At 33.9% G+C, this 72089-nt stretch overlaps 2 protein-coding genes across 2 annotated transcripts; one reads left to right on the top strand and one right to left on the bottom strand.

Annotated features, from left to right (window-relative positions):
- Positions 1-15507: 15507 nt before the first annotated feature.
- Chd1 (chromodomain-helicase-DNA-binding protein 1) lies at positions 15508-42516 on the bottom strand. The gene is made up of 25 exons (XM_085947208.1): positions 42090-42516; positions 38944-39032; positions 36659-37024; positions 35928-36113; positions 35535-35716; positions 35039-35368; positions 34637-34878; positions 34298-34411; positions 30763-30927; positions 30135-30277; positions 29904-30041; positions 29447-29798; positions 29139-29363; positions 28836-28985; positions 28497-28748; positions 28219-28383; positions 27973-28108; positions 24270-24421; positions 22693-23054; positions 22257-22608; positions 21142-21342; positions 20649-20972; positions 19251-19576; positions 18797-19090; positions 15508-18425 (listed from the first exon to the last, which is right to left on the bottom strand). The coding sequence occupies exons 1-25, from the start codon at positions 42096-42098 to the stop codon at positions 18164-18166; spliced, it is 5517 nt and encodes a 1838-aa protein (XP_085803334.1). The 5' UTR covers positions 42099-42516; the 3' UTR covers positions 15508-18163.
- Positions 42517-68554: 26038 nt separating this feature from the next.
- Positions 68555-71345, top strand: LOC147072183 (uncharacterized). The gene is made up of 3 exons (XM_085947136.1): positions 68555-69089; positions 69995-70089; positions 70963-71345. The coding sequence occupies exons 1-3, from the start codon at positions 69083-69085 to the stop codon at positions 71308-71310; spliced, it is 450 nt and encodes a 149-aa protein (XP_085803262.1). The 5' UTR covers positions 68555-69082; the 3' UTR covers positions 71311-71345.
- Positions 71346-72089: the final 744 nt, after the last annotated feature.

Raw genomic sequence — 72089 nt, 5'->3', positions numbered from 1 at the left:
CTTTTGAACCTTGATTATTAAAAAAAATCGAATTATCTCAGTTTCACGAAAACATTTCTTGCATGACGCTGTTCACTTCATAATCAATAAAAATTCATCGATAATTTTGGAAAACACGATACAAAAAGGTTATATTATTTATTTTATTGTTGAGGTGACACTTACAGAGACTCACAAAAAAATCTAGTAACGATTCCAGTTTTTTCTTTTCTCTTCAATACAAACAGTCATTCGGCCAGCTACAGGGAAATTAAAAACAAAAATTTTTACTCACTTAGGATACTAATTAGGTCGGTTCTTTCGCAAAGAACAAGAAGCATTAAAATGTGTTTTTAACGAAGGTTTGAAGTAGTCGGCACACAAAAGCGGTACTTATCCCAATATGGCCAGCCGACCTTCAAAATCCTTGCGTAACAATACTGCTAAGGTAGCTATCTATTAAATATAATTCTCAGAGGCGTCCAAATTATCACGATGGGAACGATACACTAGAGCCCATAACCGGGAAATTCGTGGGTTGGTAGGTATATATTTTTATATAATGCCTACCTACATACCTATATATTTTCAGACGACACTAATTTTTAACTATCTTAAACAGACAATTAATACACTGTTACTATTTACACTGTTAATAAATCTTAAGGGGGGACATGCTCGTCGTATTGACGCGCGTGTTTGAACATGTACCGTTTAAGAAGCCTTATTATCCTTTATATTTATTTTAAACATTTGATGACTGCATAAAATATTTTTATTACATAAAATAGTATTCTTTTAAACCTCTCGCTCTACTGTTTTAGAATATAGTCATATTTCAGTACATAGCTGTGCAGTGGTGTTAAGATTTTTTACATTTATTAATTTTTAAACGCATTTATAAAACCATCAGTATAATTTATATCGACATTATTATAGTGAAATATTTACGATAAAAAAATTATATTGATAGTCTCTGTGATCCCAAATTTAACAAGAATTAGACATTTTATTATTCAAAAAATGGGCAAGATTAACACATTTGAAGATAATTTTAAAGATACTCATTATAAGCCATGTCTTTGATCATTCAAGTGTGATAAACATCCTACGAATAATGATTGCTTTATAATAATTATTGACCTAAGAATAAGGTAGTGTTTTTTTGATATACGCCATTTTTTTTGGCATTCCCCAGTGGTTAAGCTACAACATACGGCCGTCGCCATAAATTGACAAACTATAATTGAAGTAGGGAGTAAAATGATGTTAACGCGCGTGTTTGAACATGTACCGTTTAAAAAAATCGGTTAGGTATCCTCCTCATTTGGGGATGTCTCTGTGTATCTGGAGAGGCCCGAGTCGGTATCAAATCCAACAAATAGAAAGCGCTGATTACGAAAATAAATAATAATAATAGAGCCGACAATGCCGTAGATTATGACCGTTGAAAAATATTGCAACGTCGCCGTTTTTCGGCAACGCTCTCGTTGAAAAAAAACACAAGATGGCGGGAATATGCTGCAAACAGCTAAACAGTAAACACACACATTTCGTCCTCCGTAAAATAAATTATTAAAAATGTAACTATTATATAATAGTAACGTAAATATACCTTGCCGTTTCCAAAACAATCCCGGTGTGTTATTTGTTCACCTCCAAGTCCTAAAATCCAGACGAAAAACCAGACAACAAAATAAAAGTGACAGCTTGCTATTCACAAAATTGAGGGAAATGACAGTAGGTACCTATATCGAATGAAATGCGGCTAGTTTATATGCAGGTGGATGATTCGAAGAACTATGTATAATGCAATCAGAATATGTCGGTTTTCTATAAATGTTAAACTCATGCTTGTTCTTTTCTATGTTGTTAATATTTAGATCTAGAAAATTAATTTTCTTAACCCCAACTTCTAATGTAAATTTAATATTATCATCTAAAGCATGGTTTCCCAAACTATGGGTCGCGAGCGAATATTGAGTGGGCCCTCGCCACTGTATACATGAATTTAAAAAAATAGGAAGTGATAAATTTGATATTTCATTCATGAAACACTTGAAACTTTTATTATTGAAAACTAAGTGCAGCCTAAGATGAACGTACTGTCTGAAATTTCCAGTCATTTATCACTGTTAATAAATAACTTTGACGACTATTGGGGAAGAGATGAAAAAGTTTGATTCGTTGCGTTGGATTTGTAACCCATTTCAAGACGACTTACCAACTAGTATGTCAACAAAAGCAAGTGAAGAACTCATTGATTTATCAGAAGATACGTCACTGAAAAATAGTTTCAATCGTAAACAGTTAACGAAATTCTGGCTCTCAGTTGCTGATAAATTATCCTTGCCTGTTCGATGAAGCTGTGAAAATCCTCCTCCTCTTTACTACCTAATATCTATGTGAGGTCGGATTTTCGGCTATGGTTAACATTAAAACTAAATACCGAAATAAATTGGATATATCAAACTCACTGCGATTAAAAGTAACTAAAGTTGAAGTTGATGCTAAAACTGTAATGAAGAAAGATAAGAAACAAATACATCCTTCCCATTGAAATAACTTTGTAAAAAAAAACCTTGCAGGTGTAGGTTTTTAAGTAATAATTTTTTATATTTAAGTTGTGTTTCTTATTTCAACAGTCTTTTATTCATATTGGTAACACTTATAAAAAATATTATTTTTATTTCAATTAGAACAAATAAGACAGCATTAACTAGTTCCACGACTCGCTACTAGGGAATCTGAGCATTACCAATTATATTTATGCCCTCTTTTCTCTAAGACATCTAAGAGGTGGGTCCCAAGATTGGAAATTTTTGTTAGATGGGTCGGAGCCCAGTCAACTTTGGGAACCACTGATCTAGAGAATTTAAAAAGTTATGGAATTTGGTCAGTTGTCTATCTGTACTATTAAACAAACAAAGTATATCATCCATCATTGTGGATGCCGAAAGGCGAAACCCGGGTCGCAAGGAGCGACTTAAATGGAATGGTACAGAGCTTGAATCCATTAGAATTTAAATTCAAATTCCATCAAGTACCTTCAGTCGACAGTATTAATATAAATAAAATGTAATATTACGTTATTTTTTTAACAATTCCTAATCTAACCTGTAGTTAAATATAATGAATAATGAATTCTTTATCAATATAAATAATATAATATGCATAATATGATATATAATCTTATATTCTTTTTGTATACGACGTTCATAATATTATTATGAACATCGTCATATGCAAAAAAAATATATAAGAAAAAAGAATGACATCGTAATCAATGGGATCTTCAATTAATTTTTCAAAGTTAGGAATATACTGTATTATCAAACAGTCATTTAGATTCAGATCAGTGAGTCGCAATCTGTATTTCGACTTTAATATGCGCGTTCTTGAAAACAATGATAAAATACGAGTAGGTATACACAAATAATTCCGTGGGCGCACACAAAACTGCTTGAGGGCGCACCTGCGCTAACAGGCACAGGGTTGGGAATCCCTGGCATGGCCCCCACATCCTGAAACGGGCCCCCCAACTTATCGCTAAGGTTAAGGACACTGTTATGTTCTACAGTAGTGCTTTCCAAATGGTATTTCGCGGATCTCCAGGGTTCGGTATAAAATAAAGGATATTCAGGATAATATATTTAGTGAATTTGGTATTTTTAAATAAATCCGCTTGAATTGTCGGCACTCGGCTATTATGAAGCACTCAATGATCGCGACCCTTCGGCATATTGGATAAATTAATATTCATTTTTATTAGTCAGGAAGCACACTAAAAGTAATTATAAAACAAAATTCTACTCTTTTTACTTAGACTTTTTGACTTTTTTTACTATTAAAGCAAATTTGTGGTGTGTGTTTGTCTCACTTAACTGGTCGACCTGCCACGCCGGGCCCCTCCTAAGCTCGAGACCCAAGGCTAGAACCATGTCAGCCCCCCGACTGTGGGGCCATAATCCCTGGTATACAGTATACACAAATAATCATGGTGGCAACACCGGAAGTGGTTGTGGATCCCACTGCAAAACTAACTTGGAATAAATCACAATAGGACTGTGCGAGCGCGTATCATCCTAACTATATGAGGATGCAGTTTGAATTTGAATACAATATTTAAAGCTGGCCATTGGCTTCAAGAATGCAGTTTATTGGTTGCGTTGTCTTTTATACATACCTACCTACATAGGTAGATGGAGAACAGTTTTTAACCGGTTTTCGTTGATTTTTTTATCACGGTATTACCTATTCTAAAGAAATGTTTTTTCAGAAATGGGTTATTCTCATAGAACAGACCAAAAAGATGACATCATATGTGCCGAGATTCCTGATCCCGAAACCGATCCAGACCTGCATGATGTTGTAATTACTTACATGATTCATGGACAGTGTGGCGCCATCAACTCCCAATCACCGTGCATGGTCGACGGCAAGTGTTCCAAGCGTTATCCATGAAGTTTAACGGCGGAGACTATCACTGCCAATGATGGTTATCCACTGTATCGGCGTCGATCACCCAATGATAACGGTAGAACTATCACAACGAAAATGAAGTGAAACGATATCGTGGTCGACAACACTTGGATTGTTCCGTATTAGCCACTTTTTTCCAAAACATTCAAGGCGCATTGCAACGTGGAGTTTTGCAATTCAGTGAAGTCCATCAAATACATTTGCAAATATGTCACCAAAGGCAGCGATATTGTAGTTTTTGGCGTTCAAACTCCCAATACCAACGATGAAATCACGCACTATCAAGTTGGTCGATATGTGAGCTGCAATGAAGCAATTTGGCGTATTCTCTCATTCCCCATTCATGAACGTCATCCCACTGCTGTACATTTGGCGGTGCATCTGGAGAATGGTCAACAAGTTTATTTCAACGCATCGAATGTTGGTCAACGTTGACCAGTTTCTTTTCGATTTGCCAAAGCGATCCGTTTGCACGAACGTTGTTCTACTCTAAGATGCCACGTTATTACACTTGGAACGCTTCATCGAAGAAATTTCAACGTCGGAAGCAAGGCGATGCGGTTCCTGATCATCCGGATGTGCATTCTACTGATGCTCTTGGTCGCATTTACACAGTTCATCCGAAGAATGGCGAATGATTCTATTTGCGGTTGTTGCTGGTAAATGTTCGTGGGCCGACATCATTTGAATCACTTCGAACTGTCAATGGTGTAGTGTGCCCAACATTTCGTGCTGCATGTCAAAAGCTCAATTTGCTTGAAAATGATACTCATTGGGACATGACAATCGCTAAAGCATTTGTTTCTGCATCTCCAAGTCAGATACGCACATTATTTGCTATCATTATTTCGACATGCTTCCCATCAAATCCACCTGAGCTGTGGAACAAGTACAAGGATGACATGTCAGAAGACATTATACATCGAATTCGTGTCAGTTCAGAGAATCCCGATCTCGAAGTGAATGAGGAAATACATAACCAGGCTTTGCTTTTGATCGAAGACATGTGTTATCTCATGTGCGGCAGTTTGTTAGTCAAGTTAGGAATGCCAACGCCTGATCGTGGAATGAATGACGCTTTTAATCGAGAATCGGAACGTGAACGTGAATATGATCAAGATGCATTGAACCTATCGGTTCGATCGAATTTACCAATGTTGAACCACAAACAGAAGGAAGTGTACGATACGTTAATGAAGGCAATTTATGATGAAAATGGTGGTTTATTTTTCCTCGATGCGCCTGGTGGAACTGGGAAGACATTTCTCATGACATTGATTTTGGCCACTGTTCGTGCGAGATCCGAAATTTCTGTAGCAGTTGCTTCTTCTGGGATAGCGGCCACGTTGTTAGAAGGATGCCGAACGGCTCATTCAGCGTTGAAATTGCCGTTAAACCTTCAAATGACTGAAACACCGTCAAGCAGTATTGCGAAACACTCAGCAATGGCCAAAGTTTTGGTAGCAAGTAAAATCATCACCTGGGATGAATGCACAATGGCGCACAAATGCGCATTGGCAGCACTCAATCGAACTATGAACGATCTGCGCAATTACTCAAGATGTTTTGGTGGCGCAATGATTCTACTATCTGGCAATTTCTGCCAAACACTACCAGTCATTCCAAGATCGACCGCTGCCGATGAAATGAACGCTTGCCTCAAATCATAGACTCTGTGGCGCTATGTGAAGAAACTTCGGCTGACGACGAACATGCGAGTTGCATTGCTAAACGATCCATCTGCCGACGATTTCTCTAAGCAATTGCTGACTATCGGTAACTGCCGTGTTCCTGTCGACGAATCGAACGGATTGATTTCGTTTCCGCCGAATTTTTGAAATTTCGTCTCAGCGAAGGACGACCTCATCAACAAAGTGTTCCCGAACGTCATTGCTGACCACAAAAATCACAATTGGTTGTGTGAACGAGCAATTTTTGCGGCAAAGAACGAAGATGTGTATCACTTAAACTCCACAATTCAAAATCAAATCGTTGGTCCAATGCATTCCTTCAAATCTATCGACTGTATAATAAACGAAGGAGAAGCAACCAACTATCCAACTGAACTTTTAAACTTATTGGATCTGCCTGGCTTGCCACCGCACAATTTACAACTGAAGATTAACTTGGTAGTTATCATGCTTCGAAATCTGAACCAACCAAAACTATGTAATCTATTTCATTTTGATTTGATTTTTGCACATTTATTGAACTTAATTCATTTTGAGTATTTTTATTCAGCTAATAAGTTAACACAAGATTATTGATTCTGAGGCGGTACGAAGTTCGCCGGGTCAGCTAGTTTTCAATAAAAATAAAATATGTCAATCATCTGCAGTCTGCACCCATGTTTGTAGATGGGCAGTCGTATAAATACATAAGAAGCTGTGAGTTACAGGTTCTGGTCCCGCAGCTGGTTAAAAATGCATCTTGTTTATTTAATGTGTATTCTTTTATTATTATAATTGTTTATCTAGGTACATATTTTATTAATTTTCAATATAATTCTCTATGAGTTTTATAATTTGCAACTGTTTGCGATAATGAAATACAAACATCTTTATTTGAAAAAGAATGTGTATTTAATCCATTGTAAGGACCCAATGGATCGAGTGAATGGCTATCAAACATTCCTCATAAAGTCTTCATAGAACCTCTACTCTGTCTATGTCCATATGCGCCGATTAGAATCGAACATGGTAATTTATCGTTACCATACCTATCCAAATTGTCATAATTGGCATTTAATAAGGATGGCCAGATTTAGGTTTATTACTTAATATGAATATGGAACATTTTTATTGGGAAACATTTTTTCAACATTATGATAACTGGTATTATAATCTCCTGATAACCTAAAAAATCCTTTTTTTTCAATTCTTTCAAGTTTGTTTAAACTTGACAAAGTGGAGCACCTAGTAAATTGCTGATTTAAAAATATGCAACTATGAAGTCAAAAATTAATGCTTCAAATTTCAACATTCTATATACATATTATTATTGTCCGATTTGATTAATTTTCAGTTTCAACTGAACACTAAATCAAAGTTAACCTTTCCCTTACCATGGTAAAAAAATTACGCCCGTTCCCATGCCGTCCACTCAGTGACCCGATAGAAATTTGGCATTTTAAGGCATTTTAAAAGCTAATTGATTGCTTCAAAAGGTAAAGTATGTTTTTAAATACTATTTAGTCATCGTTTAACATGTTATTCTGTGTATATCACATGCAATTATCTTATAATCGTGTATAATAATCGGACATCGATAAATGTACGTCATAACCAAACCACGGTGTGTCTCGATCTGTTTTTGTTTTAAATGGAACAACGAACACACGCTGTCATTTCACGGAGAGTGGGGATGGCTAATTCATCCGAAGCGGACGAGGGTGTTGTAAGGTAGAATAACACGTGTGCAGGCGTTCGTTATTACATTCGCCACATAAAATAATAGATACCTAGCATATTATGAAATAATATTGGCTTCGATATATTTTAATGAACACATTAAGTTTTATTGCTTACATTTTGTCCAATATATAGTGGACAAAAACATATATCTAAATATATATCAAACTCAAAATTTTATGAAAACCTTTTTAGGGCTTCTGAAACTAGGCGCTTCACTTGAAGAGTTAAAAAATACCAACAACATGACGTGTAATAATAATATGTATTTTATATTCAACGAAAAGAAATAAGTATGAATGAAAAAGTGTGCACAAAATTGTCGGATTGCCCAAAGCGTACCGAAACTACTTATTATGGTTTTATTTTGGCTGATTGGTTAAAAACGGTTTTATTTTTACCTGATTTTTTTAAAACTATCCAACACCATGCTATGTAAATTATTGTAGTACTCGTTCAAGAAAAACAAATAGGTACGTATGACTCACAATGCACTATTTATGTCGGATCTTGACAGCCTACCTCCACACTTCACCACTAAGAAATAATAGTATAATATTATGTATATACCTACATCAGATTGAGTATGATAATATTTATTTATATAATAATATTATTTGGTAAGTACTTATGAAATTAGAATGATTCAGTAATCTTAAAATGAACTTCTTGTACCTACCTACAATCCACCGATCTTATGGACAAATTATATTATATAGTTAATAATATATAATATTATAACACAATATCATGTAAACACATGAGATCCCCGGGGTTCCAGCGGCTAGCTCAGGTGTCCATCGAACCCCGGATTCACAAAAAAAAATACGATATATTTGAGGGTGGAATTAAATAAAACCACGTCTGTCTCGTGTAACTTGGTATTAGCTTCCATATATTTTACACTTTCTTTACATGTTTAGGTTTTTACAATTCGTTACGCAGGTCCGTATATGTCGGAAAGGGGACGCTTACTAATTTATTTATTTTTTTAAACTTCGCGTACCCACGCCATTAGTAAAAGGGACTAGTGATTGGCCAAATCTTGATCGCATGATCTTTGATTCGGCGAATCACGAGCCTGACCCTGGCGCCGGCGCGCGAGGATTTCACGCACAATGCGCGGCAAAATTTATTATATTTGAATACTTATATTTAGTCTTAAAATTATCGCTTTCATCCATCATCATTTATACCTTTTAAATTAAATTAAATTTATCTTAATTACACCTCCGCCCAATATGCGATTTTCACACACCGGACGAAGGCCTTTACTTATGATTAAAAAATACTTACGTGGTTGAGCAAGGAATCAGATTAGATGTTTTATGAAGCCGTTTCTAGAGGTCAGGGTTACGTTTCGACTTGAGCTACTAAATGATTATTTTACACCGGGAGAAGCCCGCCTGTAACAGGGGTGTATCACACAACAGGTTCACTATGATTATTTATTTACATATTAGGTATGTAAGTAGGTACCTACTTTATAATTTTATTATTGGTACTTGTAAAATTAAAAGATAAAAATGCTGCAAACACTATAAAATATTTTTTGCAACTGTGTGTCTACTTCATAAACAAAAGAAACTCCACGTGTACTACCTAGTTGCACTTGAATTGCATTTGCTGACTCATTATTATTTTCGGATGAAAGCTATTATAAGTGATTTACGACGACAATACAATTTATTACGGTTCAACCATGGACCAACAAAATAATGTCTCATTTATAATCTTTTATAATTAAAACAAACTAATATAGGTAGGTATTAGTAATATCGTCAAAAAAAGGATATTTTAGAATATCGTATTAACTACACCGCACTGCAATTTACAAAGCTACAGTTAATGATAATAAATAAATACAAATATATTATTATTGATGCCAGTCATTAGAACATACCTACATTTTCTGTAGCTGTCTGATTTCAATGCAGGGTATTTATTTAAACGGGTTTAATATTTGGGTTTGAATACAACATTTGAATGGGTAGGTACATCAATATTATGAAATTTATCGCATTGTATTATTTTCCTAAAATTCTAAAACAGAATGAAATAATATTACCCTTGCCAATATTTAACATATTGCATTGCCTAATATGATAATAGTATAAACATGTAGAACATGTGAATACGCCACGCCACATGCTGTGCTGTTTTTATTTAGCCCGCTCGAGAATTTTTTTCAATTGCTTATGTCCCACAAACTGATATAATCTTTACAAACCTTGTAGCAAGGGTCTGTATTCTAAATCCGGGAAAAAAGGTTTTATGACTTGACTAGACAATGGTCAATAGCATTGGATCCTTTTCGTCAATTGTTTATGAATAAACGCCACATGTAGCGAAGTTAACACGGGAAAATGAACACTAATAACATTGCGTTAAGGGTTGCTTTGGCGTATATCGTCAGATGTATTTGGAAAATGTATACTTCAAGGTTCGATATATTATGGGAGGCTATAACTGATTGCATTATTCACAGAATGATGTTGAACAAAGACATACATTTCTATCTCTGACTAACAAATGACATTTTAAAATAGTGTCTCATGTTTACATTACTATTATGCGCGTTTCTCTAACGTATATCTTTCTAGATAGCCCTATCACTGTCTTATCAAAATATTGATTAGACTTTCGAAAAATGATTAATTTTACATATAAAACATTCAATTCAACCACCTATATATTTTTCTTTTTATGCCTAAATATTTTATCTACAAATAGATAAAAGTAGACGTTTATATACATAATAATAAGTGGGGTATTGATACACCCCTGTTACAGGCGGGCTTCTCCCGGTGTAAAATAATCATTTAGTAGCTATAAGTCGAAACGTAACCCTGACCTCTAGAAACGGCTTCATAAAACATCTAATCTGATTCCTTGCTCCACCACGTAAGTATTTTTTATTCATAGGTAAAGGCCTTCGTCCGGTGTGTGAAAATCGCATATTGGGCGGAGGTGTAATTAAGATAAATTTAATGTAATTTAAAAAAGTAAAAATGATGATGGATGAAAGAGATAATTTTAAGACTAAATATAAGGATTCAAAAATAATAAATTTTGCCGCGCATTGTGCGTGAAATCCTCGCGCGCCGGCGCCAGGGTCAGGCTCGTGATTCGCCGAATCAAAGATCATGCGATCAGATTTGGCCAATCACTAGTCCCTTTTACTAGTTGGCGTGGGTCTGAGGAATTTAAAAAGAGAAAAAAAGTTAGTAAGCGTCCCTTTTCCAATAGGATAGGACCTGCGACTATAATTGTAAAAACCCAGATATAAATTTGTGAAACTAAAAATCATAAGAAAATATAAGACCACGTCACGAACACGAAAGACCGAGTTTTATTTATACTCCAACCGTTTAATTTTTTTTTTTTGTGAATCCGGGGTTCGATGGACACCTGAGCTAGCCGCTGGAACCCCGGGTATCTCAGTATCTATGATTTAAGGTCATTTCTAAACTGCGAGACCATCGTGGCAACGGGAGTGTTAAACATAGAATAAAATATCAAGATGGCTACCAAAATTTCAATGAAATATAATAATCGTCTGATTTGACCAAAAATGTTCAACAAACCTTCTATCGAGGTTAAATGTATGAAAATTGATCAAAAAAAGTAACACTGGTCTTCACATGCATTTGAAGGCTTATTTTTTAAACTTGCATTATTATATCTTCATGTAAAAATATAAAACAGTAAATATTATGCTAAAATTTATAAGTATTAAAAATTAAATTTTATTTTTTGTTTTATAAAATGCTAATAAATTGGCATCTGAAAATCTAATTTCAGGCCTGCCACTAATTTTCATCGAAAAACTGAAACATCATTTTCACATTTCATATTGACTATCAATGTGTGTGTGTATAACAATTTATACTCACAAGAGTTGGCGATGGACCGAGGGAAGTGGCGCGAACTTGTGCTTGCCCTATGCCTCAACACTGCGACGTGACAGGGTGAAGTGGTAATAGTATTATGACAATTTAGTTGCTATGACCCGCTTATCAACCAATAAGTGTTTTGCTTGAATCTTTTTGTCATAGAAAATAAGAAAGGCTCTATCCATCTTAAATTCAAATTCTTTGGATTTGATTAATTTTCATTTTAGACACATATCTTTTCTTAGTTTCTTTTGGTGCCATACAATCATTTGCGATTTTTATTCAGAAAAAAGGTCTTGCGGACAAAAATAGACTGATACTGACATAAGTATATTTTTATGGATAATCCGATACTTCCTTTCCATACAATACCGATACTTTCTCTTTTGAAGACTTTCCTAAGTATAGGGGATATTTCAAAATCAGAATATGTCCAGGCCAGCTCACAACTGTCTCTTCTTGGATTGCGTACCCAAATACCTATTTTCTCAAATGTTTTCAACCCAAGCCGGAACCTGAACCCACCTAGTCATGTAAGTGTTGATTTTTGCAATTTTATTGGGACTCGCACTATGTGTACACAAAGTCTTCCCTTTAGGGGAATTATGTTTCCAGATAAGAGGTTATTTTGACCTAATATCCACCGCAAACCCCTTATTTAAGTGGTTTCATTTTTTTCTTTATTAGTTAGTCAAGGATAATACCTAGCGTGGACAAAGATACATCAACTGAATAACCATTGTATAAAACATTTTATACAATTTAATATTTTTTTTTTGTATTTCACCATAGATGGAAAACATGTAAATGCACCTACATGAAAAATTTTACTGTTTCATTGAAATGTATAGTAGAACATCAATATAATGGGACCAATAGGGGGTGAGGGGGTGACCATTGAACCCAAAGTCCATTATATAATAAAGTACTAGTTTCATGGGATTAATGTTTTGATTAACGCAAATTTATTAGTCCATTTTTTTAATACCTATTCTTTTTTATACCATATTGACACATATACAAGACACACGACACTCCAGACTCAAACTTTTGTATGACTTCTATTTTTTTATTTTACGCAAATATAGTAGTGTGAACCAAACAAATCCGGTGTGGGCATTCCAGGTGCGCTTATATGATGCCATGAAAAATTCCCCAGTGGGCGAGTGTAGTGAAATCAGTGTTGCCAACCATACTATAATTATAGTATTTGTACTATAATTCTAGTCCACGTACTATTTACGATATTAAGAAGATAGTCCCCAATGGGTGAGTGTGGTGATTATCAGTGTTGCCAATCGTACTATAATTATAGTATTTGTACTATAATTCTGGTCCACATAGTATTTACGATAAAGACGGTATAGTACACCCAAAATACTACTATATTTTGTTTTTATGATTTTGTTTTTGTGGTTCTATTTTCTAATGTGTGTGTGATTGTGAAATTGTAGATACTTCAGGTGAATTCTGAATTCGAAATATTTTTAACATCCAATAATGGCTTCAGAAAACTTTGCTGTTCTGTTACCAAGGTTAAAAATTATTAAAGGAATATAAGATGAAGTAGCTATAAATTCAAATTTTGGTAATGTATGGGAAACTTAAAGGCGTGCATTTTTGAAGCAAGTATTAATAGACAATTTTGAAAAGTTTTTAAATAACAACTGTCAGAATTTTAAATGAATGGTAAGTATTTATTTCAAAGTATCGGTATAAGCCTGCCAGTTTTAATGTTGAATGTAAAATATTGGTAAAGCAAGAAATAATATTCAAAAATCAGTAGTAAAAATAAATAATCATTATTTAAATGACATGGGCCAATAGATAAAACCAATATCCATTATTATTTTAACAGTATGAAAAGTAAAAAACATTCTATGGGGCGCACGGCATTTTAGGGTTACCATTATCGCATATAAAGTATATTAGTCTATGCATTCATGAATATCGGTAAGAACAAACTATTTATGATTACATTATTATTAAAAGAAGGTCAACTAAGAAGTCGCACAGGTGCAGAAAAAAGAGCTACATGGACATTTCACACAAGAAATGCGAATAACCTCAAAGATTAAATTAATAATTGATCCAAAATATATGTAATCTAGGTAGGTACTACACATATTATAGAAATCATATTAATATTTTTTTTAAACTAAGTACATTTTTATTACCTATTATTGTCTAATTTCATAAAAAAATCTCAGTTTGGGTACAAGAATAATTAATAGTATGATATTAAATTTATCTCAATTAAAATTGCATGCTAAATTAAATAGTTAGGGTTTGTGGATTTTTTATAATTTCACATGTTTTGGACTCATCACTACAAAAAAGGTTTTTATCAAGGTCTTTTAAAATTACTAATTTAAGTAAGTGTATTAATTATTTATATATTATGTATATTATTATTTTTACTATTAGTGTAAATGCCGAATCAGATAATAATTTAATATTGTCAATTTATTATAGTATGTATTGTAAACAAGACCATGAAACTTATTGCCAGCACAACATTGGCGAGCCAAAAGTCCGAGGACAATAAGTCGTCCGATTTGTCTATGCTCTGATCAACGAACGAATAAAAAAGTCGAGCTGTCAAAAGTCAATAATTGAAGGACAAGATTTTTATGTTATTGTTTGACTGTATATAACTGGTTTCCCATTGTTTATTCGAGGGATGTGTATCCTAGATTATCATTTTCAATCATTCACATTGATCGACATCGGTCGTTTTTAGTAATAGGTTGTAGGTATGTAATTGAAGGACAAGATTTTTATGTTATCGTTTGACTGTAAATAATTTGTTTCCCATTGTTTATTCAAAGGATGTATATTCTAGAATCTAGATTATCATTTTCAGTCATTCACATTGATCGACATCGCTCGTTTTTAGTAATAGGTTGTATGTTATTGATACCATTGATTATTATTGTGAATTGATGAACATAAGAAAAATATTTATTGTAAACAACTGAAGTCTGTCTTATTATTTAATTCTGATATTGAAAATAATATGTAATAAACACTATACAAGTCTGAAGTATGTCTTGTTATTATTGCAAAGTTGAAAATATATACAATAGACACTATAATTGTATTTAATTCCGCAATGAAGTAGAGATTAAGGGTTTGAATCTCACAAGGTAAGGTTACAAATATATCTTTGAAGTGCGTTTAGATCAAGAGTGTATGCCTAACAGCTACCTACAACTGATGGTTCGGAATATGCAGTTAAGTTACAGCTGATAGTTAAAATGAAATAGTATCTTAAAGGCACTAGAAACTTACTCAGGAGACTCACATTGCATCATTGAGCCATTTTATAGATACACAAATGCTACTACACTAAATGGGCGTAAGGGATGAAATAATAGAGAAATACTATTCTGATAGTACAATCTGTTCTGGAGTACAATACTATCCTACTAAATTTAACATAATAAGGAAGCTAAGTTATTTCTGTAAAAGAAAAAATCTGTCCAAAATAGATTTTATTCTGACAAATTAATATTTATACTTACCATTAATTATTTAAATAATTCACTCAACTCGACCATTGATCATAGTAAAAATTTCAGTGCCTGCTGTTTTGGTACCTTTGAATTCCGGACAAACTTTGTGTTTTATAATATAGAAGATTGGTAAAATTGAAAATCAAAAAAAGGAAATTTTAATAACATATAAAAATGAAAAATCTCTAAATTAAATCTAAATGAAAGAGACCCAATACTCATAATTTTTCTTGTATTTATACAGATTATATGCATAAAATATAAAGTATAATACAGCTCTAAAATCAATGTCTATTCAAATTTAAAACTATAAAAGAAATAAATGTATATACAAACATAATAATAAACATACTGGACATTTGAAATTCAATTTATACAATACTATGGATAAAAATTTACAATATTTTTGATGAATTTGACAATGCGAATACATACAATAATGTAAGAGTTGAGATTTTTATTGAAAGTGACATCGTGTTGCTGCATCTTATTCTAATTTATAAAAAAAATAAATGCTGTCATACAACTGAACATCTTTATTAGACTGCGTAGTAAAAAAATAAAATTGATTTAACACTACACAAAAATAACACATAATTTACATTATGATCTAAAAAAAATATGATTAGGCTGGACTTCAGTGAAAAAAAATATCATCAATAAAACTTTTGTTCATGATTTTTTCTAAAAGAAATAAATAAATATGACTCGGAATTTAAATAATCAATAAATTATAGGGACAACTTATAAAACACCAGTAAGCCAATTAAAAAATTCATTTCACCTACTAATAAATTAACACTGGTGATTAGTTCAGTGTAGCACCTCCTTCACAAGCAAACTATGTTAATTTGGTGTCAAGTTATTATTACCGTATGCTCACATAAGCCTTTCACTTTTGACGATGGACAAAATTAAATTATAGTACTATGTATACATATTATATTGCGTAAGTAGTACACTTCTAAAAACTCGAGATGCTTCCTGCAGAGTTCTCAAAATATTATAGGACATTTAGCAATATATAACATTCAATTACAATGGCTGAGATCTCATACTTGTTTTGGGAGATATTAAAAGAATTTTGATGACTCCATAAACAAGTTATTGAAATAATAATCATCAAGATTGAACATATGTGTATATAATACATACAGTAAAACCTCGTTAATAAGAACACTGATAATTCGAAAATCGCCATAATTAGAAATTTTCGCGAAAAAAAATTTCATTATTTTCATATAAAACCACACCTTTATTTCGAATTTCATAATTCAAAATGATTTCAGTGCTGGCATGTAAAAATATTCAATAAATCATAATAAAGTACACTATTTCATGAGCCAATCGTTGAAAATTGTGACAGACTTTTCTTAAAAACATCATTAATTACTTATTTAATCAAAGTAATAAAAATAATCCTGACATTTTATGACCCGTTAACACACACAGCGGTATGTCATTAGAGGCACAAGTGCACTCCACTCAAAGGAAAAACTCACATGTTTCAGGGCTGCAGGTATTTAATTTATTGGATTTTCACCATGGCCCCCACAAGGGGGGGGGCTGACAGGGCTCTAGCTGGCCCGGCGTGACGATCCGACCAGATAAGTGAGATAAACACATCACAAATTTGCTCTAATAGTAAAAAAAGTCTAAAAAAAAGCCTGCGGTGCTATTTCACTTGGAAGATATTAATAATAAAACTATTTGGTTATACGATGCAATTTTTTATTATGTGCCGATACTCGACAATTCCATAATTCATATGGATTTGCTCGTACATATTAAAGATATTAAAAAAAACGCTAGAAATACACTATTTGGATAACGCTACTGCAGCGCGTCACACTGACTTTACCCTTAGAGATAGGTAGGGGGGCCCACCAATCATTCTAGCCTGGGGGCCCGCTTCAGGATGTGGGGGCCATGATTTTCACATAGTTTTACTAGAGAACTAATGCCAAACAATTGCAAATTGGAAAAATAAAAAATATTTCGTATTTTTTTATAATTATTCTAGCTCAACACATGGTGGTAAATACCTACCTACATTACTTGGTACCTTCAATTAACGGAATAATGACACATGGTATTTGCACAGATTTCAATTTGAAAGAATTAATGGAAATCAAAAAAAAAAAAAAAAATTTCAAAATTTTAATATTTTTCCCCCATACATTTCATATTTCGAATTTTTTTCGATTTTCGGTCCCGTGGAATTCTGGAATTCGTATAAACGAGGTTTTACTGTATGTATTAAATATTAGCTTTAACTTTTGTAAATTGAAACGCAATTTCTACGTAGTACATATCAGTAAAACTGGCATGGAAAGAAGACCCTTAAACATTATAATACAAATATCATTGACATCATTCGATGCTTTATAAACCTGTAATTTATTTTAATAAACTTTGGTATAATTATTGTATGTATAGATATTTTAAAAATTGGAGCTTCACTTTGGAGCCAAAAAGTTAGTTTATAAAAAAGAACAGCACAAAGGGACAGGAAACTACTCGAGTCTGCAAATAATAAAATTTATAACATACGGAAAGCCCCGTCAATTGGAATATACGGGCATATATCCAGAGGTAGGGGATCACAGTATAAATTATTTAAATAGCAACATCACGTTTACTAAATTCGTCATAAAACTAAATCAGTCGCACAGACGAGACTTCACGCGACCCCGTTACCACCCGAGTGCATGCAACGGAAAAATGTTCTCATTCAAAATATTCCTATCCTGGATCTTCTAGCAGCTCTAGCTGGTGCATGCGCGCATCAGCCGCCGAAGACAGGTCGTCCGACCGATACAATATCACAGAATCCACCGGCCGACTGTCGGCCACCCTTCGAGTCCCCGAATGACTCTTAGGGCGGCGGAGGTCTCCGCTCATAATCCCGCCGGTAGTCTCTCTCTCTCTCCCTGTCTCTGTCCCTCTCCCTCTCGAGATATTCTCTTTCGGGATAATCGGCGGGGCGGTAATCGGGAGGGTACTCTCTCCAGTCAGGCGGGTAATTTCGGTGCTGGTGGGGGGGATAAAGATTGGCGCCAGCTGCTTCGCCTGCTCCTCCATAGTAGCCGCCTCCTCCTCCAGCATAGTGACCATGGGGAACGTAACCCGGGTGGTACCTGAACATTTCGATAAACATTCATTAACAAACATTCAAGTTCACGTGATCCACACAAACAAAACAGGACTCCTCTGCCTAAGGGTTGTCTGTAGAACCAGTAAAATTTGATTTTTTCTGAAATAATATATTCCAAGTGAAGATACGTAAAAATTAGATTACAATGTTATATTAAATATACATACAGAAACATATTGGAAAAAATATATTAATTGATGAAATGTCATTTTATGTGGTAGATGGGATTCTACTATACTCAAGCTATGTTGACAGCTATTTTGGGATATAAGCCCATCTTCAGAACGTTCTTAAAAGTTACCTTATTCTATTCTTAATAACCCAACTGAGATATAATAGTTGAAAATATCCAACCTCCTTTTGTCGTGTATTCGTGGTCCTCTATCCGGGCGGTAAGGCCTCGTCCCTTCAAAGACACGGGGATCGGCAGAAGGAAGCCGCTTGTCGGGATACCTGCCCGCCCAATGATGCTGACTACTAGCGCCTCCAACCCCACCACCCGTCCCACCGCTGTCACGCCTCTCCCGCTCCCTGTCTCTCTCTCGATCTCGATCCCGATCTCTCTCGCGATCTCTGTCACGACTGCCGTGCTCTGGTGCGCCTTTCTTGCTTGTGTTTCTGTCCTTGTCTTCAGATGTATCTTTAGATCTATAGAAACAATTCAACAATACAAGGAAATGGAATTAGTTGTCATATTTGACTATATAATAAGTACTATTGAATGTATTCCGGAAAATATATTTTATTACACTGTGAATCTACAATGAAATTTCAAAACCAAAAGGAGTGCATAGAATGATGATAGAACCTTTTATTATTTTCACCGAGTTCATGCTCGCCATCCCCATCATCCAGTTTACGTTTCACTCCAGGGTTGGAAAGGGTTGAATTATTTGGTGCAGGTGCGACATCTCTGTCGCTTTTCCTTTGACCCTCTCTTCTATCTCGGTCTCTCTCTCGATCTCTATTTTTATCCTTGTCCCTGACTCTGTCCCTGTCGCGATCTCTCCTGTCCCTCCTTTGGTTGCTAGCCGCATCACCCTTGCTGCCTCTCTCTGCCGCATGATTGTTATGTTGATTCGACTGCTTTTGACTTCCTGAATGATTCGTAGTTTTGTTGTTTGATGATTTTTCCTGTAATCCAACACCAGGTCAAGGTTAGGTTTGAAATTCAAACCTTTTTAACAAGACGCGCTGAGCTCCAGCGAATTCGACTAACATTAGCACTTTTGCATTTTTATACCTGATCAGCTGTCCTTCGAAAGTGCTAACATGAACAAGCATCCGATTCGAAATGTAACTTTCTCAGGTTTGTTTTTTTCAGTGACGAGAGAGCATGTTGTAATCTCAAGCCGCTTGCTTTCAACAAGTTAAAAATCATTTCCATAACCGTGTATAATTATCATATAAACGTGCTTTGTCGAATGTGTAAATAAGTACCTACCGAAATAAATATGTTTGGCCAGATTCAGAAATGAAGTACCTATTATCAATTACATACCCCTCCAAACAAAATTATGTCTAGTTTTCTGTCATACATCGTAAAGTACCATAAGCCCTAGTCTGATAATATACTATATATAATGTTCCATAATATTACTATAATAGAAATACACTTCCTTGCAAACACATGTGTTACCGTTTTTGTTTGATGCTGTTTTATATGTTATTTTAATATTTTGATCAATCACATTGAATACTCATTCACTGCTGACCAGTTAATTACTATTTAATTACCACATTTCATTATCATGCTAATAGTATCTAATGGACACGCGCCTGGCGCCTCCCTGGCCTGTTTCCATATGGCTCCCTCTTTGAAATTCAAAAATGTGTATTAAATTTCTTTAACTTGTTAAATCATTTAATCTTTGAAATTGATATTATCATTATACTCCTTGGCTTATTTCGATGCCATGTACAAAATTTAATCAAAAACCTTATTCAATCTTAAACCATAAATAAATAAATGGTGAAAATGTCAAATAGCTCTTAGCTGCACAATGAAATGGCTAATAATAACTACCATATAAATAGGTATGTAAAATATAAAATTATATCAAAAAAATAATACCCCTATTATTATTCAACTATTGTCAATTTATAATTCAATAGAACATTATTTTCCATTGTCATTCTCACTGATATCTAATCAACTCAGTTTTTTCTGTAAACGTACAAAATATAAAACAATAAATCTACTTACAATATCTTTGTTAGACGTCTTCGAATCTATGCTGTCATTTTTGTTATCGTGCGTTGAGTCGCCTTTCTTTAACCCATACTTATAAAGCCTATAAAGTTTTTTGGCATCGAAATTTGTGAATTTGGATACGAAATACCAGAGATTGCTTCTCCATTCAATTTTCTTGTCAGATTCAGAGTAGGTGTCCAAGCAAGTGTCGATTTGATTTCCTATTTGTCGTAAGCAAGCTCGCGTTCTGTTCATCTGCTCTGTCTCTGAAAGGGTTTGATCAGGATTGTCCAATGCTCTCAGAGCTTTCTTAACAGGCCTCATCTTCTCTTTGCACTGAAATAAAAAGCCCACAAAGTGTTTGTTTGATTTTCAAATAATTTTTCTTTATTTTATGTATATGTATTCCGCAGCTTCTTTACATTGCTGATTTGAATCATAAGAATAGCATAAATTACATTAATATGTAGCATTGTTACAAGCATAATAATATGTAAACACATACCTCTTCAAATACTGACGGGTCGAGATCACCCAAAACCTCCAAAGCCCTAGGCTCATTGTTGGCTGTGAAGTGCATCGGTCCTACGGGTTTCTTTTTATTATTTTTAGCTTTCGGCTCTTTCTTCTCCTTCTTCACTTTCTTCTTTTCTTTTTTATCGCTAACCACTTCTTCGGTTTTAGTATTAGGTAATTCCTCAGTTACCTAAAAAAGACATTTGCATATACATCATACTAGATTTTTATTTCTTTTAATTCAATTGTAAAAATGAAATGTCATTGCTATCGATGTCAAAATTACATTTTAATAAACAAAGCCACGGGCTTGTCCACCGCATGTTTCTGTCAGTCTCTTCCGTACAATCAGAAAGAAATATTACAAGTATTGTAAGAAGAATTATAATAAAATTATCAATACAGTAAAACTATGTTACGAACATGGTTAACTCGAGATATGCCATAAATCAATCACGGCCAGCAATAATAGCATTAGCTAAAAGTTAAAGAATTTCAAATAATTGAAAGTATATTTGAAATGAATGATCAATGCTGAAAATGGTTAACAAAAATTGGAGATATCATGCAATTAAAATTGCATAATGGGCCCTCAAATATACTTTGATTAGTTAGGTGTGTTCAGATAAAAAAGAGCTGTTTCCACAGGAAAAACTTGTTTTCTTTTTTCTTTAACTTGTTTTTCAATTTTTAACTCCGACTTATCAGAATCACAAGGAATTGAATTGCGTTAGAAAAATTGTTTAAAAAAAATGATTCACAGATCAAATCAGATGTTCAATAAACGGAATTTAGATTTACAGGAACTTTTCAAGAATGACAAATATGTATAATAATTCAATTTATTTATATTGTGCAGTTTTCATACTTTTACCATTGTATGTCAATTTAAAAATGGCAACAATTTTGATTGCGGCAACCAATGCCTTCCTAATTAAGATTTTGGCATCTGTTATTCGATTTATGCATAGCTTAAATTAATTATTAATTAAATCAATTCTTTAATTAAATTTAAGTAGCGTTGATATTCTATGCATCTGCCTCAAGTTGGTAATAAAAAAAAAAAATGCAGGTGTGCACGATCACTTTATAAAAAAAAATTACCTTTTCAGTTTTGATTTTGACACTTTTCTTATTTTCATCTACAGAAGCGGCGTCATCATTCTCAATTGTCTCTTTTGAAATGGGTTTAGATTTTCTAGCATTTTTCTTTCTCACTTTGCCAGCTTTCTGATCTTGCAACTTTTTCAAAACTTTAAGTAAATACTCCGCTCTGGATTGTAAATGCTTAGCTTGAGGTTTGCGGTCGTCATTGAATAACATTTTGTCTCCTATGCCTATTGATTGGTCCATTTTAATAGCTTCCCAAGCACTCATTCCGTACTGATATATTCCACATAGAAGCCTGGAATCTTCATGAACACCCCATTCCACATCAAAATTAGCAGGTCTCGTTCTAAAAATAATATTATGATCAATATGACAGTTCAGTTCGAAATGTCTGCAGGAAATACAAATTGAAGTTTAAAAATACACATACCTGAAATCGATCTGCCACTTAAGTCGCTGGTCAGGGTCGGAAGGTAGCATCTCATCGAGTGGTGCCATCTCTGTCTCGCACTGGCTGAGTGTCTTTGCATTAACAGTCACCCCACCCATCATGAAAGTGATACGAGCCTTTCTCTTGCCGGCACTGGGAGGCACAGCGCCATCTTGGCCGGGTTGGGCCGCACCCGCGCTAGCCGGACAGGCCAACTGCTCTCTGCAGCGGTCTCGGAGCATCTCTCCCAACTTTCGCAAATCTGCCAATGGCTTCTCTTGCAGTTCCGCATCACACGCTACGTCTTCCAGCCTTTTTAGAGGGGCCGAAAACTTTTTGTAGCTCTTCACAAACCGACGGATCTATCCAAAAGACCAATAAGAAACCAATAGTACTTTTTAAGTTTTTGAACTATGTATTAGCAATATAACGCTAAGAATAAATCACAGCTAACATAATTAATAAAGTGTATTTCCGAAAATTAATAGTATATTAACCCTTAACACTCGAGTGCCGCCATATCGGCGGCATTAGAAGTTTGCCGTATTACTCGAGTGCCGCCGTAGCGGCGGCACCGCCTCTAAAGTCATTTTTTGTAATATTTTCATAAATTTTTATAATGCGATTTCAATCAAGTTAGAATGAATAATAATAGGTTATTACATTTATCTGAGAAAGAAGTCGGCAAAAGAATACTGCGTGCCTAATTTCAACATAGTATTTTTATCGGAATCTTCTCTTTTTTTATTCGTAGGTCGTCGCTTGCAAGCAATGTTTTTTTGTCACATAAATTTTATTTATTGAACGTTCCCAGACTAGAGTGAAGTGTTTGTCACGCATGATTTTGAAGTGTGTTTATATTTTTTATTGGTTCTCGCTTGCGCAGGGGCGTCTCGTATAGTTTACAGTTTTATATTTGAATACTGTTTTTGATGACAATACTTACTAGTATATTATGCCGATTCGGAACCTATATAATGTGAAATACTCTAATGAGTCAAATGAAAATTATTACGTATCGATTTATTATTTTTTGAGAAATCTTTTGATAATGTGTACCGCACTGGGAATGAGTTGTTATGAGCCCGAAACTAATTTAGGAAATTTACGAGACAGCCGCTTATATTACAAGTGTATTTGAAGGCAATTCATTTGTATCATATTTACAGTCATAATGGACGATTTACATTTTATAGCCAGTTCTCTACATACCGCTATTTCATTACGATTCTGTGATAAGCCAGGATTACATATTGGAGATTGCTTTGTGAAATACCACACAATGAAGAATTATAAATAAACTAAAAATAAGTACAGTATATTCATTATAAATTTATTTTACAGAATAAAAAAAAAAAAAATTTTTTTACATTTTTTTCACCAATTAAATGTTTTATATTGAAATTATGCTTTGTGCGGGAAAAAGTCTCGAGTGGGTGGTATGTACCTATAAAAAAATTTCGAGTGGAAAAGGTTAAGATATTCATTACTAGGATAAGCACATTTTATAAAATAATGAAACAAGAATACAGAGGTAAATAAGAATAGCTGGTGAAAAGGAGAGATAGCAAACTGACCTCGATATCCGTGAGTCCTTTGATACGCTCACGGGGTGTGGCAGGCGGACGACCTCTCTTCCGTCGTCTCTCATCATCGCTATTCTCCGACCCCTCTGCCTCTGATCCCTCTGCTTCACTCTCCTCTCCTTTGGGTCGCTTTCCGCCTTTAGCTTCAACAATACTCCACTCAATTAGTTGGGTGGCCGCAAATGAACAACTTTACTGTAATCTCCAAAGCAACTGTACAGGTTTTTAGATCGCGACTACAAATAACCACCTTATTGAGGACGAAGATAATAGTGTTTGAGGTAAAACTGTAAATAGAACATTAGCAAGAGACCATTTTACAATTTTTTTCAATATTCATTTTATTTGAAGAGTACCATCATGTACTCGCATGGTATACACTCCCCAGGTCATGGCCCCCACAAGGGGGGGGGCTGATAAGGCTCTAGCCTGGGGGCCCGGGCTTAGGGGGGCCCGGTGTGGCGACTAGCTAAATGAGATGGACAGAAAACAAAGAGAAAGTTGGACACTGATTAATAGCAGCAGTGCATGAGTTAATGCTTAAAATCTGGGAGTCCGAAAGCATTCCAGCGGATTGGCAGATCAGCGTTAACTGTCCAATATATAAAAAAGTAGACAGACTGCGATGTAAAAATTTCAGAGGGATATCACTCCTGAGCACAAGTTACAAGGTATTCACAATGATCCTGAAGACAAAACTGGAAGGTTACGCGGAAAACATAGTAAGTGAATACCAAGCTGGCTTCAGGGCAGGAAAGTCTACAACGGATCAGCTCTTCACAGTTCGCCAAACACTGGAAAAATGCTGGGAATTTGATGTGGACATTTATCAGCTCTTTGTTGATTTTAAGCAGGCATATGACAGCATCGATCGGGAAAAACTATTCACTATCTTTCTGGACTTTGAAATCCCACCAAAACTAGTCAGGCTTGTTAGAATCACACTGCAGAATACACACTCCCAGGCGAAGGTGAATGGCCAACTGACGGAGGGCTTTGAAGTATCTCGGGGTCTAAAGCAAGGAGACGGATTGGCTCCCATGCTGTTCAACTTAGCCTTCGAATCCGCTATCAGAAAGTCTCAAGTGAACAGGAGCGGCACTATATTAACCCTTTTACTCCCATTCGGCCGATATTTCGGCCCACCATACCTATGCGAAAACTCCATCTGGGCCGATCCATCGGCCGAAAGTTTGGATCCAAATTTACGATTTATTCCATTTTTTTTCCCGCATATTTCGTCTCATGTAGACATAGCATTATATTCGGTCTGTGTTAGGTGTGACTAATATTTATTTTAGTATGGCACTTGTTTATAATTATGTCATACCCTAATAACTCACAAGTGAACTCGAAACCAAAGAGGGTCATAAAAATAATAAAACAATATTTTTATAACACATTTTAAGTTCTGAGATTTCTTTTAGATTTTTTATGATTCATATAATATCACATAATTATGAATTTTGTAATTTTTATGAACTCTGACTGAGCGAACAATGAATGCCCACTGTTTTTTTGGTAGGATGGTGAAAAAATACATGAATAAATATTATTATAATAGATTTAGTGCTTTGAAACTTATTTTTTGAAATTACTTCATTCCCATAACAGTTAGTCCTCGATACTGTATCGAATTCTCGTGCGATTTCGTGAATTGAATAACATTCTTGAATACCTTGACACTATACGGTTTTTTTTGATTACTTTATAAAAATTCGATTTCATAGAGAAATTAATAATAAGTTTATTTTTTTTTTATGTTACTAGATAAGAATAGATTATACTATAAAATTTGATATATCAATTCTAAATAAAAAAATGTTGTCACACTTGTTTTGCAGTTCAAACATAGTTTTATCCGTTCATTTCTAAATAAATATTGATACATTATTTTTTTCTTTTGTTTTATTGATGTAAACTATCAATATTATTACTTATTATTGCTTTGTACACCATTGAGAACACACAAAAAAAGTTTCAAATTTTTAAAACATGTGTAGAATTATTTATTTAAAAAAAACTAAATCGATGATTTTTTGGCAAAAAACGCTTGTGAGTTTTCGCATATGCTAGGCTAAATCAGCTGGGAGTAAAAAGGTTAAGCAGACTGAGCCAACTAGTTGGCTACACAGACAACCTCAACATGATGGGCAGATCCATACAGATTGTGAAGAAAGAATTTGACCACCTCCAAAGGGCCGCACTAGAGATTGGCTTAATAGTAAATGAAAACAAAACTAAAGTCATGGTACAAACCCGACAAAATCAGAGTAGGCTGGACCAAAGTTCCTGTTTTGGAAACCATCAATTTGAGGTTGTCAACCGGTTCACATACCTGGTTTCCAATATTACAAAAGAGAACTAGGAACTGGAGGAAATAAAAGCCCAAATAACCGCTGCAAATAAATCATACCTACTTCTCATTGCTGCCCATATTCAAATCCAGAAATGTCCACAGAAAAACCAAGACCCGGCTCTATAAAACCGTCATACGCACAGTCGTTGCATACGGGTCCGAGTCATGGACGCTAAATATGAAAGCAGCTGAAATGGTGGACTGCTTTGAGAGAAAGATCCTGAGGCGGATATACGGATCCATGAATGATGGTGGGGAGTGGAGAATTAGGTACAACACGGAACTATACCGCTTATACCAAGATTCAAAACTCTCCACCTTCATAAAACTCCAGAGGCTAAACTGGGCAGGCCATGTCCAGCGCATGCCTGAGTCACGGATGCCGAAGAACATCCTCGAAGAAAACCCAGGGGGGAAAAGGCCAGTGGGTAGCCAGCTGTAGTATAATTATTATAATAGTATTTGTAGGTATTATAATATTGGTGCACGTACTATGTCCAATGTAAAAATAGTATAGTACCCCCAAAATACTATACTTTTGAATATGGGATAAAAGTTTTTTTTTCTTCAAGATTTCATTTCTACAATAAAAAATACACCAAAAATACCAAACTACAATATTTTCGTATCATAATTGGAGCAAAGTACTATAATTTCATAAGAGGAAATTCCCCGTTTCCTACTTTTTTGTGACAAGACAAAAAACCTATACATTTTCAACCGAAAATAATGTGTAGGTACCTAACTACTACTTTATTTTTGGACAAAATACTATAATTTTTGGGACGACGTACCTACTATAATTTTGGTCCGTGTACTATACTATATACACGCATCAAAAATTTGCTCTAATAGTAAAAAAGTCACATACGGCGCAAGTTTACTTCGAGATTATTAAAAGTTTAAAATACTTATATGGTTGTGGAATATGTACCTACAAATTTTTGATTATAGTTTGCCGATATTAAAATACTTTGAGTAGATGTAGGTAGGTACTCAACAATACGCTGAATACTAATTTTTACCTCGTGGAACAACATTTGGGAAACGCTATAGGTAGGGGGGCCCGATCTTGGCCTGGGGTCCCGCTGCAGGATGTGGGGGCCATGCCCCAGGTATATGGGACGGTGACAATGTTTGGATGGATCCAATATGCACCTAATAATTTCTAAAGAGAAGGACACTGGTGATGCCAGGTAGATTTGTCTTGTATCGAATAAAAGCCTGGTTTCTCTTGCTTTATAACCAAACTAACTAAATGAGACGAGTATTTCTCTCATTACAATTAATGAACGCAATCATTAAAAGATGGAATCAAGATAATCGGACACTCACTGTCAGACCGCTCGTGGTTCTGTTGAATTTGTTGTAATGTTTTCCTCGACCTCGGCGGTAAATAGAGGTCCTCCATCTCTTTGTTCTTTTCTTCTTCTTGGATGGCTTTTCGGAAATCTTCTGGTATTATATTATCCTATTGGAAAAAACAATTTTAATATAAACAATCAAAGATAAATTTAATGCAGGTTTTTTACATTGACTGCCATGAACATTTTACAAAAAATACTTATTACAGAAACCAACCCAATCTTTGCTGTCTTCCTCTGTTTCTTGTTTAGCGAGCTCTGTTGTCTTTTCCTCATCGAATGCAAAACTGGCAATTTTGAATGCCGACAAAAGTTCATCACCTGCCATTGTCGGAGCTTCATCACGCGTCTCAGCCCTTCGCAAAATCTCATCAATATCACACTACAAAATGGAAAAAAAATAATCATTAGCATTTGAAATTGAGATCATTTAAACATTTTCTCATTCACTATTTACTGAAATTGGCATATCAAACGTAAAACTATTGTACTTACGACAGGTTCCTCATCACCGTCTTCCTCATCCTTGAATAACTCCTCGGCTCCAAATTTCAAAATTGCACTGAGGTCCGCTTTGTTAAAGGGTGTAGTGTTTGAACCGCCACCCGCATCTTTTTTATCAAGAACAGTGCGGCCCGTCGTGTCCATCCTCTGTATAACGAGATGATCCAACACCATTTTCTGTTTCGCCTTTTCTACTATTTCTTCCTCCACTGACCGAGCGGTCACCAATCGATAAATATTCACCTACAATTGATAACACATAATTAACAATAAACCAGGATGCTACAGATACTTTGTAAAAGGATAAGCAGCTGTATCATGATCGGGTACCTGATTTTTTTGTCCTATCCTGTGCGCTCTGGCTTGAGCTTGAAGATCATTTTGCGGATTCCAATCGGAATCAAAGATTATTACAGTGTCTGCAGTGGCCAAATTGATTCCGAGACCTCCCGCTCGTGTTGACAAAAGAAAACAGAAATCCTGGAAAAAAACCGATATATTATAATATTCAAAATGACGAGGAATTGTTTTTGAATTATAGTAAATATTCTTTTCATTTCTATTTAGAGTTTATGAGATGATTTAATCTAAGTCAACTTTTGTGAAAACAAATAAAGATAAATAAAAACGCACCGATGATCCTTCTGCATTAAAGTGGTCCAACGCCTGTCTCCTGAGCTCTCCTTTTATGCTACCATCCAACCTTTGAAATGGGAAGTGTCTTTTTTGCAAATATTCCGATAATATATCGAGCATTCTGACCATTTGTGAAAAAATTAAAACACGGTGGCCCGTTTCTCGGAGTCTACATAATAATTTATCTAATAACACTAACTTTCCAGATCCTCTTAAAAGATGCTGAAAGAATAATCACATGTGATAAATAACAATTATTATTTTATGGAGGACCTTCTAAATTGCACATGCTTAATATTATTTACCTGAACGACATCCTCTTGAGATATCCGCGCTTCATACTCTATAGGTTTAATAAGGGAAGCATGATTACAGCACTTCTTCAATTCCACAACAATATTAAGAAAAGTAGTAGAAGACCCTTTGACCCCTTTCCGAAGAGCACTGTAATTCTTCGTAAGAATCCATTTATAATATTGTTTCTGAATCGATGTCATATCGACTCTCAAAATTTGTTCTACTTTGGCAGGCAATGATTTCTCTACATCCTTTTTCTGCCTTCTTAAAATGAAAGGCTCCAGCTGCTTATGTAATTTATCATAACCTTTTAGAGCTGAATTCTCATGATCTTTCTCAAATTCTTCCCACGTTGCAAATCTAAAACAAATATCAAATTTATCTACATGTTATTTACTGCAACGGTGAGACAATGAATTTAATTTTCAAACATTATTTTACAATAGCTACATTGAATGAACTTACTTTGCAGGCATAATAAAATGAAGTAAGGCCCATAATTCTTTTAGTGAATTCTGAAGAGGTGTGCCTGTAATTAGCAATCTGAAGTTGGTGTCGAATTCTTTTAGTGCTTTATACAACAGAGAATCATCATTTTTCAATCTATAAAACAACAAAAATAACCATACATAGAAAGAAGCTCAATTATGAAAAAAATATTGAGAATAATCAAGAGGTACATAAAACAAAACAAACCTATGAGCCTCATCCACTAGCAGAGCGGCCCAACTGAATGATCCCAAAAATAATCTATCTTTTAGTACGATTTCATAGGTAGTTAAAATTGTGTTGAATTTCAACCGTTTCGAACTCGCAAAACTCCATTCATATTGCCTAATCTAAAAAAAAAACAAATTGAATATTAAACAAGTAAACAGAAGACATTATTCATAATGTATTTTGACCATTAAGAGACATTGATTACTTTAGAGCAAGGGTTCCCAAGCCATGGGAGTCACAGTGCTTTTTCAAAGAGTGTTACAAATGATGCAAAATTCATTTAAAGTTACTGTCTCGACCAATGTTTGAATAACAAATACAGTATAATTTTTGACATGTTCTTTTTTCCCAGTTAAAAATGTCTTTTTTTGGTAAGCTTGGAAACTTTGCTTTTAAAAAGGATGTCCTGCCACCCAAAAAAGTTTGGGGGGGTTTGTACGTAAAATTATGTCTTAATGTTTCTTCAATATGATATAAATTCGACATTTTAAAATTTATGGCACCCATCTAAGCCAAGCACCGCTAAGATTTGTTGTTTCAAAATTACATTCATTAAAAGTACTGACAAAATACATCAACATGTAAATATATATATATAACTTACAATATCCCTTGAGACAACGTCACCAAGATAAGTGACCACATTGATATCTGGCGCCCAGAGTTGAAACTCTCGTTGCCAAGCTGTCATGGTACTTAAAGGAACTACACAAAGAAACGGGCCGTGAAGTGATTGAGCACGAAACATATAATTCAGGTAACATATTGTCTGCAACAAAAAAAAGCATGGTAACCATAAAATTATATGATTCGAGAGACCCCAAGATAACTGCAATGTTTTAAATACCTACCAATGTTAATACAGTCCAATACCATCACTAGGATAGATTTATTTTTCAATATATATGCAATCTATATGCCTAAACTTACAATGGTGGTGCACATCCAGACTGAATGAAATATACGGAAAAATCCTAATACAATCTAATAATATGACCACTGGTGGCTCTCGTAGTGCGTAGAGCAATGCGTAAGGCGCTGGCCGTCCACCCGAGAGTTCTGGGTTCGATTCCCGGTAAGGACACAATATTTATATGTTTTTCTCAAAGCCTGGGTGTTTGCGATTGTTCAAAATTACTAGCAACCACCTTGTACGAAAAAGCAAGGACATGGTTATTAATAATTCTAAAATAAAAAATAAATAAATAATATAAACACTTAAACTAGAGTACAAGGTCACGTAACCTTGCAATTTGGAATAGATTTTTTTGAATTATTTTGAATACTAAAACGTGACTAAACCAATTAAGTGCCTGGCATTTACTAATACATTGATACGGAGTGCGTATACACACAAATCCTTGTCACTGTGTACAATTGCAAAGTTATGTGGAGGGTACTATACCACTCACCCCAACGTTGCACGCTATATTAGCCAAGAAGTTTAGACAAGTGCAACTTTGCCATAAAAAAGAGTTTTGTTATAGATTTATTTATATCAACAAATAGGATTACCACACTCATGGCCCTCACATCCTAAAGCAGGCCCCCAGGATTTTTGGCGCCCCCCCCCCCCCCCCCCCCCACCTATCGCTAAGTTTAATGGCATCTGTGACGCTCAACACAAGCGTTTTCAAAATTGTGTTAGAGGTAAAAGTAAGGGCCTTCAGTGTATTTTTAGAGATTTTTTTTGTGGTTTTGATACATTACTTGAATTATGGAGATGTCGAGTATCAACACAAAACAGTCAAACCTTGCACAGACTCATATCGTGCAGTAGCGCCGCAGACGACTTTTTTATTATTAGAGCAAATTCATGATGTGTGTTTATCTCACATATCTGATCCCACCCGCCACGCCAGGCCCCCTGAACCCGGACCCTTACGCTAGAGCCCTGTCAGTCCCTCCTTTGTGGGGGCCATGACCACGCTGATCACAAGTGGCTGTGAGTGAAATGAACAATAAATAGTACTAAAAATATGATTATTTTAAATCATTAATGTTATGATGTAATGACAGATGTTTAAAATTTCATTAAAATATATTGGTAGGTTCAAGTCATATTACAGTATAACCTCGATAATTCGCTACAAATCGAATTTTCCGAAGAAGAAAAAAATTATCAATTTGTATAGGGACGATGTAGTATTGAAAAATAGTGTCGGGTGATATTTACCAGTGAAAATAGTAATTTAATGGTGAAATATGTGTTTTTTACACTTTGTAATTAAGCTGAAATTATGTTGGCAGATTCTCAGGCCAACCGTCTACCACGATCGCCCCCAATTGTGAAGTCACTTTTGAGTCATTCCCTGGAGTCATGAGCGAAAAAATCCTATTTTTTGAGCATGATCGCGTTGAAATTATCGATAACGTATGACAATATCAGAATTAACCTTGAGCTTCCAAAAGTGGCCGTGCGAGTGTGTCCCGTCTTCCATTTGACATAATGAAAGCTGCCTGACTTTATTCATTATTTGAACAGACAATAATACAAAACATAAACACCACCTACCCAAGTAAATACAATCAGCAACTCATTACCTTTTTTTTCGCGAAAATTTCGAATTACAGCGAATTTCGAATTTTCCGTGTTCTCTTTAACGAGGTTCTACTGTAATACATATTGAATGTGCATCAAATTGTGATTTCAGAAAATAAACTATATTTTCCACTTCCTTCAGTTTTCGAGATTCAGGAGAATATTATCTGTGAAATCTCTATCCTGTGCGGGCCGTAATTATGAATTTGACAAATTGGCCGCTCTTAGAAAAATGTTGTGCATGAAAAACATTTCAAATGGTCAATTTGAAAAGTATTATTTACTAGGTAACCATAGGTTTACCATAAATACTTAAGGTGACGCATCAGTGAAACGCCAAATAATTTTCAACTGTACGCGCGACGAAATTTGTACTCGCTTCGCATTCATTGAGGGAACGTCGAGTCAAACATACGTCACTTTGCTGCGTGATAGCGACGGGCCAATTCATTCTAAAATCGTGTAAAGATGACTAAAAACGTTACCCATTTACTTTAAAAAGAAAACATGTCAATGAATATATTATTATTGTTACTAATAGAATAATAAACAGAACATAAAATGGACGTATGTTGGATTTATATGAGAAATAATATTTCGTTTGACAGGCGTCTTTTGCACCCGCGACCCGCAATCCGCACATCGCCTGGCAACGATCTTTTTAGACCGTGCCTCAACTAATGCATGGCCTTAAGAATAGTATTGAAATTGTAAGCCAAGGAATAAATAATCACATTATCAATTATAGTGGCCCATAATGTAAAAGTCTACCAACACACATAATCAAGAATGATTTGGATATTTTATTTTTTATTTTTAGGCGACCCCGGACGAAAAAATATTAAAATAAATTAAAATATTATATTACACAGCAATCACTATCGACTGCTTCGACATTTTTATGATTTATTTTGGAATGGATTGATGGAACAAATATTATTTTGGAATATTTCTTGTCATTTTTCAATATACAGTAAAACCCCATTAGTAAGAACCCCGTTAAATCGAAATTCGTCATAATTCGAAAATATCATGAAAAAAAATGTCCCTTGAACATTATTTTCATATAAAACCATACTGATAATTCGAAATTCGTAATACGAAATGGTTTTTGACACAGACAACAATGCAACATTCCATAAATCAAAAAAATTATATTTATTATTGGAAAAAGTCTGCTACATTTCAGAACTCCAGCTTTGTTTGACACATGGTAGATTATTTATTGCTTAGCAATATAAGCACCGCCGCCTCAAATGGTATGTGCAGTGAAGTATGATTTAGGGTATTGTGTGAACTTATTTGTTTTATACTTCGTTTTTTTCCGTTTTATTTTTAGATAACATGTACAAATGCCTCAAAGTCGGAAATTTGGCTGGGACATCTATGATCGGAAACAAAATGAATGAAAAAAATTTTTTTTTTTTTCAAAATTTTAGTAGTATCTATTTTTTCCCGGATACATTTCATAATTCGTAATTCGAATTTTTTTTCGATTTTCAGTGCCGTGGAATTCGTATTAACAAGGTTTTACTGTAAAAGTTTCTTATTTCCATCTGTCAAACATTCAATTTGTTTACTAAATGAATTGAATTACCTGTATCGTTTTTCCTAAGCCCATTTCATCAGCTAATATAACTGAATTTTCTTTACACCATGCATGCACCATCCAATTTAATCCATCCATTTGATAATCTCTCAATATTAATCCCTGCAAATAAAACAAAATAAACATATTATAAAAGTTTGTTATGTACTATTATCATTTTTTTAATTAGCATTGTTGAAAAAATATTTTTTCAGCCGCCAATGAGATGAAAGCAGTGAGTACTGTTTTGTTTAATGTCTTAGGAAAAATCTTATTTGGTTTTAAAATGAAGCATGCAATATGTAAATTTTATCTTTATTTTAATGGCGACAATATAAAATTGCATACCCTATCAAAACCCATGTATTCTGGTTGTTCCCTAATTTGATGAAACTTTGGTCTGTGGTTTAACGCTTTACAGTGGCGAGAAGGTGTGGTGCGAGATTCTTCTCGTGACCGAAACTGCTCAATCTCAACTGGCCATTTGCGCTGTATGAGAGCGGCATCTTCCCAGGTTGCTTCCGCATACGGTAGAGATTCCCATTTGCAATAGTAGTCCGTTCCATTACTGTCCTCACGTACATGCTTGGCTAAAAATAACAAAACCCTGACAAATTACAACACAATCCCAAACCGGTGAGTTTGCCAAAATACAATTTTTTATAATACCAAATAGTTATTAATGATAAAAATTGTATTTCGTGTAGGCAAAAAGAAATCATATCGAAACAATATAAAAGAACTAGTTACCTATTATTCTCTCTACATTGTAGTAACTTTTAAGGAGTTCCTGTTGTAACTCAAGTTGGCATTCAAAATAGTCAATGTCCTCGGGACCCGCAGACTGCTTCCACCACGATAGTTCCGCCTCTTTCTTGACAAAATTTTCTAGTTTTTTTATGCCTTTGACTTTTTGGTCTTTGAGGGTCTGCTCAGACTCCCAGGTGTTGTGTATATGTGACCAATCCTTCCATTTGATGAGGTATTGAGGCTCTGTAGAATCGGCATCATTAGAATCTACATCACCATTAGGATCACCGTTTTCTTCTACATAATAACATGTAGTTACATTGCCAGTGACTAAAATGAAAAAAACCATAATTGAGATTAAATTAATAAACAAATAAGAGACTAAATTAAGTACCTAATGGAATCCAAAACAATTTTTTATTAGCCCATGAGACATGAACTGCAAATATCAGTTGTTAATTATACGGATACATTCCAGATTTAATAATGAACAAACCTCCTTTCTTTCCTCGTCTTTGGGACAGAACTCTTTCAATCGTCTCACTTTTGTCTTCCTCGACAGGAATTTCAGGTTCCCCTGCTTCCACTTCCAGAAGGTCCGAAGAGTCCGTCTTCTCATTGTCGCTCGCTTCTTTATAGCTGACAGCAGTTGTTGCTACTGCACGTCGGTTTGAGCCTCTAAAATCATGATTTTATCGTTATAAAATATAAACAAAAGTTACCGACTCAAAAACAAAATGTTCAATATGAGTGCTTTGACAACTGTTTGTTCAGGTGACTCATTACATAACAGATTTCATTTCATTTTGACAGTGCAGGGAAATTATCTTGCTGGGTATATTTTAGACCTATTAAAAATTTATTAAACACAAATAAGACAATTCTTCACCTTCTACTTTCGTCATCGCTGGCATCAGTGGATTCATCGTCACTGGAATAATGGTTTCTTCTTCGAGGAGGTTTCTTTTTTATTGGCACTTTCTTCTGACCCGGCCTCTTGCTGGGAGGGGGTTGAGGTGGACAATCATCTCCGTCGCTCCCCGTGCTCTCAGAGTTCCAGACATCATTTGACTCACTAAAATAAATAATATGTTAATTTTGTAACTATGCATCAATTGAAATTTTTCTTATCTCCTACCTATCTTCTACCTAATAATCAGGGCTTCGAACTGAAACTGAACCGAAAACCAGAAAAACCGTTATTTTTGTTTGAACGAAAACTGGAACCGAGCAGATCAGTATAATAAATTTAAAAAAAGTCATAAAACATAGGTTTTTTCAGTTCGGTACCTACATGTTCCAACACGCTCGCAAATAATATGATCTTACTCCCCACACTGTCGACATAATTCTCATAAATACTATTGTTATTTTTTTAATTTACGACTACAGCTATCATACAAGTACCATAAAATGTTCAAAATTAAGGTAGAAAATAATTTTTACTCAAGAGTTGAACCGAAAACCGGAAAAACCGTTATTTTTATATATTTAAACCGGAACTGAACAAATATATATATTTGTACTAGAACCAGAACAAAAACCGAAACGAAAAAAATAAGGGTTCGAAGCCCTGAAACAAGAAAATAAATAATTATAATAAAAGAGAAATATAATTACTTTCGCTTTCTTGCATTCCTGGCGGGTTTGACTCTATCACTAGAATCACTGTCATTGTTGAACTTAAGTCTCTCAGGTTCTTTTCGTGACCTGCTGGAGCGTCTAATTTCAGAGATGTCAATATTCTCATCCCAGGGCTCGGATTCTGCCTTGGAATGGGTACTGGCGGGAGATTTATTAGAAGAGCGCTTGTCGGGTGACGATTGGCCCTCCGAGTGATCAGACAGCGAAGAGGTCCTTCTTTCGCTTCCTCCAGATGCAAAAGTTTCTCTTTTCGGTGAAGAATTGTTACGGACTGAACCGTTTTCTCGGTCCGACCCCGATCTCGAACAAGATGCTGAACTTGACGAGCTTGATCCGGAATCACTGAAAATTCACATTTACATTCTTAAAACAATACTTTTACTCAACATAAATAACTGAAAATAACAGATACAGAAAATGGTTGGAAAACTCCTGTGAAGTCATTTCTATTACCAAAAATTAAATTATTTTTTGCAAACTTCAATCTCATAAATTTTCCAACAGGGCAGAACTCAGATATAAAACGGCCATAACTTTTCAAAGTTGTCTGTGCCCAAACAACACTTTTTTTTAATAATACTCTTTTACTGGTAAACTTTGAATTCAGTTTGAAAACCCATCTTTATTTTTCAAGAGTTTTTTGTTAAAAGTTATAGAGAAAATTAATCATTATGGGAAAACCGTGGTTAGAGATAGATACTGATACCTTTTCGGACAGTATGGAAAGTTTATTTCTACAGCAAATATGCCCTACACGGAATTAATGTATTAGGAATAAAATAATTTATTATAAGCTCAGTTTTAATTTGAGTGAAGACCCACTTAAGGAAACAACTTATAAATTACCTCAAATTATTTTATTTTCACATTTTTTATAGGATGTAATTTAAAAAACAAAATTACAATATTTATTTCAAATATAGCAAACATTACAAAATTACAATAATAATGCTTGATTGAGATATAGGTACTTAAATATTTATATAATTATAAAAAGGTAATTTTTTTATATAAATATTGGTCTAATTGGGCCAGGTTTTGCCTTAAGTCGTCTTGGTTTTTTATACCTACTCCCCAAACCAATCATTATGGAAGTGTATAAATCAAAATCGTTATTAACCCATAGGAAACAATCGGCACCTTTACGAGTGACCCTGAAAAAACCAAACTCGTCTCCAATGGGTGAATAGTATGACATAGTATTTCTTGGTTTTTTGTTTGTATGCAAGTAGATAAACAATCTGGTTGTATGTATGCGGCAGCCTCACTTCTGCAAAGAACTAAGTAGGTATTTGAAAAATACCAAATATAAGTAAAGCCTAGGAGGGGATGGCGAACCAATTGCACGCGTGCCACCAGTGGCTCGCGAGATGATTTTCCATGGCACGCAAAAGTTTAATTTTGAAGAGAAAAGAAATAACTAAGTAATATATTTTTAAATGTTTTTTTTTTATAAAAACGTTTTACAAATAAATATACTTATACCTACTTAAGTACTAACTTATATATAATATTACAAATGACAACGAAAAATTGCAGGCAAATCATTTTGAAGAATAATCATTACGTTTAATGTAAGTATACGATTGCATAGGTCGGTCCTTAGGATCGGGGAATTAAAAATATTCAATCAACCTTATGAAATTAATTATCGGCAGCCATTCAATTATGTTAACTGCTTGTTATTTTACCTCAAACATAATCTCTAAAAATGGAAAACCGCTCGGTGATGGAGAATATAATATGAAAGAAGAGTGGTTTAAATGCTTCCATGATCTCTTTGAGTAATTTGAAAACAAGGAAAAAAATATTCAAAGAATAAAAATTATGCCTCCGGCTAGAAATACGGTGAAAGATAGAATATCAATAACTCGGTAGTAATTTGAAACCTTTTTAATAGAGTTCTTAAAAACTATTTTTTTAGAAAACTTTAAAAAAAACTTTTTTTTCACCATAAAAAACTGCTTGGCACGTCAGTCGAAAAATATTATTTGGTAAATTTTGGCACGCGTACGTACAATGGTTCGCCGTCCCTGGCCTAGGGTATATTTATGTTATCTTGCAAAATAAAACAAATTTAACTTAATATACATATGTTTAAGAAGATAATATTTGTAACAGGAATATCTTTTTATTATCTTATATAATATATGTATTTAAAAGTGTTGATTAATTGGCATCGGAATTTGTTGGTTTGGCCCTTTCACCATGTTTCATAGAAAATGTCCGAAAAATACGTCCGAGAAGCATCGGTTAATTACCTGTCGGAACCTGACGCTGATGAGTTACTTTTGCTGTCATTATCACTGCCAGACTCGCTACCGCTGCCTGATTCGGTCATGCATTCTTTCTGAAAGTTTATTCGAGGACCATTAGCTTTTATGATTTATTTTGTTCAATTTCACGTACCTAGAGCAAAATTTTAACCTGCTGATTTGACAATCTCAATCCAATAAATAACCGATAAATATGTATCTTGATATTTTAGTTTCAAATAATTCAAAATAATATGCTTATCTTGACAGAACTTCATTGGACTCTCGACATTAGCGGTGACTGACATAATTAATTGCAGATCCCAAATGACAATTATCGATATATTTCTGGTTAATGCGCATATCAACGAATTCAAGAACAATACATTTTCTTGCTTTCGCATGTAGAGTTGGGTTTAGGGAATTTCCCGACCGGAATTCTCGAGAAATTTTCAAGATTTTCCATCCCGAATCTCGAGAATTAAAATTTTCAACATTTCAGGAAATCCCGGATCTCGAGAATCTTTTCTCGGGATTCGGGATGTCTTTATTATCAAATATTATATGAAAAAACGATTTTCTATATGAAAAAAGTGGACAGAAAACACAAAATGTTCAATGACTAATCGGGGCATTCAACACAATTAAGCCAACGTCGACTCAAAATAAGCACAATATTTGCAACACCAGAGAATTTTATGTCTCAAAAGCGTATACGATTGTCAGACACAGCAAATTCAATTTTAATAAGTAATGTTTTGAATTATTTTTGTTTTCTTACTTCTATTTTGTTTGTCTTACTAAATTGAAAAAAATCATATTTTTTTGGAATTTGTCTGTTTGTACACTGATTTTAGGATTTTTACAGGTTTTTTTAAATTTCCCGGTATCTCGAGAATTCTCAAGAAATCTTTTCTGGAAATTCCGAATCTTGAGAATTCAAAATTTCATCATTTCGGGAAATCCCGAATCTCGAGATTGAGATTTTCTCAGGAAATACTCCACTCTACTCGCATGATGCCTCTTATCATCGATCAGTCGATCAATCGAAACCGAGCTGTACCAAAATTCATTCCCAATGAAGGAATAATTAAATTCTAATAGGTTACTGAGATATTTGGAGGACATTCTGCATAAATAATAACTGCTATGGTTTAATCTTTTAATTTTATTAGTAATTCATATGCATAAAAATAACCGAACAGGTCAACAGTTTGAAGTTACATATTTTGGATTTATTTAACCGAACCTAATCTACCCGCTGCTAACAAAAAAAAGATTTGTCTTTGTATTACGTGCATTGCTAAATTTATATTCTAGCAGCTAGCTGATGATAGGTCACAAGCGCTGTATACAGTGAAGCGGGGACTGGGGTATAGAGATGTAAATAAAAGGGATGGAAGAATAGTAGTCAACTGGGACATGGGGAATAGAAATCTAAAAGAGTAAAGGGAATTTTACAGCTATTGACATTGGTCAGAATAGAAGTCACACATAATCACTTCTAAATTGTTACCTAATTTTTTTTTTATACGCTGCTATGTCGGAATTCCGAATTGTCTGGATTTGAATTGATGTTACAATTATATTTATATTTGAAATTGATATAAACATAATAAAAATGTATCGTAATATATCCTTCACGATATAATAAAAATATTTATCATCATCCAGATTGAAGTCGCACACTGGGATTACACAATTATGAGTTAAAAAATAAACACGCAATTTAGTGACATCCATCACCACCATGCTTTTTGACAAACCTGATCGATGACTATCAATAATAATATTCAAAAACTTAGGTAAAACCGTAAATATTCCACACTGAAGATGTCGGTTTATATTTTAAAGTACTATCGCAGAAGCGTTTTATTTTATTATAAAAATAATAAATGAGAAGCCAATTAAAAACTAGAAATCTTTTATTTAAACGATAAAAAATATTATATTACAATATCCACTAGGGGTAGGGGAGGTATCAATTTGTATAATATAGGTACATGTATACCATCATGACATAATAAATTTTATTATGGTATGGTAAATACTATCACGATGAAGCTTTATATTTATTGTGCATTAATTGCCTGAATCCAGCACTACTAGATGTATTACCATAAAAACTATAAATGGTAGAATTAGTTCAGCATTAAAAAAAAAACATAAATGTAGCCTAGAAAAAACGAAAAATATACAGAAAAAATATTTAAATAAATGTGATGAAAATTCAGATATATTTAGTAGAACTTAAAAAAACATTTGTATTACAAATAAAAGAAAAATTACATATCTACCCATCGGTAACAAATATTTCTTTATTGTTTACGTATGGGGACACAAATTTTCAAATTATTTTCAATTTAATATCATCCCATGATACTTTTAAATACTGTAAATATGTTTAATCACAAAAGCAAATAATAATTGAAAATAAATATATAATAACAACTGCAGCACCCCAATTAAATAATGACAGATTCATTGTTTTGACAGCATGTTTTTCTAAATAAATTACAAAATAAATGATTTCCCTAAAACATTCTATGACAAATCCTAATAAACTATACTGAAATCACTAGAAGAAATGTTCATAAAACCGCAGGTGTTCACAGGGAGGGGGAATTATCAATTATTATTTATTTTACAATAAAAAACATAGTAAAATCACAAAAAATATACATTAATTTGAAGGGTTTCTTAAGTGTGCAAGGGTCCAAAGAATGGCACAAAGTAATGAAGATACAGGTGAACTGAATGATTCTAATAATACGAAAAGGTAGAGAAAACAATAATATTACTGAAAATTGAGGTTAGAACTCTGCTGAGTGCTAATTTCAAGTTAAATTTACAAAAATGGGTCCACTTCAGAAGTTCATTTTTTTCGGTCCATAGGCAAGACGTAACATAAAATTTTATTAATCAAGAGATAAAACAATGGAACACGAATATTTTCATTGATAAATTGAACAATTTAATACTTGTAAACAGAAACTGTAGACTAAAATAGTGGTATTTGTTAAACATATGCTGACAATGCCACACCCAAGAAGACTAATGAAATGAAAACTATTCTACGTTCCATTGATTTCCCAATTACACCAAAATCAAATAGAATGGCAGATATAACAATATTTGTTTGAAAAACCTACCTGATGCATTTTGTCTAAGATTTTTCAAAAATATTAAATATTATGTAACTCAATTACGGTAACGACCAAAAGTGCAATAACGACGATAAAACAAATTCCACTGATTATTTTAAAAATAATATCGGTTAATATTAATTACCGATACCCTATAAAATATACTTTAGAAATATTTTTCACTATGAGAATGTCGAGTGACGCCATTTTGTAGACTAGTAAAATTGGATTGATGACGACTATTTTAAATTACGATTATTATACTTCAAAAAAAGACAATTTTTCACATTTTTTGACAATAAAGATGAAAACTTTTGAACGGCTTTAGTATAAACACATATGAGATAGGTTATTGCACTCTACCGATGGCAGAAACTCAGTGCAAGCGGACTGATTGACTCGCTGAGTCGGCCATATTGACTTTCTTCGAGATGGTCTATAGACGAACTTCCGTTTCCTTCAAAGAAATGTCATTATTAGACGAATAATATTAAGTATAAACATAATGTATACACAATATTAAGTAATACATGACACAAAGATATATTTTATGGGTGGGAATTAATTGCACAATGCAATAATCAAAATTCACAAAAAAAAATAACTTTAACATTTGGTAAATAATTTTCACATATATTAAATGATTTCAGAAATAAATAGATGAAATCACATAAAATAGTTTGTTTCACAAAACAAAAATCATAAATCACTCATTGTAAATATAAATTCACTCAATTTTGACAACTGCACACATTTGTAAAATTGTTTTCACCGATAAATAATATATCGCACAAAGAAAAGGTAGAAATTCACAAATGTCAAACTAATAATTGTAACAATACAATTTTATTAGAAGGCAATCGCAAAAATGATGCTTAGGTGTCAATATAATTAATGTTTAACGCAGTAATATAAATATGTATATATATTATTTGATGTAAATCTACAACCAAATAACACCACCTAAGTATAAGTACTTTTCTTTTTCGGTTCATCGATATAAATTTTGGTAAATGTGGCGCAGATCCCGTTATGAGATTGTATAAGTTTCTTTTTTGAACTAAACCTAATCTAACCTAACCTATTCTAACGTAACCTAACCTAATATAACTTAACCTAACCTAACCTGACCTGACCTAACCTAACCTAACCTAACCTAACCCAACCCAACCTAACCTAACCTAACCTAACCTAACCTAACCTAACCTAACCTAACCTAACCTAACCTAACCTAACCTAACCTAACCTAACCTAACCTAACCTAACCTAACCTACCCCAACCTAATATTACCTAATATAATCTTAGTTTGTGATAATTAAAGGCCGGCCTGTTGAAGTTTTTAACCGTCAACCCATAAAAAAACACATTAAATTGGTGGACGAATCCAATATCCTAAGGAGACTTTTGCCCAAATGATTCTTAGTATGGATTTCTACAATTTGTCAGTTGTTTTTTCTGGCAGCTCAGGTGCGATGGTAATTAATGTAATTAAGATAATCGTCTTGCCAATATTATAACGCGACTTGCGGCAACGACAAACGAATTCAAATTCGCAAAATGCAATTAAAAAGGTCGCATTACAAAATTGATGGTTTGTTTTATTGCAGGTAAGTAATGGTAAACCATTTTTATAAAATGCGTGTAGAATATGTTTTTTCATAATTAAATATCGAATAGCTTTTGCGTACCCTACCACTAATATAAATACAAATATTGGAAGATTTTGTCCGCTGACCCGTTTTATGTTCTAAATGTATCATATTGATACCTATTAGTATTATCAAGCAACAATACCGTACCTACATATCGATAAAAAAGTCACATACCTACTTGTTTATTTCTTTAGATATTTAAGTATTTTGAGGATGCTCTGCCCAAACTGGTCTATTTGATTATAAACTATTGACATTGAAGAATTTCATCAAATCGATCGTAAGAAATTTCATCTTCAAAATACCAGTGGCGTACATCTGTAGATGCGAGACATCCTTGAAAATATTCGTTTGAACCTACTATTATAATATTATGTATTGCGTAAGCCGTAATTGCATTCTTCTAAAGGTTTTGCAATATAATATTGCTTCAGATTTTCACTTAGTCATTGTATTACGTTAATATTTATTGTTGTTTAATTTAATAAAACGCATTTTTTTGTAGTACTTATTCCACTTTTAATCAATAAATTAGGACCGGTTTCGTTCGCATCAGAGGGACATTTTCAACTGAACAAGGGAAGATTCAGTTGAAAATGTCCCTCTGAGGCGGACGAAACCGGTCCTAATTTATTGATTAAAAGTGGAATAAGTACTACAAAAAAAATGGAGCCATTGTCGAAAACTACCCAATCAAGACTCGTAACTGGACAAAATCTGACATTCGAATGAAATTTTCAAAATGGCGTCCTATGGTAGTTCGTAGTTCCATTTTTGGCCATTCTACAGGTAAGTTTGTAGGTGTGTAACGTTAAAAAAAAGTCCCGCCGTCCCATTTAATACTTCAGATTTTCACTTAGTGATTGTATTACGTTAATATTTATTGTTGTTTAATTTAAAAAACGCATTTTTTTGTAGTACTTATTCCACTTTTAATCAATAAATTAGGACCGGTTTCGTTCGCATCAGAGGGACATTTTCAACCGAACAAGGGAAGATTCAGTTGAAAATGTCCCTCTGAGGCGGACGAAACCGGTCCTAATTTATTGATTAAAAGTGGAATAAGTACTACAAAAAAAATGGAGCCATTGTCGAAAACTACCCAATCAAGACTAGTAACTGGACAAAATTTGACATTCGAATGAAATTTTCAAAATGGCGTCCTATGGTAATTCGTAGTTCCATTTTTGGCCATTCTACAGGTAAGTTTGTAGGTGTGTAACGTTAAAAAAAGTCCCGCCGTCCCATTTAATACATTGTACGCTAAAGGCGCGCCGATTAGGTGGCCATTCGACATAATTAGCATTATATTTAAATGTTGTTATTAAAAAGTAATTATCTGATATATGATTATATTATGTATTTGATTTAAATACTTACATATTATAAAGTGTAAAGAACTATTCATCACATAAAACGACTGGTACCTAGATACATATTTCATTAAAACACTTTATAATATGTACTTTCGTACTTTTTCCACATTTATTCCATAATGTTGATATTCAACCGATTTTATCCTAATGGACATTTTCAATTGAATAACAGTACAAAATATAGGTAGGTACATATTATTGCATAAAAAGTCAATTAAGTATAGAGGACGTGGGAGTCGATTGTTTACTTGAACTAACTTGTTGGTGATATTTGTCCTTATTTATTAAATGACTGATTTATATACATTAAGAAATAGCGTAACTTCAAAACTGTGAAAAATTTGCTGTGTTTAAAATTCACCTACCGTAGGTGTATGTATCAAAAAAGGTTCCCGACCAATGACAAAAACTTGAAGACGATTTTATTGCTTTTGTCGCATGATACGTACAAGAAGTCCACAACTTAAAAATGAATTATTTTCCATACGATAGTATGTATCATCATCAGCTGTAGTACATACCAATATTGTATATAAATTTATGTTTACATTTTAGATATAATAGTGCAACCATCTATAGTGCTTTTAAAACAATATGAACGGCAGGTTTACATAGGTCGTAAGTGCATTTGCTAGTTACGCAGCCTTCGCTATCGAGGCTTGATAATTATATATTATATACTTACACAATATTATATATGTGACATATTATAATATTTAGGAATATTATATTTCATCCATTGTTGTTATTTTTAAGTTAATAAGTCAAAAGAATAATATCAACTAAGATTTAATAACAATAAACAAAAATGCAAAATGTACAAAGTGTTTAAAAGTACCTTATATACCTTCTAGAGGAAAGTGGTATAATGGTCCCTATATCTAACGGGTACGAGTGGCAAAAATATTAATCAATAAATTCCAATTGATTTATGTTTTGTACTAGGTATTCTATTAGTCATTATTTACGACCGGGTTATGCCTTCTGGCTTCTTCGTGCACTATGCGCACTCACCGATCGTAAATGCACATTGACATAATAAAAGATTGTTAAAACCTTCTTACCTATTAGTAAAGGATCAAGTAAAAAACAAATTTTGATTATCTGAACTGTTTGTGAAAACCCATAATGAATATATTACATACTATTAATACATTCAATAGGTAAGCCCGTTAAAACGTCATTTCCCGTAAACAATGGAACCAGCTAATGTGAAATATCACGAAATATACCTACTCACTAATTAAAAACAAATAAACAATTTTAAGCTATAATCCATAATCGTCAAAACTGAAGTGATCTCGGATTTTAAGAAAATACGTAGATCAGTTAACAAACGCGCAGGTTAAGTTTTTTTTGTTTTTTCTACCATATTACTATAACATCAAATTATAGTTTCATGTGTGAACTCCCAGATTGGATAAAGCAATGAACTATTAGAACCAAGGTCAACTTGTTAAGGCAAATGGTATGCACTGCAACTGTGTTATATCTATTTATATCTAATATTTTCTTGATAAAATAATTTATTATCAATGGTATTAGGTAATATATATACACAATGTATCAATGTCGACTAATTATGATTGTATCATTTTGATAACTTCCGAAATAAATAATTATATCGGGTTTATATATTTCATTGAAATAATACTATGATATATAATTTATAGTATTAGGGAGTAGCAATTAACAGAAAACGCATGTCCTTACATATTTTGCATGATGAATATAAAGTGTTTGAAAATGGCCTGTAAAAATGTCAAAAAAAACATTACAACATCAGTACCTATATATTAAAATTGAATATCTCAATATGTCCAACCACTTGCTTGAAACACAAAAGTACGATTTGAAGTATCTTTCGTACGAAACTTTTTCTAAAGGGTTTCATTAACCACGTAGGTCCGATATTCCCCATTTTACCTATCCATAAATCCATATAATATAATAATATGTTTTCATATTATATATTTTCGTAGTATGAACATAATATACGAAATCATTCAGATTTGGTACGATTTTAATAATACACTAGCTGTCAGGTCCTTCTCATTATGGGAGCAAGTGTGATTTGTTATTTGATAGTGAAAATAAAAGTAGTTTAGTAGAAATTTTAAACTTTGATTTCAATAATAGGTATATAAAAAGTGGAATATTATTAAATATTATAGATATTACTATTAACAACTAATTCTTCCACTCTTTACGTAAGCGCTTCATTAATTTTTCTAAATAGTATAGTATATCTACTAATAGCAGCGTTTCTATATAATTAAGTATCGATAAAGTCTCTTGCACATATTATCAATATCATTTATTTCATATTTCATTGTACCTACTACATCGTACAACTTATTTTTCTGAAAAACATAGGTTCCATAAATTATTAACGCATTTTTTAATTAAAAAATGTTGTAATATTCGAGTCCGTCCCAAAAAAAAAGGACTCCAGATGTCCGGTGTCTAGTGATAATGAAGTAAGTATCAAAATCTATGAACATTTTAAATTAACAATTATTAGATCGAAAAGCCTATGCGCCGACAGAAAAAGGTATTTATTATAATTGTCTAAATGGAATAAACTGTTTTCGTAAAAAAAAATCATAAAAGCTCATGACGGCATCTGCGGCACAATTACCGAAGTTTTAATTAACGTCACTTTTTAAATAGGTATTTATAGTATTATTTGAATCTGAAAGCAGGTACCTAATACATACTTATGTTTTGCCAAAATATTGTTTAAAATCATTAAACCTAATTTTCAGAGTGTTTATATTCTTTTACGATTAATTGGGTTACAATAGTATATTGATACGTGAAGACTACTTTTTCCTTAGTGCAAATCGATCATTTGATTGTTGTAGTTGATTTGTGAATATCATCCATTTCCGATGTGACGAACATCTTTTTAAATGTTGTCAGCGCTTTGTGAAAACAGTCTATTCAATTGTGCGAATATATATTCCCCATATTTTATTACCTACCTACATCGATTTTAATAATCATCGTATAACAATGTAAATAATGATTTATGAATTCCTTCAACTATGCTTAATTTAATGGCTTAAAGACAAAGCTGTTTTTGTTAATACTACATACTTTACTTTCTTTAATATAGGTCCATTTACCTGGATCACCCAATGTTAAAATTCCAACTTTTTTTGTGTGCATTTGTTTGTGCATCGTTAGTGCACGTTTGTGCACGATATTTTTTCGTTTGTGCACCTATAATAACCGAAAAATTCCAATTACAAATTGAGTGTTCCAGCTAAACGTTGGGTCACCCAATGTTGAATTTTCAACTTTTTTTTAGTGTATTCGTTTGTGCATCGTTAGTGCACGTTTGTGCACGCGTTTTTTTAGTTTGTGCACGCACATTAAGGGGGTTATTTGCATTTCAATTTGGGTGACCCAGCTAAATGCTGGATACTTGTGTCACTAAACTTGGATTTTTTTCAAAATTTAAATTGTAAACACTAGTGCGTTGGTAGTGAACGTTATTGCATGATTCTTTTTTGTCTTTTCATCTGTATTCAGCGCGCTATTTAATTTTTAAGTTTGTATGCAAAACCTGACTGCGTGGGTTTAAAAATATTTCTTTTAGTAAAATCTCTTGTCGCATAGCTAATGCGCAATCCTGCATACTTTTTTTATTTTTTTTCTGATATAGTGCGTGAGTTATTCGATATGATATATTTGATGAACGTTAAGTAGAACCATCCAACAAACTTTTTTAATTTTTTATTAGGTCATCAATTTGCCTATTATTAGCTTACGTTTGTGCACGTGCTTTTTTTGTTTTCGAGATTATATCGTGAGAGATATTATTAGTTCTCTAAATTCAGTGACTTGATACTTGAACAATTAAATTTGCTTTAAAAAAATTTGTTAAGTGCATACGATTATGTATATTTATTTAAAATTTTTATCTTTTATATTAATCTAGAAAATTAATTTTGAGTGGCCGTCAAGTTTTAACACCAAACATTTTTTTTCCACATTTTTTAAATGCATACCTTTGAATAATTTAATTATATGATTTTTCATATATTTTTTATTGTTTTTCCATGTAAATTACGCGAAAAATTCGCATTTTTCCATTTTCACTAAGTACCCCGTCAAAATATCCCGAACAAAAACAATCGCATCCGCATGGATGATCTGGTCAAAAGAGTTTCGCAAAACAGCCAATACGGCTCCTATCTACCTGTTTTCCATTTATACTAATTAATGATAATCAACATCTTCGTGCTTCAATTTGGAAAGCACCTGTATATATTTTTATTGGTGCGTCGTCAAAATATATATTTTGCAAAGCCATTCGCAACAGTCATAGCTGTCACCAAAAACTGTTTTCACCACTCCAATGTCACAACATAATAATATTATACTATTTATTGTTATTTATCTTACAAATTATTGATGGCTTTCACTGTATCTTTAGACCTCGTGCGTTCATGTTTCGTTATGCATTAATTTATGACGAGCAAGCTTTATATCCAACGCTAGTTACCTTAAAAATCCCAATTTTAAGTACGTTTAATAATAAGACAACCAATAAACAAAATTATAAGTAGATATTATCCACCTTTTCGAATGACAGCGTATGAATCATGTATAATTAATAATTATTTAATATTTGTATTTTGTCATATATTGTCTATGATTATAATATTATGTATACTAAGTTTGTTGTCGTTGCCTATCATACGTCAAAATCTTCTGTCACATGAGATGCGTCTTTCATGTTTAGGGTACTGGAAATACTATTTAATACAAGTTAATCCGTCTATTTACCACATCCCTGCTTAAGCAATTATAGTGGATAATTATTGTTCTCCCTAGAATTTTCCCAGCACCTAGTAACTACATTGAAGTATTCTATGGTAACAATGTCACGATAACGTCGATATTTTTTTCATTTCCTAATACCCATCATTTTCTACACACCCAGTGCCGTGGTCAATATTGATGGATGAGCCATAATGCACCAGCACCTATGCCACATACGCTCCACGAAAATAACTAGGATGCCATCTGAACTGAGAGAATCATACTCTGTTTAACACTGTCATGAGGCTTGTAGCTCTATAGCACACCGGTGCGCCGCTAGACGTTGGTAGGTGTGTCGCGGTGCATTGCTTGCAAAAAAACAAATAATTTTGTATATTATACGATAATTACTTAATAACCAAATTTGCGTACATATAAAAATATATGTTCGGTACTTAATATATTTTAGCACCTGCATGAACTTAATAAAACAATGCAAGTCAGAATGAAAATAATATATTGACGTGCTCTGATAAACTAGAAGGAGTTAAGACAAGGATCTCTACAAATGTATCAAAGGACCTACCAGACCACCATTAAAAACAAGCAATTAATTTTGGATCCGTCTCAAAAACAATTAACTTTGCAGCAAAAGAAATTTCATCATTACATTCATACAATCAATACGACTGGATTCGAAACCCTTTCGCAACCAATGCGGAAAATTCTATGGAAGCGCTTTCTCTATAAATTTTAGAGGAATTAGTTGAATTGAGAAACGATGGGACTCTAAAAACTGAATTTTGCAGATGTTCCATTGGCTATTTTCTGGATTTCGGTTAAAAAAGAATATTCTTGGATAGGCTATTGCAGTTCAGCTACCATATCTACGATATATGTGTGCAAAAGTTTTTCAACTCAAGTTATAATTAAAAATTTCGAGAATGTAGTATAACCAAGAACTTTGGGTTGCTTTTTCAAATATCAAGTCAAAAAATATATAAAACTTTTACCTTCATTGAAAGAAGCTCAGGTATCACATTAATTTGTTATTAATACAAATACATGCAAATGTATATTTAGTTCTTCCTCGTCTGTTATGTATATTTAATTATGTATCAACTAAAAAAACATAAACTAATGTTATTTTGGTGCATGGCCCCCACAGGGTGGGGGACTGATAGGCCTCTAGCCTGGGGGACCAGGCTCAGGGGTGGGACTGCGTGGCAGGTCAACCAGATAAGTAAGATAAACATAAATTACAAATTTGCTCACATATTAAAAATAATTGACTGCAGCGCTATTTTACTACGCTGGTATTAATAATTTAAAACATTCGATTGTAGGTTACAATAATTATTTATTATTATTGTGTCAATATTCGACAAACAAATATTCTTAACCAGACAACTAACCATAATTCAAGTGGATGTATTAATAAATACAAACATTCAATACCATTAATTATACCTCAAACACCATTTTAAAAACTCTATTTTAGAGTATCACACTGTCTTTAACCTTAGCGATAGGTAGGGGGGGCAAATATCCTAGTCTGGGGTACCCCTTAAGGATGTGGGGTCCCCCTTAAGGATGTGGGGTCCATGTTTTGGTGTATAAATTGTTTTACATGCGGTGTGTCACTGTCTTCTGTGAAGACCTGTGGTGTGTCGTGGGTGAGAAAAGGTTGCGGGGCATTGATTTACATACCGGTGCAAGTCAGTTTACAGGAAGCCAGGCGGGAACCGCGCCAATTTTTATTGCTGATTTTGGCAAAATTCATGAATACAAAAATGAAAACCTAACCTAACAAATAATCCAGTAGGTATATCTCTCCGACCATGTCCGATCCTAATAGGATCATATGGGCCTCCACAGAGTAGAGGTTTGTATTAACAGATTTTGTTTTTACGAGAAATGGATGTCAGCCACTTGCTCAACCTATTAGGTCCATACCCTGACTCATACACAAATTGAAAATCAATATGTGTACTTGCCAGACCCAGGATTCGAACCTGAGACCCACGGCGTGATAGTCCAACGCTTAAGCCGCGTTGCCACCTTGGGTGTTGAAGGTATAGGTATAGGTTGTAGGTATAGGTATAGGTTGTAGGTTGTAGGTATATCAGCTATTTTCAAAATTTGTTTGCCGCTGGCTTCCTATAAACCGACAAGAACAATATACCTACCTACTTGCACTGTTTGAAAACACCTCAGAAACATTGGTACTTAAAAAAATAAGACACCTGACAGAATTCGAACCTGTATACATTGAATTCTGGCCGATGCGCTTTACCAATTTAGTCACCAGTATTATATCCAATTACGGCATAACTAGCCGTAATGTGACTGAAGCATTTTACAAATTATGCTAGTATTATTGACCTTTGCGGCTTGGTAAGAATACAATGGGACACAGCTTCCAGCGGTTCCATTAATCGAGCAGATATGTTTTAAAATTGTGTTTTATGTTCATAAAGAATGTCACCTTCACAAATATTGTGATATAGTATATTCTATAAGATCCCTTTAGAGCAGTGTGGATTCCTCCAAAAGTGCAATTAGTAATATTATCAAGGCCTGAACAAAAACGATGCATGAGTGCGAGTGGGAAAGTATTCGGCACCCTTATAATCTCTGCGACACGCGCTAGAGTAAGATAAAAGGTCTACATATGTTTGAGTTAGTTTCCAAAAGAATCGCCGACAAATTGTGGTAAATCGCTTCACGTAGCGTCGTAGCTCGTGTTACTAAATTGCTATTTTTTGTGTTAAACATAGTCATTGGTAAATATTTTAATTATTTAAGCAGGAAAGATGGTTTTGTGCATTGGCGGCTTAATCCGGAATAAACTAGCAGGTCAATTTTGAATATATTATTTTAATTTGCCTTTTCGTTGTATACTGAAAAGACGTATTGCAAATTGACTTTTTATACATTATAGAATAAGTGCTAGAAATTGTTATAGGTAGGTACCTACTTACCCTTCAAAAAATGTCCGTTTTTCATAACGCCAACCCATCGTTAACCGAAATTGCACACAACGCGTTATAATTTTTTGTAAATTAGGTCCACTTTTCTTTCTTTGCTTTTTGAAAAATCATCAATCACACGATTATAAAAATTGTCTATTTTTCCCACATATTTTTTTTCAATACTGAGCATTGCAAGAGCGGTCAGTCTATCTTGGCCCATCGTATTGCGTAGAAAGGTTTTTATTCTTTTGAGAGTGGAAAAACATCTTTCACTTTCAACTGTTGTCATTGGTATGACGCAAATAAATTGGAGAACTTTGATCGACTCGGAAAATGTTTCGTTGAAATTATTGCTGAGTAAAAAATGTAGAAGAGAAACTGCACTATTAGCGCCATGCAAATCATCTCGTTGATAAAACACCAATAATTCATTTTTTAACTTGATTATGTTTATTTCTTCTAACAGTTTTACCAAATTTACTTGACGTGTGGGAAAATTATTTTTAAAATCAGTGTAATTTTCTTTATTGAACAAATCGGATATAATGAGATGATCGTTGGATGCGAATCGTGCTTCCATTTCCATTATAATTGTATCACAGACTTCAATTGCTACTGCGTGCGTACTAACTGCTTCACAAAAATGTTATAAATCACTAAAAACCAAACGTTGTGTGTATATGCAATAACTGCACCAAAAACTCCTTACATATGATTAAAATAACCAAAGGCATTCGTCAAAACCTGTCAACGAATCCGAACCGCATACACAGTTGCGTCTTGAGACCAATTATCTAGTCAGTGTTATCATTCTGTTTCATTTAATTAGGTGAAAAAATCTTTTGTCTCACACTCGGGCATTGCCGATATTACAGTAATTCACGCACCGTTACAAGCTTCGATCTCGTATTTTGTGTTATATCGATCTCTGTCTTATGTATGAGAAACGAGAGAGAAAATTTTATAAAAATATTCAATTTGGGTCAATTTTCAGACTGCCGGCGAACACAATATTTTTGTTCGGGGAATTATCGCCCAAACAAAAAAAAGCCCAATAGACTGGGTCGACACAATATCGCGCGCCCTATAATTTCAAATCCACCGATTATTATTAATATTATTATATATGACATTGCACATATTATTAATATTATTATGTCGATTGTAAGGTATTTATTTTGGCAGGTCAATGACCGAATGACCTAAGTAAGGAGCCGCCAGTGGTTTTGTGTGTTGTATTAAAATATGGTAGCCGTACTGATAAGCAAAAAGATGGTATTACGTTTCATAGGTAAGTTGATACATGTTCGTGATAATTTATTTGTATATTATTATATATTTTAATATCAGTGACCTAGTTTCTTTAAAATAACTTAAATTATGGATATCTTTACCTAATGGTTGCATTTTGACCGCTTAAAAATACTATATAACGTAAAAAAAATAGAAAATTATATTTTAATTCTGAGCATCTAGTGCGAGCACTACCGAAATGGTCTATGGTCTCAAACATTTGTAGACGAATGCGTTCGCTCGCCCACAAACCAAACGCATGGCACGCAGCTTCATTTAGCAATGCAACGGGTGGCGTCTAGATGTATCTATAGTCTATGAATATTATGCTCTGCGAATATAATAATATTTTATAACTTAACAGCTGAGCAAAGGAAAGGGTGAAAAAATGAAATTCAACATTTATCATAAAACATCAATTATTTATTAAAATACTTTAAACTACCTTTCTATTATCAATCATCAATCCAAGAGGTACTTAACTGTCGCTAGCCTACTATTGGTTTGTGACACAGACCAATTCAAATAACTTCAATAATTAGCGGGAAACGAGCCTTACATGTACACATGCTTACTACTGCGATTGCGTTTGGTTTAGAATCAAACTTTCTGTTGGGATGTTATAATATTCAGCTATTTATCTTATTAATAGTGATTTTACATGGCACTTATACACCGTAATGCTTTATTTCACGTTTTTGTTATGTTCCATATCCACAAAATGCACAATGTTTTTCGTTTTTGTGGATATTGAACAAATTATGGATATGGAACAAACCAAGATAATATTTTTTCTTTTTTTTTGTATTACAACGTGCGTAATATTTCATTGTTACTGTGTTTTCATCAATAATAATAAATACATTATAGGTCATTATATTTATTATTTAATGCGATAAGAAAAATTGTTACAATAAAACATTAAAATAATCTTGGTAGGTAAGTAATTATTGAAAAAGGACATAATAGAAATTTCTAATAATAATACAATATCATCGAAAAAAATAAGAAATATAAAGGGAAATAAGGCAATTGAACGAATTATACAAAGGTTTTTAGAAAAAAAATTCTCATTAATTATTGCTTACAGTGCAAATAATGCTTTGAAAAAATCCTTATCATTTTGTGACTTAATGTTAACGATTTTCTTGTTTCCTGTAGGAACATACTTTTTTAAAATAGGAATTTGAGGTAAAATATTGCAATTACTATTTTGTATACGAAGTGGAACCCATTTTTTTCTAGAGCTACTGGAAGGGGTAATTATATTACGACGAATCAAATTAATTTCAATGAAGTGATCATTGAAATCCTTTCGCCATTTCACATTGGACAGAAGAGATCGTTTTTCGTATTGTAAATGCTTTAATTTTGTGATTTGAATATTGGTAAAATCATAAGAGGCTGCAATGACTTGGTAGTCGAAAAAATCAGCCTCCAACATCAGCTGTAAAACTTAAAAAAACATTTTTTTCCTATGAAATTTTCAATATATCTAAGTACCTACCGAATCAATGAAAATGGAGAATAAACCTCCCAATTTCTTAGGAAACGTTCAATTACGCTATGAGCAGTATCTAACTTTTGTAATGTTCCATGCCCAGGTTCAGAAAACTTTTGTTCAATTACGTTTTTACGGAATTTTTATTTTGAGGTACCTACCTACACATTTATCCGATCACAAAATTATATACTTACTTAATTTATGGTTGGAATGTCACGAATGATCTGTGTCAGTATTTTGATCAATGCACTTGCCAAAACATTTCCAGATCTGCCATTTAGGAATTCGTGCCAAATACAATAATTGTATACAGTTTTATTTATATTGCAATAAGCTGTAAAATTAAAGACATTCAAAAAAAATTGATACGTTTGCCTTTGGAAGAGAAAAAAACATTTTCTAAATCAAATGTTATCAGAAATTCTAGGGGAGATGGAGAAAAATCCATTATTTACTTTAAAACTTATATTTTTTATAATAATACAATACAAATCACAAACAAATTAAAGCCAGTCAAACATTATGCATGACCTAACTAAATGTAACTATGACTAAATAAACTGACGAATTTGCGTATTGTTTTGTTCTTTGTCCACATTCTTCCAGGTAAAATGCGCAATGCCATTGGTCGAAAAGGATATGGAACAAACCAATACAACTTATAATATAGCGTAGCGAATTATTAGTATTGGTTTGTTCTATATCCGGATATGGAACAAACCAATCCAATCTTTTGTGTTATTTTTATGGATGTGGAACAAAAATATACTTACAACTAGTTTATTTCAATATTTTTTGGTCTTTTTTCACTGGATATGTAACATAACAATACTCAATGATCGTTTTACGTAAAAAAGTTTTTTTTGATATAAGTGGTCTGTGTCACAAACCAATACTAAGCTAGCGAACTGGGTGGTCGACTTAAACTTAAAAATGTAAGGAGGTGTAACGTGTAATTTCTTTGCTTGGTCTAAATATATTACAATAAATCATCAATGTTATAAAGGAAAAATCATGAAATTTATGATACAAAAATTAATTAATTTTCTGTGGGTAGGTAGTTACATAGGTAAGTATTGAAAGTAATAAACTTCTGTGACCAATCAAAACGTGGGCGGACATTCTTCCAGGATGAGCACCATGGTGTAGAGTAGAGAGCCGTTACAAGGCCCAACTCGTCTGGCTCGTAGCAAAGCTATATTGGCTTCCTGGAGTCGATTCGCATACGACACAGCTCGGGCCATGTAAATCAAATCATCCACATTATGGTGAGCGTGGAATTTGTTCAAACAATTCTCATACTGCAAACAAAAAAGCATTGATAAGATTAAGCAAACGTGATATAGATTTTATACAGAATATTACTTAAAATATTTGCTGTATAAACGTATACTACGTAGTCAATAATTTATTGTTTTTACATTTCATTGATTGTTTAACCATTAGATGGGTGAGCAACACATTGCATAGAAAGCCTTGGGGATAGATAGCAGTGGTGAAGGGTGGAGGTAGGCTGTTAAGAACTGCCATAAATAGTGCACATTAAACTTTGTCAGTCATGCATATTTTTTTCATTGAAATAAGACAACTTACAGATGGTGTTGGGTTAGTTTTTAAAATTCAATTAAACCCTGCGAAAACAAGTCTTTTACAGATTAACATCCACATAGACTTTTTTAGAATACACTTTTTTTATCCCAAATTGCTCCATGAGATTTAGTCGATCACCCTTGTCATATAGATACACATATTTCGGACCATGGATTGGATCTACAATATGGCTGCTGCTCGCTATAAAGACGTGCTTGGTGAATTGTGAATCTGAATCTCTTAACTGTTTTACAAGTTTCACAATGCAGATAATAAACACCTCTTCTCTGAAGTGTATATTGATCTATCTAGTATCAACGATGAAACAAAGACACATGACAAAATGACTAAGATGGTTATACATAATTATTATATCTTTAAAAATGAAAGTTTATGTCTTGTATATTAATAAAAAATGGGATGATATAACTGCAAATAAGACTGCTCTAATTAAATCCAAGCTTCGATGTCATCTGGGAATTGATCGGTGACTTTCTTGAGATGTGCACGAGCTACATCTCGTTAAGATTGAAAGGTAGATTTAGCGTATAGTGATCCAAGAATTTTTATTATCTCGTAGTTGTTTGGTTGAGCCTTTATGACATTTTTGAAACATTGGGAGGCCAAGTGAAGGAATAATTGTTGAATACAATAAAACAACTTAATATATTTATACATTGGCTTTGCATGAATTATTTAAATTCGCCCACCATACAGTATTGACAATAATAATTACAACATTATAATAATATAGACTAGAACATAAATTTCAGTCCTCATACTTGATAAAAAAATAAGAAAAAACTCAGCAATAAAGTTGGATGGCAAAATTAAAAAATGGTCACTGATACACCCCTGTTACAGGCGGGCTTCTCCCGGTGTAAAATAATCATTTAGTAGCTATAAGTCGAAACGTAACCCTGACCTCTAGAAACGGCTTCATAAAAGATCTAATCTGATTCCTTGCTCAACCACGTAAGTATATTTTAATCATAAGTAAAGGCCTTCGTCCGGTGTGTGAAAATCGCATATTGGGCGGAGGTGTAATTAAGATAAATTTAATTTAATTTAAAAAGTATAAATGATTATGGATGAAAGCGATAATTTTAAGACTAAATATAAGTATTCAAATATAATAAATTTTGCCGCGCATTGTGCGTGAAATCCTCGCGCGCCGGCGCCAGGGTCAGGCTCGTGATTCGCCGAATCAAAGATCATGCGATCAGATTTGGCCAATCGCGAGAGTCCTTTTTGCTGGACGGCGTAGGTACGAGGAATTTAAAAAGAAAGAAAAAAGATGTTAGTAAGCGTCCCCTTTCCGACATATACGGACCTGCGTAACTAATTGTAAAAACCTAAACATGTAAAGAAAGTGTAAAATATAATCTAATACCAAGTTACACGAGACAGACGTGGTTTTATTTAATTCCACCCTCAAATATATCGTACTTTTTTTTTGTGAATCCGGAGTTCGATGGACAGCTGAGCTAGCCGCTGGAACCCCGGGGATCTCAATGGCGCCCTGGCAACATGAGGCTCGGAAAACGCATGGTTTTCCCGACATCACACCCTGCTCAGCTCTAAAAATCTAATTAAGTGTTCTACATCTAGACCATAGAACAACTGGTAACTATCGAGTTCCAGGCGCCTGAAGTACCTAGGACCATGTACCAGGGAAACCAAGGACATGGCCATGAGCGCCCTAGAACTCCTGGAAATGTGAGGCCAGGCGGGTGGCACAACAATGCCACCTGCACGAAATGGTACGGAGTATCCGACCGGAAGTAAAATGGAAGAAGAAGAGAGACATGGAGGAGGCGCCGCGAGCTGGTGGTCATCTTGGAGCAAGAAGAAGACACTGGATCCTGTGGATGCCCCCCTACCATGGATCTTCGAAGGAGCGGGTGCAAAAGACGTGAATTTAGTGGAAATAGTGAATGTTTAAGTGTGAACTCTCGTCAAGCACAAACTAAGTTTTATTATTAGTATATAAAAGATGCATCAAACGCAAAGCAAAGTTGATTTAGAATAATTTTAGATACGTAATGAAATGCCGTCCGCAAAAGTAACAAAAAAAAATACACGCCTTCGATTCGTACAACGGCCAGTGGCGTGGAGTAAATGTAAATCCGCGCGGTAAAAGAGTACGTCGACGCTCGGAAATATTAAATTCAAAACCAATTATAACGCCACGTCGGTAAGACGAAATACAACGAATCAACTTTGCTCGGCGAGCTGATTAGTTATAAGAAATATTGTTTAAAAATATATATAAACATATATAATAATGTGTGAAAGGATGTACGTTTGTGAAAGTATTCGTAACTATTTCTTTCGGAGTCGACACTGGCGAGATTACCAAAGAATCCTCAAATCTAAAATAAATGATAACGCCTCGCATATCATTATAAAAAAATATAAATACAGTATTATAATACCCTTCAGGACTTTTATAATTTTTGTTTAATACTGAAAAAGAAATAGATGATATGTATTGTAATAATCGTGTGAACAAAAAGCGAAGCTGCCAACGTTCATTATTAAATAATGTGAAAAATAAATGTTAATAATAAAACATGAGAGGCCCCGCAAATCGGCGCGGCGCGCCTTTGGCGAGAAGGAATCGGATGACATGTCGACTAAACGCGATAACGCCGGGATCGGACGCGAAAAACATAAAAAACCGTCTGGACTAGAAACTTTGAGACGCGCGGCAGAAAATCGAGTCGCATACGCGCGTAAAACGAAATAGGTAACAAATTTTTTAAATAAAACGGGTTTTGCTAGTAAATAAATATAATGAGAGGGTGGAATATTTCAATTTTTAATATCAATGTGATTTATACAGTCAATACAATGTTGCAAAATAACTATGGGTATTAGGGTAAAATATTAAAAGTGATAGTAAGTACCATAAGTACAATGGGAAGATTTTATATAAAATTAGTAGCTATTTAATGTATGGGGTAGGAGTAATTAATAAAGTAAATTCGAATAAATTTAAAGTACAGGAAGTCTAATGAACGAATAAATTACTAAAGAAAGAAAAAGAATAAATACAGATGAAGACAATTTGGAAGCACAAAGGGAGCCACCTCTCGAAGTAAGCGCATCCAAAGGCAGCGTAGCCGAAAATTGATGATACCAAAGCTTGATGGTGTGGAGAGTGCGCACTCTCCTTTCTCGCGCAGGTTCATGGAGAGACTAGGGACGTGACGCCTGAAAGATATCGTGAAACAACAAGAGGTACCTCCGAAGTGTAACCATCTATAAAAAAAAAAGAAAGGGAAAAGGATACTTATTGTGAAAATCCATCCTAGTACCTGTGGGAAAGCCGTGCCGCCGTCAACGAGCCTGGCCGTTGTACCGCTATACGATGCCTTGCCCGCAGTAATAGGAACAGATGGAGACACAGTACCTGTCCATCTATGAGGTGATACTCCAGAGACCAGCAGATCAGTGGAAAACTTTCCACAGAAAGATATCCGCTGCTCGGAACGAGCCTGGCTCAATAGTAACGCCACTACCACGCCCTGGTTGCAAAGGCAGACGACGCCAAACGAGGTACGCTCCTATTGCACCAGAAGAAGAAAAACGTAACACGAAATAATAATTCCGAACGAGGGCCAAACGTCTACAAATTAATGTAGCCTCTCGGAATAAAAAAAAAACTGGACAGCCCAAGAGTCGAAGACTATAGCTCCACGACCCCTCCGCTGACTAGTATAAAAGAACGAGAAGAATAACAAAAACATTACGAAAACAAAATAAACGCATGACATTACAGGAGAAAAATAAAATAATAATAAATTATGACAAATGATAATAAGAAAGGAAAATAAATCAAACTCTGACTTATTCAGGAGCATTGCTTTGAGCAGGAAAATAGTAATTAAAATAAATATAGAAACAATACGTAAAGTTAGTTGTGTAGAGTTTTTTTTTTTTTTTGTTAGAATAGTTAGATTGTAGTTGAATTTTTTTATAAACTGTTATCATGCCATGTACTTAACGGATGAACAAGGAATTGGATGGTTGGCCGATGAGATCAGGGCGTACCTTTCGACTTTAATCCAGATGGGGCGAATTGATACACCCCTGTTACAGGCGGGCTTCTCCCGGTGTAAAATAATCATTTAGTAGCTATAAGTCGAAACGTAACCCTGACCTCTAGAAACGGCTTCATAAAACATCTAATCTGATTCCTTGCTCAACCACGTAAGTATTTTTTAATCATAAGTAAAGGCCTTCGTCCGGTGTGTGAAAATCGCATATTGGGCGGAGGTGTAATTAAGATAAATTTAATTTAATTTAAAAAGTATAAATGATGATGGATGAAAGCGATAATTTTAAGACTAAATATAAGTATTCAAATATAATAAATTTTGCCGCGCATTGTGCGTGAAATCCTCGCGCGCCGGCGCCAGGGTCAGGCTCGTGATTCGCCGAATCAAAGATCATGCGATCAGATTTGGCTAATCGCGAGAGTCCTTTTTGCTGGACGGCGTAGGTACGAGGAATTTAAAAAGAAAGAAAAAAGATGTTAGTAAGCGTCCCCTTTCCGACATATACGGACCTGCGTAACTAATTGTAAAAAACCTAAACATGTAAAGAAAGTGTAAAATATAAGCTAATACCAAGTTACACGAGACAGACGTGGTTTTATTTAATTCCACCCTCAAATATATCGCACTTTTTTTGTGAATCCGGGGTTCGATGGCACACCTGAGCTAGCCGCTGGAACCCCGGGTTTCTCATCACGATCCTCAGCCATGAGTGAACGACCAAGAAGAAGGATGTATGTGGCAGTAAAGAATTATGGACCGAAAAAAATGGAGGAAGCTAAGGGAGGCCTTCATCCAACTGTAGATCGACCCCGGCTGATGATGATGACTTGATAAAAAGCTTAGTGCCCATACGCACTTGCGGCTAGCCGAAGCGGCCTGCCGCATATCGTTTTTTGTATGCCGGCTAGCCGCAGCGGCCTGCCGCAAGTGCGTATGGGTGAACAAAACAATTATTGTAAAGCAATTTTCTTAAGTGGTGAATACCAGGTCATATTCTATTATATACAAATTTTGATTCATAGATAGCATAAGGATCTCTTCGAATTTTCGTACTGACATACTAGTACTTTTTAATAGTTTAAATTAAATTATAGATTCTTCAAGATGTTACACAAGATTTAACAATGAAACATTCATCAATCTTCCATACATAACTCGAAACAGGTTCAGAAACAAACCTAATTGATAAAAATGTTAGAACATGACATGGGAATCAACCCTAGATTTATCGCATGCCAGCTGAGTCAGCTTGAGAAGATCAAAGATTTTTCGAATGGGTATTTTACTGAGGCTGTTCCAAGTTAAATATTTTCAATGAAGACTGTTACATTCTTAAATCACGTGTATTATTTAGGAATATCAACTGTTAAGCTGTGGACCCAATAGGTTGAGCAAACGATCATATATTTCTTGTAAAAAATATCTGTTATGAGACCTCTTCGTGAGGCAGCCGAGATCCACATCGGATTGTACGGCCAGTAAAAAATATATTTTTACGCCTATACAAATATGATATAAAATATACATACATTCTCTGAATCCCCCCGATAAAATGATATACATCTGCTCGAGGCCAAAGTGCGGCAGGACAAATGTAGAAAGTGCAAACTGCGTAGCCTGGTCGCGGTTTCTCGTGCAAGTTAGTAACAGTTCTCCGCACACAACCCCTGATTCTCTGTGTTGTTATTGGACTTGGATTGTAATCCTAAAAACAAATTACAAGACAACTGAATGAACTGAACTGAGAAAAATTTTCACCCTGCTGAATTAAGCGGATAGACAAGGTTCTTGAATTACTATTATGATTACTAGATAGATGGAGCAATGAGATCTTTTTAAAATTTATGTAGAAAGGATTTTATTCTTTTCCTCATAAATTTCATTTCATACTCATGTGATATATGAAATTTATATCATAATATTTACATTAAGTATGTAATTTTATTAATCAGACATAATTATAGGTTCATATAATTTCTTCATGTTTTCTTTACAGAGACTTAACGGCCCACATGCTCAGCGTAGGTAAAAATGGAGCTTTTATGGTATTCTTTTTCTTTTTTCTTTCGACCATGTCCGATCCTAATAGGATCATATGGGCCTCCACAGAGTAGAGGTTTGTATTGACAGATTTTGTTTTTTACGAGAAATGGATGTCAGCCATTTGCTCAACCTATTAGGTATATTCAGAGCATAATCCTGGACATTCCTTAAACGTTTTAGATAATCTATTTATATAGTTTTGAAGCCTTATTATCCTTTATATTTATTTTAAACATTTGATGACTGCATAAAGTATTTTTATTACATAAAATAGTTTTTTTTAAACTTTTCGCTCTAATGTTTTAGAATATAGTCATATTTCGATACATCCATGTGCAGTGGTATTAATATTTTTTAGATTCATTAATTTTTAAACGCATTTACAAAACCATTAGTAAAATTAATGTTAACATTATATAGTGACATATTTACGATAAAAAAATATATTTAATAATCTTTGTGATCCCAAATTTAACAAAAATTAGGCATTTTATTATTAAAAAATTGGCACGATTAACACATTTGAAGATAATTCTAAAGACACTAATTATAAGCTATGTCTTTGACCATTCAAATGTGATAAACATTCTACGAATAATGTTTGCTTTATAATAATTATTGACCTAAGAATAAGGTACTATTTTTTGAAATACGCCATATTTATTGGCATTTCCCAGTGGTTAAGCTACAACATACGGCCGTAGCCATAAATTGACAAATGATAAATGAAGTAGGGAATAAGATCATGGTAATGCCCGTGTTTGAACATGTACCGATTTAAAAAAATATTTTTTTTCGGTTAGGTTAGATTATGGTTATGGCTACGGTCGTATGTTGTGGCTTAGCCACTGGGAAATGCCAATAGAAATGGCGTATTTCAAAATAATACTACCTTATTCTTAGGTCAATAATTATTATAAAGCAAACATTATTCGTAGAATGTTTATCAGTTGTGTAATTCATGCGCACTAGAAATCGTATCTGTGGATGGTCAGGGTTAAATTATTGTTACACTATAATGGTTTTTCATTGGAAAAAATATTTTAAATATAAAATATTTTTTTTATGAGAAATGGATGTTTAGCCACTTGCATTACCAATTGGATTAAATTGTAAATTAAATTTTGACTTGGCAACACTGTTGGCGCTCAAACGCTGTCCACTGCTCGCTGTCGACGAATGAAAGGTCAAAGGGGATCGGACAAGGCCTGAACAAAAACGATGCACTGGTTTACAGATGTGGGAGATGGGGGTATAGGACGATTTGGCACTGGAACAACTGGACGCCACGGAATTCGAAAATAAATAGACGTTAGGTACTTATAGGTACTTTAATATTTAAAATATTTAATATTATTATTTATACTTATTTAAATGATTATATTATGATTTAATAGTTGGTGAGAGTATAAATATGCAGAAGTAAATAATGATTTAATCGTGCATAATATGTTTAATTAAGTACCAACGAAAAAGGAGTTTTTTTTAATTTTATATAGGTACCTAAAGCCTTAGGCATGGTAATTCTCGATCCGCAATAAAGAATACATTATGTTAAGAGTAAAATGAATTAAAACTACTAAGTAGTAGATATAAACTGATTGAAATACCTCGTCTACGTTCTGTATACTTCAGCGCACGAAATGTAAAATTATACGAACCGGAGCGCTCGATAATTTTAAGATAATATTAACATAAAACTTATATATTATTAATATTAACATAAAACTTATATATTACAAAAGTGTGTTAATTTCTTTGTAATGTGGCCTATCTAGCTCAGATGGTCACATTTATTTTTCCACAAGGCGGAGCGAAAATTTGGGGGAGTTTATGAAACGGAACGGCGCTCCGGTCCATTCCGAGCCCTGGTATACGTGTCTACGACAGTGTGGCGTCCAATTGTCTTGAACCCAGTCGTCCCATTCGCGGGAGATGGTTTGCTAAAGTGTAGACGCCAAATCGTAGTTTGTTGCTTAACTTAGCGTCGATAACCGTGTTGCTAAAATCGTTATTTTTGTGTTAAACATAAAGTCAGTGGTAAATATTTTTAGTTAATAATTAAATAATTAGGTAGAAAAGATGGTTCTGTGTGTTGACAGTATTAAAACGCGGTAGCCGTACTGATAAGCAAGAAGATTGTATTACGATTCATGGTTAGTTGATACATGTTCGTGATAATTTATTTGTATATTATTATGTATTTTAATATTAAGTAACCTGGTGTAACCTTGCATTTTGACCGCTTAAAAATACTATATAACGTAAAAAATAGAAAATTATTTTTTAACTAGCTGAGCCAGCTGGCTCTCGCCAGTCTGTCTCGCTAGGTCTTGCAGACGGCTTGGCGGTGTTGGATTTTAATATAATTGTGAAGTATGCATAGATGGCGCCATAGTTTTCTCTTCGGGATGGGTTTTTTATTCACGTCAGACAGTTTGACATTTCGCTGATAGTAGTAGAATGAGGTTGCGGAATCCTTCATCCAGCAGTGGATTGATCCTAGTTGATGATGATGATGATAACGATATGAGTATGTAGATAAATATAATATCACCAATTTTGATAAATACAGCAATTCAAATGACAGAAAGGAGTAGAATATGGGTAAGGAGGCCTTTATCCAGCAGTGGATTGGATCAGGTCGATGGTGACGATGACGATATTAATATGTAGATAAATATAATATCACCGATTTTGATAAATACAGCAATTCAAATGACAGAAAGGAATAGAATCAGGCTAGGGAACCCTTCATCCAGCAGTGGATTGATCCTAGTTGATGATGATACCAATATGAATATGTAGATAAATATAATATCACCGATTTTGATAAATACAGCAATTCAAAAGACAGAAAGGAGTAGAATCAGGCTAGGGAGGCCTTTATCCAGCAGTGGATTGGTTTAGGTCGATGATGATAATGACAATATGAATATGTAGATAAATATAATTTCACCGATTTTGATAAATACAGCAATTAAAATGCAGAAAGGAATAGAATCAAGCTAGGGAGGCCTTAATCCAGCAGTGGATTGGTTCAGGTCGATGTTGATAAGGATGATATAAATAGGTATAGTATCACAAATTCGTTTAACTGCTAGTGGTAGAATCAGGTTGCGGAACCCTTCATCCAGCAGTGGATTGATCCTAGTTGATGATGATGATGATAACGATACGAATATGTAGATAAATATAATATCACCGATTTTGATAAATACAGCAATTCAAATGACAGAAAGGAGTAGAATCAGGGTAGGGAGGCCTTTATCCAGCAGTGGATTGGTTCAGGTCGATGATTATGATGACGATATGAATATGAGGATAAATATAATATCACCGATTTTGATAAATACAGGAATTCAAATGACAGAAAGGAATAGAATCAGGTTAGGGAGGCCTTTATCCAGCAGTGGATTGATCCTGGTTGATGATTTAAATAATATGTATAACACCAATTATTGTTGAATACCTTTTGAATATTTTTGGGTTATATGAGCTAATTGAATGTATATAAGTTTCATTGGTTTAAAAAATTATCATTTAACAGCCATAAAAAAATGTTACGTTACCAAATTTTGAAATAATATTCTATGGTTGATCCAGTGTTGCCATGTCTACTGAAATTTTATGTAGATCAACTGATATTTTTTGCCAATATACTGAATTTTTGATTTTTTTTCGAAATTCAAGAAATCTACTGATATTTGTGTTTCTCCATAATTGTAAATTAACTGATGATTCTTTTAATAAAAAACTTGAAATGTTTTAGGCATGACCTTTTTTGATGTTATACACTTCTAAATTGACATAAAAAGCATTGTAACTCTACCCAAGAGCGCCATTTTACCCATTAATATCATCATTGTTTACAATAAATTAATATTATTAGTTATTGTTATTCTTATTAGTTTTAAATCATATCTAATAAACCCAAAGAGATTGGACTCCTCCCAGGTAGCACACAAATGTCAGTGTGTACTTTCGTTTTGTGAGAGAAAGTGTTACTTCTCTGAAATTAGGTACACTTTGCTGCAAATGGGCCATACTCGGACATAAAAACGCCCCACTGAGTATTTTTTTTTATCAACACAAGCTTACAACCAATTTATGATAAACGTATTTTCATTATAAAAAGTTCCCGCAATAAAAACTTTATTAGAATTCAGGGTAAGAAAAAATAATGCAAATGGATGTAAGTATTTTATTTTTAATAACACAAAAAACACAATAATATTATGAAAAATTATACACAAATCAGTTAATAGCAAATGGTTAAATATTGGAATAAGAAATATGGTCTTGTTTTTACATATTGTTCTATATAAAATAACATAGCATTTTTGTTTAGATAAAACGGTTAAATAAAAAACACAAATAATTACAGTTACAAACAAAAAAAAAGTATATTATATTACCTACCTATTTACACATGTGTATTTTGAAAATATTTTATGAAATAAAAATATAACATGGGTTCGTTTTTGACATATTGTGTATAAAATTACTTGGTTATATAAACCTATTAGACACAAAATACATGTAGGTATGTTGAAAATTTGATTATATAGTTAATTACAATATTTTATCTATTTAACATAATATTATTATCAGAGAAGCCCTGCATATATAATATGAATTCATACAAAAAAATCGATTATTTAAAACGAAAATGGTTTGAAAAACTATTGATTCCTAAGTATAATTAATCTATTAAAATATTGTCTAATATGGTTGATTGGTTGCTCTGCATTTTTCACTAAATAATGATATCTTATTTCTAAATATTTTTTTGAAACTAGTTTCATTAAATTTGTGACATGGTTTGTTAATGGCGAAGTATCATACATGTGATTATCTAATTCTCTAAAAATACAGTTGCTATTAACAAAATATTTTAAAAGTTTATTATTTAAATATTCTAAATTAAATTTTGGATGCATACGAATGCCTCCGCTTTGATGCAGGGCTTCTCTAAAGATTTTTTCACTGCGTGTACAAATGGAAATTACATCCATTGAGGGGTACACTAAGCCACCTCTATCTTTTGCAACGATCAACGACTCCATGAGATTCTCCCTGACACCTGTGATCGCTGACAGACACTTTTCACACTTTAATGCCGGCGCTCCATTGGCACGCAAGTCAGACGATTTACAGTCTTCGGACTTTTTTTTCGCGTGGAGCACCCCAGGTCTGCGGACTTTTTAATCCGCAGACCAGGCTCGTTGGATTTCAAACATGTTTGATATTTTACTCGCCGAGCCGCTGAAATTCGTACGTTCACCACGCTTTACCGTCACATTATTTATATCTATGCCGACGGACGACAGCGCCATATATTAGTCTATGAGCGCCATCATTATTTTACTGTCATTCAAAGTGTTCGGACATCGAAAACAACAATGGTAGATCTACGAGTGCATTCGAAAAGTTTCTTGGAAGATTTTATTAGTTGTTTTAAAGACAACCCGTCGTTGTGGAAGACGACAAGAATCGTGATGCCAAGTCCTTGGCGTATGCGGAACTTTTGGAAATATTAATCAAGGTGGAGCCGCAGGCAACGGTCAACGATGTCAAAAAGAAAATACAGACATTGAGGTCGGGTTACAGAAAGGAGAGAAATAAAGTAAGGACATCATATCGAAGCGGAGCCGGCACAGACGCAGTATATCTACCCAAACTGTGGTACTATAAAAATTTGGAGTTCTTGAACGACCAAATGGAAGGTACGTGGGAATGCTTTAAAGCTATTTATTATTCACGTGCAGATTATGAAATTGTCGTAGCTCTGAAAGTGACATCGCATTAGATTAGCTACTATTAAGCAATTAAAACATACAGCTATGAATCATTTCTAGTCACAATAAAATTACTTATTCTTTGCTGAGGTAGGTAATAAATAATAATAATATATAGGTACGAGGGAATGCTTTAAAGCTATTTATTATACACGTGCAGACTATGACATTGTCGTAGCTCTGAAAGTGACATCGCATTAGATTAGCAACTATTAAGCAATTAAAACATACAGCTATGAATCATTTCTAGTCACAATAAAATTACTTATTCTTTGCTGAGGTAGGTAAGAAATAATAATATATAGGTACGATCATGGCGGTGGAAGCGCGGCTTAAGCGTTGGCTTATTGAGTCGTGGTCGGGTCCCAGGTTCAAATCCTGGGTCTGACAAGTACACATTGAATTTCAATTTGTGTATGAGTCAGAGTATGGACCTAATATGTTGAGCAAGTGGCTGACATCCATTTCTCGTAAAAACAAAATCTGTCAATACAAACCTCCACTCCATGGAGGTCCATATTATGATCGGACATGGTCGAAAGAAGAAGAAAAGAAATGATCATGAAATCAAAAATCGCTCGAGTTAGGTTCCTTCAGAGACAATCAATAAATCGTCAATCATCAATCAAAATTAATGGTACAGTTTGGTTATGAGGAATACAGCGGAAAACACATTTTGAAAATACCTGATATACTGGATTACACCAATTATACCAATATAAATAATCATATCAATATTAACCATATGAAGGAATGGGTACTTAGGGGAGAGATAATAAAAAACAAGTTTGAGTATTATGTTGTATTTTAACAATTTACATTTTGTTTTACAGAATCGAGCTCAATATCCAGCATGGCGGACGATTTGGAAAACATGTCTCCTGATGAGAGTTACTCCAACTCGTTAAACAACGAAGATTGTATTGAGGTAAAACATTTTAACTAAACTGTTACATTGGTTTAATTTATCTATTGCTTATCATACTTTCTTGCCATGTGACAGCCCCGGTAGTATTAAAATATTTTTCAAAATCTCCTCGCGCTTTTTTAGCATTGGCAGTCGAGTTCCAATTAGTCATTGCTTCCAAAGGCGCTAAGGTGTCCTGTAACCTCAGTCCGAGCTCTATTAAACCTGTCTCAGGATTTTCCCTATCAAGGTCATGAGAAGGAGTATAAGAATTTGTTGATTTGCGACGAAGAAAGTTGTGCAGCACACAGCAAGCTAATACAACTGTATTGATATTTTCAATTTTCATGTTTATTGGAGCTTGAAAAATGCGGAATCTAGCAGCTAAAATGCCAAAAACATTTTCTATAATTCGCCTGGCTCTGCATGTCCGATAATTATATATTATTTTACTGTGATTTAATTGCCTTTGTGAATACGGCTTTAAGAAATCGTTACGTAATGCAAAGGCTTCATCGCCAATGGCAGTGCATCAGAATTAGCAGTAGGTTTTTTTTGTGCAGGTATTTTTAATCTGCCTTCGTCTAAACGTTTGAAAAAAATAGATTTTCTCAGTACGCCTCCATCAGAAATACGTCCATTTGTTCCAACATCAACATAAATAAATTCATAATTAGCATTTGCAATCGCCATCAAAACAATGCTGTGGAAATGTTTGTAATTATAAAAGTGGGAGCCGGCGCCTGCAGGTGGCACATTGCAATGTGTTTCCCATCAACTGCGCCCAGGCAATTTGGAAATTGCCATTTACTATTAAATTCTTCTGCAATCGTCTCCATTTCTTCGTGCGTATCAGGGAACTGCAACAAAAAATAATCAATATTTTATTTACAGATAGAATATTCGCCTTCAACATCAACGTTGTCGACTACTCCAAGGTCGAATCTTAATAGAGCACCAGAACCCCCATCGTTCAAACGAAAAAAATCGAATGATAGCGCCAACAAAGTGTTAGAATTAATCACCGACAAACTAAGCAAGACTGAAGATGAATTTGATGTTTTTGGCAAAATGATGGCCATGAAACTACGATCGATGTCACAGGGACAAAGATTGCTGGCCGAGAAGCTGATGCATGAAGTTGCCTTTATGGGACAAAGTGACAAAATAATGCCAGCAACTACTGTTCATACTCAACCAGTTTATCGTATATTAAGCAAAAATGTACAAAAGCCGGTATAATAAATTAATGTTTTTTGTGTGAATAAATATCTTGTAAAATATTTGTTTTTTTGTTTGTTTTTTATGCCTATAAACCTTAAGGCTTAAGCGATACAACAAATGGTAAGTATTTGAGTTATGTTAGCATACCTATATTATTATGTGGCCTCATTTAGAAATCAAATTCCATGCTTGCTTTTCGAAGAATATGACTAGTATTACAATACATTCAACAGGAATAATTAAGTAGCTTGCTTACAGCCTATATGGAGAGTCCTGGCTAGGTACAGAATTCTAACGGTCTATTGAATATTTAGCATGTCAACGATGGCCTTATTTGTGACTATATATATACCTATCTCAAATGCATCTTGTCTGTCATTTTTATGCTGTTGCCGTCTATGAGTTATATAGGTAAAACAATCCACTAAACGTTCACTTTATAAGACCAACCGACGTCTACTTGTTAATTATATATTTGTAAATTTGCCCAACTTTATTAGATGACGTATAATATAATACACACCTTGAAATATTCTCCTTTCAAAACGTCAATGATGACTTGGCAAGTTTCGGGAATTATCTTGCCCAGAGTTTGTCTTCCAATCGCAGTTCTATAATGCAAGTCAGTGAACGTTCCGCCGGCAGTCAAAAATCGCAGGGTTGCACATAATCTATCATGAGGAGAAATAGCTTCCCTCATAATAGTATTTTTTTTTAATAAATGGGGAGACCAAATTATACAGTTCTGTGTATACATCCTCCGACATTCGCAAATAATTGCGGAAATCGCTCGGTTG

The sequence above is a fragment of the Rhyacophila brunnea genome, unplaced genomic scaffold (genome assembly GCF_057557595.1).
Source record: "Rhyacophila brunnea isolate RB1 unplaced genomic scaffold, BYU_Rbru_1.0 scaffold_2, whole genome shotgun sequence".
Classification (NCBI taxonomy): Eukaryota; Metazoa; Arthropoda; class Insecta; order Trichoptera; family Rhyacophilidae; genus Rhyacophila; species Rhyacophila brunnea.
Note: the sequence above shows the minus strand (reverse complement) of the source record. Positions and strands in the feature narration are given on the sequence as shown.

Excerpts from the sequence above, each read along its gene's own strand:
- LOC147072183 (XM_085947136.1), top strand. Across the intron at positions 70,090-70,962 it reads ACAACGAAGATTGTATTGAG|ATAGAATATTCGCCTTCAAC; the intron begins GTAAAACATTTT and ends TTTTATTTACAG.
- Chd1 (XM_085947208.1), bottom strand. Across the intron at positions 34,879-35,038 it reads CAATGTAGAGAGAATAATAG|CCAAGCATGTACGTGAGGAC; the intron begins GTAACTAGTTCT and ends TGTTATTTTTAG. Across the intron at positions 22,609-22,692 it reads AAGTGGCAGATCGATTTCAG|AACGAGACCTGCTAATTTTG; the intron begins GTATGTGTATTT and ends TATTATTTTTAG.